At 44.6% G+C, this 72,089-nt stretch overlaps 1 protein-coding gene across 1 annotated transcript; it reads left to right on the forward strand.

Annotated features, from left to right (window-relative positions):
• Positions 1–9,319: 9,319 nt before the first annotated feature.
• LOC146193397 (scoloptoxin SSD552-like) lies at positions 9,320–43,869 on the forward strand. The gene is made up of 6 exons (XM_084602740.1): positions 9,320–9,602; positions 32,374–32,461; positions 34,534–34,706; positions 37,930–38,042; positions 38,819–38,929; positions 42,098–43,869. Exons 1-6 carry the CDS (start codon positions 9,357–9,359, stop codon positions 42,192–42,194), a joined length of 828 nt encoding a protein of 275 aa, XP_084458866.1. The 5' UTR covers positions 9,320–9,356; the 3' UTR covers positions 42,195–43,869.
• The last annotated feature ends 28,220 nt before the right edge of the window (positions 43,870–72,089 follow it).

Raw genomic sequence — 72,089 nt, forward strand, 5'->3', positions numbered from 1 at the left:
GACCGTCGCTACGGCAATAGCTGCTTTGTTGGCATTGTTCTGGCGCATGCGGTGGAATTTACTCCATTCCTCTGTAAACCATCATGATCTCCAAACCCTGAGCCCTGTCATTTTCTGTGCGTATACATTATCAGAATTGTCATTGATGAAAGAGTTAAATGGCAACCACTCGAGGGACTTTACACAAAACATAGCCTTGCCTCTCTTGCTCTCTCAATACGTTCATTTCAAGGATTTCAATAGTCTGTAGTAATCCCGATCGCCATCAGCTCGCGCGCCTAACCCGAAGAGGTAGACGAAGTGGAGCCGGAGCCTTGTTTGCACTGCACTGTTGGCAAGCTGTTGGTTCGAACGCTACCCCCGTTGCTTTGGTTTGCGGACGTTGCATGCGGTCTTGGTGCTCCAATAAAGACCTTACACTTGGTGGAAGTGTCTTGGTCGTCGCCCCAGTCCTCCTCGAAAATTTCACCCTGGAACTTCAGAACCGCACGCTACCGCCTTCGGTCACAACCATGCAGGACGCTCCCAGCCAACCATCGGCGCCCATCCCTGCCACTCCTGCCACCATCTTTTGTCCCGGGGCACAACGCCCCCGTGACCCACCTTTTTTCAGTGGTACCGACGACCACGACGTTGACGACTGGCTGGCCTCTTTCGAGCGCGTCAGCACTTAAAATCGCTGGGACAATTCCATAAAACTGAGCAACGTCCTCTTCTACCTCACGGACGTGGAAAATCTGTGGTTTCGAAACCACGAAGCCGATATTTCGAAATGGTCTGTCTTCAAGAAGAGCTTCGCGGATGTCTTCGGCCGTCCTGCGGTACGCAAACTCCGCTCCGAACAACGCCTCAATGCACGGCTTCAACTTCCCGAAGAAACGTTTACCAGCTACATTGAGGGCGTGGTTGACTTCTGCAAGCGGGTCAATCCGTCTATGTCCGAGCTCGAACGAGTCACACATGTTCTAAAAGGTCTCACTGATGATGCGTACTATATGATGTCGGCCAGGGACCCTACTTCCGTATCCGACATTATAAACCTGTGCCAGAGGTTTGACGAGCTACGAAAGCAACGCGCTTCTACGCGGCGGGCTGCCGCACCTGTCGGCATTGCTGGCTTGGCACTGGCTACGTCGTCGGCAGAACAGTCTCAATTTATGCAGAATATCCAAGACTTCATCCACGAAGAAGTTGCACGCCAGCTGTCCCTCCTCCATTCAGTTCAGCCGACCGTCTGCACTTCGCAATTAGCGCCGGCCAACGCGCCATCCATATCGCCGGCTATCCGCCAGGTTATCGGGGAGAAAGTCGCCGAAGCGCTGCCTTCTAGTGTTGCCATCGCACCTGTGCAAGCCCCACTCACGCTCAAGTAACCGCTGGAACGCGCGGTCCGCTTCCTACATCGTCTTCCCAGAACGGCCCTACATATTATGCTCCACCTCGTTACATGGCCCCTCAGTCTCCGATCCCTCGACCGCGACGCCGCATTACGAACCCATGGCGAACCGCCGACAATCGCCCAATTTGCTATGCTTGCGGGCTCCCGGGTCACGTCGCTCGCCTTTGCCGTCAGCGCTCGCTTCATCCTGAGAACACAGTCCGTCAGTACCACTACGATCTCGAGCCGCCCTTGAGCAACGTCTCTTCTGGATCGTCTCCACCTCGGGCTCAGTACTCGACACGCCGTTCGCCTTCGCCCCGCCGACGTTCCATTTCGCCGATGCTCCGGCGACAGGGCCCTACGCAAGGGGAAAACTAAATGCCGCAGTTCCAGAGGCAAGAACTGCGCGTTTGACGAACTCGTTAAGTCCTCCGCCTTCTCCCGCCAACGTCGTTGAAGTGTCTGTAGAAGGTTTTCCCGTTCTTGTGCTGGTGGATACAGGTGCTGCCGTTTCCGTAATTAGTGATGCCCTTCGCCGCAAAATTCGCAAGGTCACGACGCCGCGCTTTCTGCCTTTTCGCTTCGTACGGCCAGTTCAGAGCGCATCACCCCTGTGGCAGCGTGCACGGTACGAGATTGCATCAAAGACATTACGTATCTCGTCGAGATGGTGTGCTTTACGCCTGCTCCCACGACATCATCCTCGGTTACGACTTTCTGTCGACTCACAGTGCTGTGATTGATTGTGCCCGTGCTGAAGTTGAGCTTTCCCCTGTGTGTAATGTTTCCCTGTGTGACCCGCCTGTGCGCCCTGCTAAACTCCTTGTAGCTGCAGACACCGACATTCCTCCCTTTTCTTCTGTTCTCGTTCCCCTTATTTCGACATCTGCCCTCCCTAGTCCTGTTCTCTTTACGCCCAAACTAGCCTCCGCCCACCATAACCGCCTACTTCTTCCTTTCGCCGTTCTAACGATTTCTGATGGCAGCTGTGTCATCTATGCTTCCAACCCTTTTCCCTGCCCGACGGTTGTTCTTCGCGGGGAGTGCCTCGGCTGCATTGAAGAGCTGGATCCTTATCGCACTTACATGTTCTCCGAACCTGAAGTTTTTCCTCACGTCACTGCCCTGACGTCTTGTGCTGCTACAAGTGACGAGCTTCCTGCCGACGCCCTTCATCGAGCTATCGCGACCGACCTTCCGTCCGCCCAACGGGACCAAATAGTCGCCCTCCTTCAGCGCTTCAGTGCATCCTTTGACGTGTCCCAGCCTTCCTTGGGCCACGCCTTGACCGTTTGTCATGCAATCGACACTGGTTCTCATGCTCCCCTGCAGCAGCGACCATATCGCGTGTCGCCTACTGAGCGCCGCGTCATTCGTGACAATGTCGCCGATATGCTTCAACGGGGGCATCATACGACCATCTCATAGCCCTAGGGCCTCCCCCGTAGTGTTGGTGACGAAGAAAGATGGCACGATCCGCTTCTGTGTGGACTACCGGCGTCTGAATAAGATAACCCGCAAAGATGTTTACCCACTACCACAAATTGACGACGCACTGGATTGTTTGCAAGGAGCGGAGTTCTTTTCGTCGCTAGATTTGTGCTCTGGCTATTGGCAAGTACCAATTTCTTCCGCTGACCGCCCGAAAACAGCCTTCATCACTCCCGATGGCTTGTATGAATTCAATGTGATTCCATTCTGACTGTGCAATGCCCCCGCCACCTTCGAGAGAATGATGGATATCATTCTCAGTGGGCTCAAATGGGAAACGTGTCTTTGTTATCTAGATGACATTGTCGTTTTCTCGAAAGATTTCCCTTCCCACCTTCTGCGCCTTCAGCGTGTCCTTACGTGCCTTACTGAAGCCAGCCTACAGCTTAACTTGAAGAAATGTCACTTGGCCGCTACCAAGCTCACAATACTTGGTCATGTCATATACAAGGATGGCGTTCTACCGGATCCTACCAAACTTCGTGCCGTCGCAGACTTCCCCAAGCCCACAACCTTGAAAGAACTGCGCAGTTTTGTCGCTCTATGCTCGTATTTCCGCCGTTTTATCCGCAACTTCGCCAGTATCATAGCCCCTTTAACGCAACTTCTCGCCGGAGGCCCGAACCTCTCCTCTTGGTCACCAGCCTGTGATGCTGCGTTCAGTACACTACGCCGTCTACTGGTCTCTCCCCCTATACTCCGCCATTTTGACCCTGCCTGTTCGACCGAAATACACACTGATGCAAGCGGCGTTGGTCTGGGCGCTGTGCTTGCTCAACGGAAACCTGGATATTCCGAGTATGTCGTCGCGTACGCTAGTCGTACCCTCATGAAAGCGGAATCGAACTACTATGTGACCGGAAAGGTGTGTCTGGCCATCATGTGGGCCATTACCAAGTTTCGTCCTTATATTTACGGTCACCCATTCTACGTTGTTACCGACCACCACGCGCTCTGTTGGCTATCCTCCCTCAAAGACCCCTCCAGCCGCCTCGCCCGCTAGGCGTTACGTCTTCAGGAGTACGATATCCACGTCATATATCGATCTGGACGCAAGCACACCGACGCTGATGTCCTTTCCCATTCATCGCTTCCTAACGACTCGACGGCTGGCTTCGTTTGTGCCTACGATATGTCGCCGCTCAACATTACCAACATGAAATCTGAGCAGCAGAAGGATCCATGGATATCCTCCCTCTTAACATTCCTGTCTACGCCCGCAGAGCTGTCTCCGTCACGTGCACGTCGTCGTCAGGCCCACTACTTCGCCACTCGTGATGGACTTTTATACCGCCGCAATTACCATCCTACAGGGCGAAAGTGGCTTCTCGTGATTCCGCGACATCTCCGTGCTGAAATCTGCGCCTCTTTCCACGCCGATCCCCAATGCGGCCATGCAGGTGTCATGAAAACCTATTCTCGACTGCGTATGAGATATTACTGGCGCGGTATGTACCGCTTCATTCGTCAATACATCCGATCCTGTACCGCCTGCCAACGTCGCAAGAATCCACCCCCTCAGCCAGCCGCTCCGTTGCAGCCATTGCCTTGCCCCAGCCGCCCTAATGACCGTGTCGGCATCGATCTGTATGGCCCGCTTCCGACCACTTCGGTTAACAACCGCTGGGTCATCGTAGCCGTCGACCGCCTAACCCGTTACGTGGAAACATCGGCCTTGCAGTCTGCCACCGCACGGGATGTTGCTTCGTGTATTCTGCATCACCTCGTTCTTCGTCACGGCGCACCGAAAGAATTGATGAGTGACCACGGACGTGCGTTTCTTTCCGACACTATCGAAGCGCTCCTCAAAGAGTGCCAGATCATTCACCGGAGTACCACAGCGTATCACCCCCAAACGAACGGCATGACTGAGCGATTTAATCGCACTCTTAGTGACATGCTAGCCATGTACGTTGATAGCGCTCACTCTAATTGGGACCAAGTGCTGCCTTTCGTAATGTACGCCTACAATACGGCTACGCAGACTACGACTGGGTTCTCCCCCTTCTTTCTTTTATATGGTCGTGAACTCACGTCCACCATGGATACTATCCTGCCCTACCACCCCAACGCTTCAGAGGCCACTCTACTGTCTGAAGCGCACACATTTGCCGAAGGATGCCGACAATTGGCACGCTCCATCACAACGGAGAACCAGGCTCAATAAAAGCATAACCGGAACCCTACAAATCCAGCGCCTTCATATCCCTCAGGTGCCCTCGTTTGGCTCTGCGTGCCTTCCTCAGCACCCGGCCTCTCATCCAAACTCCTATCGCGCTATCATGGACCTTACCGCATTCTCGAACAATCTTCTCCCGTCAATTACGTAGTAGAGCCCTTGAACCCATCTCCAGATCATCGCCGCCGCGGCCGAGAAACTGTACATGTCGACCGCCTCAAGCCGTATTATGATCCCCCTACCCTTTCCTCACCATGAGTCGCCCGGATGGCTCCTTTTCCGCCGGGGGGTATTGTAGTAATCCCGATCGCCATCAGCTCACGCGCCAACCCGAAGAGGTAGACGAAGTGGAGCCGGAGCCTTGTTGCCACTGCACTGTTGGCAAGCTGTTGGTTCGAACGCTACCCCCGTCGCTTTGGTTTGCGGACGTTGCATACGGTCTTGGTGCTCCAATAAACACCTTACAAGTCATGTATAGTGTTCTCTCCTGCATTAATGACGTAACTGTAGAGGTAGTGGCGTGTGGTGCGTATAACTGTAAGCTTTTCTGAAATCCAACTGGCAGGCTAAACAATTACAAGAGATCAACGCTGCTGAGCCAAATATTGAGCGAAAGCATTAGCTGCGGGTGACCGAGCGTTCTACTTCTTCTCTTTTTCTTCTTACTCAGCAAAGATATAAAGCCCGGCTTTAACCAAGCCCCAGGTAGCACAGAATGTAGGCCCCCAGTAGGTCCGTTGTAGGCAAGTGGGGCTGGGGCAACCATCATAAAACCTGCATCGGTTCCCGTTGGGGCAAAAGTGGGCAAGCCCCATTTGGGCTTGCCCCTGCTCCTCCTGCATGGGTCCAATAGCGGCGTTTCTTGGGCTAATGCAGAGCACATTCCTGCGTCCAGACCACAAGGGTCCCTTGCCTGATATTTGAGGGCAATCCAACCTAAATGTGGGCTTTTTATGGGAAAGCCCTCATAGATCCGAAGTGAGGCCGCCCCCATTAAATCTTTGTGGGACCAACATCGGCCGTAGTGGGGCAAGAAAACGGACATACCCACATGCTGCCCAAATCGGCCCCTTGTAGGTTACTTGAGGGCAGGTGAAATATGAATAAGGGCTCAATTTGGGCAAGTCCTCGTGAACCCCAAATGAGGCAGCCTTAGCTAAACCGTTTTAGGTCCCACATAGGCTGTAATGGGGCTGGAAGGCGGGCGTGCCCGCATGGTACCAAAATCGGTCCTTTGTGGGGACTTTGAAGGCCCGTGCAACAGCAGGTGGGCTCTAGGTTCAAAAACAATGTTCAGCCCAATTGGGGCTGCCCACATAAAACTGCTTTATATCCCACGTGGGCCGTAACGGGGCTGGAAGGCGGGAGGCCTGCATGATACCGAAATTGGTCCCTTGTGGGGAATTTGAAGTCACGTGCAACAGCAAGTGGGCTTTAGGTTCAAAACCAACACCCAGCCCAGTTGGGGCTGCCCACACAAAACCGCTGTAGGTCCCATATCGGCCGTAATGGGGCTAGGAGGCGTGCGTGCAATTGCGTAATCATTGTTTCCAACCTTTATTTGCATTAGATGTTGCTTTAAATTACTATTATAGATGATTTCTATAACAGTTGTGGCCATGTTTAGTCGATTAGAAATTTACATGGCTTTAGTTCTCGCGCTCATGCAAATTGCGCTACAAATACTAAAACGAACTGATTGCTAACTGTTGCCTGTTATGTGGTTGCTTTGGACAGCCTGCAACTCGCAGCCCAATATTACTTTTCAGAACACACATCTCCATGGCCTGAACAAGATGTACATGAAGTCATTTCGGCTAGATGAATGTTATGAATTGTTGTAGAATTTAATATTGTGGCTGTTTAGAAAGTGCAGACATATATAAAATAATTACTTAAATATGTGCATAAATATTGATTGGGAAAACTTGGACTAGGGCTTTCTATCAATTTCCTACGTTGGACCCCTATGAGAATAATGTGGGCAAGCCCAAGTGCGGCTAGCGCTATAGAACCCGCATTGGTCCTATGTCATCTGAGGGGCTAACTGAAATAAAAAAAGATGTTCCTCCAAAGCGGCTGCCCAAATCGGTCCAAAGTAGGACCATCGCGGGGAGTTGGCGGGATGTGCCCTTTTAACAATGCCGGAAAAATGTGGGCAGCCCCGCAAGGGCTGCCTGCATCGGCCCCTAGTGGGGCCTATTGGGGCTTTGTCGACAGCCCCCTTTGGGCCTACGTCGGCCCCTCTTGCAGCACCCACATTGAGCCCACCGGGGCTGTCCTGCATTGGCTGCATCGGGCCCACCGGGGCCCACCCTTCAGAGCCCACTTTGTGCTACCTGGGGCCGTATGAACGTGCCTTAGCGACCTATAGGGGCAACGTAAATGCCAGTCTCCTAGCAGGCTGATTCTGACATAATCATCCCATGTGAAACGAGAGACCCAAGTTGGCAGCTCCTGCCAACTGAGCTGCGGCTCCGACCGCGCCACGCCGACCGCTTGAGTTGGGAGCCCATCTCTGGCTTTTGTGTCACGTGGGGCATGGCGTCACAGCGCCGCGTGGGTAAGACGTGGCTACCGCCGCGCTACGCCGACCGCTTGAGTTGGTAGCTCAGCTCGTGCAGTGTAATGTCACAGCGTCACGTGGCTACCGCCGGGCTACGTTGAAGGCTCGAAACATAGAGTAGTATTGCTTTCGCAATAAAAGGGCGGTATGAGAGAAGCTTTTTCACCGTATCAGCTCTGTCATAACATTGTTTGCATTACTAACATCTCCATGTCATCAATGCCAGGTGGAAAAGAGGAAGAAGAAAGCAAGCTAAACCAGCCAGGACACTTCTGGTCGGCGACCATCAGGGAAATTTGCGATTTCGGCTTAACATAGGCCATACCGGCGGTCGCTACAGTAAGTACCACACATTTCACTAAACGCAATTTGTCTTTGATTCAGAGACACGTACCGCTTTTATTGTATGACGTGAAGAAATAGACATCCGATCTGGGTGTTGAAATGTTTTTCGTTGCTTGTTTGTTTAAATATATATCGGGTATTTATTTATCCTAATGGAAGTTGCGCAGTGATGTGGTGAATTGTGCCTGTTGTAGACCATTTCCCTTTAATTGTAATGCGACCAGCACTCTTGCTACATGATGCAACAAATTTTCCCCGTATATAGTAATACCCCTTCATCTCTCTTCCAACCAGATTTAGTAATTTGCAGCTTATACATATTCATTTTTATGACATGCATGGTCGACAATTTATACCTTAGAAATCGGTATCTAATTGCCGAAATTATGGTCGAAATTGTTTTATTTATCCTAGTGCGGAATAGTTTCACACTTTTGATTGCGCGGAATTTTCGGTTTTGATTTATCGACCGTAACGAGGCGTGTCAGGATGTTTTCAATTTGCGACATGCTAAGGGAATGCAGAAACTGCAAATGATTTCCACGCAAATACCCTAATTATGTAGGTATGCTTGTTTTATGTTTTTCGCGTAGTTGGAATTCTGTTCTGACTGCGCAAAACTGAGTTTATGCTTCAAATTTGGCTTATATTTTTGTTTAATCGTTTTTAACGGAGAAATAAGGCAAAAAAAAAAGAATTGATCGATCTTTCTTTTCAGAAAGGGGGGGAAGGGGGTAGTTTTTTGGTTGGATGCCGTTATTATTTCAAGCCACAAATTCCGTTTAAAGGAAAAATTAGAAAGGAGTTTTCACTCGTCGTCTTTAGCAATTTCAACTATATCCTTGCTAGTAAAGGTCGTACTATTCGCTTCCGCACGTACTTATTATTTAGACCTCGTTCAGGGTTGTTTTACAGCCAGAAAATTCGTTTCGTGTGTTTGCAGGCGAACCGTGAGTTTAGACTATAACTTGATCTACCGTACCGTTGTGCATAAACAGAAGATAAGATCGTACATTCTTGAATGCTAGGTGACTTGAAAAGTATTTCGCCTTCATGGTTGCCAATCGATGGCCTGGATCTAACACTATTAGCTAGAAGGATCGCCGATATATCGATATATACTTTTTTTTAGGCGGGAATGCTGATCAAGCTCACTCAACCTATACATTCCTATGACACGTACTCGGGGATTGCAAGGCTCTTTTAGCAAGGTTATCAAGTCTTCTGTATCTATGCTATGTAACATATTCTGGCGCGTACACTTCCTGATCATATTTTTTGATTAGACATTGTTTCACGTGTACGTTACTCTGCAATGTTTTTTTTTCTTTCTTTTTTTTTAACACGGTCTTGTTTTAACATGTAGCCATTTCAGCTTCTACTACCCAGCAAGAATGTCGACCGATGTGTATGAGCTGCTGCTCGCTTTCACACTGCTGGCGGTGTGGCCAGCCTATGCCCAGCAGAAGGCAACTGGGGATGTGAGCCCCGGATCGGCCAACAAAAACTGCCACAACGTTAGCGGCCACCTCAACACCGAAGAAAAAGCCGAGTTGCTCCGGGTACACAACGAGCTCCGCAGTCAGGTGACCATGGGGCGGCTGCCGGGGCTCAAGACAGCTGCTAACATGCTCGCTCTGGTAAGAAGTCATTGCAGAAGGTTCACATATTCTTGGGTACGGTATATAACGGCTGATCTAAACGTACTTTGAAATGAATACGTTTTTGGGCAATGTTATGAGAAACGAAACTTTACCCGCTGTTGTTGGTCTGTGCTTCAACAATCCTGAAAAGGATTTCGCCAGCTGCTCAATACGCGCTAAGTATATGAATATTAGACGACCGCATCTGGTCTGGCTTTGCTGTGTGTCATCACTTCGCCCAAATTCTCAAATATTTGCGGTTATTTAAAAATATTGAGATTTTAATTGAAGCTTGTTATCAGCCTTTAGGCTGAAAAACAAAGGAATGTCATCATCTCAGTAACTGCGGTAATCTTGGCTGTTAGTAAATTTGATTAAGAACGTTAGTACCATTTTCGACAATGCGCAGTCGTGAGCTCATCCGTCTAAAGCGCTCGAGCGGGATTCCTTTGGCTGCACATGTAAATCTTGCCGATAACGACTGGTTTCGGATAGCCTTGATCTTAGCATGCGCGGTCTGCTGCTTCATCTCTTTGTCGGTTCACAGTCGCGATCTTCAACAACGACTATAGCGCTGCATGCCACGCTAATAAATTCGAAGATAACGCTTTTGAGATGTTTGCATGCTGGAATTTTTGGAATGTGCAGCCTTTTCTAAACCACACATGGCACATAAAGACGTTGTTGGCTATCGCATATGCGCAGTGATGCACTTCCGCATCGTAAAGCGACACGTCATCGTACCTGGTCTTATCACTGGCGTGCGCCGAGGCTCTTTATCTCTACTTTGATTTCGCAGTCTGCAGCGCCTTCACCGTCGATCGTTAGCGATCGGTGTTGTGAACCTTCGCGGCAATAAAGTAGCAGGAAGTGCAGTGCGCACGCTCAGGTGCATGCTTTCTCAAACCAGGCATATCGGCAGGCATCGCGCGTGCAGCCAAGGTGAGCCCCTTCGAACGCTCTACATAGACGTGTTGACGACTGTACGAATAAGAAAAAAGGCAGACCTTTTAAGCGTGTATAACTTGCGGTACGTTCGCTTAGGATTACCTAACTTGGGCATATAATTTTTGATATAACCTTTTAATCATAAACTCGTTTCCGTAAATAATGAGCGCCTTCTGCCTCTATGCACTCGTACGTACTACATAGGACAACCAATAGGCAACCTGCAATGAAGTTTGCTGGGTCGATCGCCGCGCCGTAACACATATCCTAGCGAGAAGACCGAATACTTCTGAGGCGGCTGTTTAGGACGTTTTCACGCCACCTGCATGACCTTATAGCTTGACCGCTGCATGGCCGAAGCTTTACGTGGCGCGTGCCAGATCATCATCATCATCAGCCTGATTATACCCACTGCAGGGCGAAGGCCTCTCCCATATTTCTCCACTTAACCCGGTTCTGTGCTAGCTGCATCCATTTGACCCCTGCGAACTTTCTAATCTCATCCGCCCACCTAACTTTCTGCCGCCCCCTGCTACGCTTTCCTTCCCTTGGAATCAAGTTTGTTACCCTCAGCGACCATCGGTTATCCTCTCTTCGCACTGCATGTCCCGCCCATGTCCATTTCGTCTTCTTAATTTCTACTAGAATGTCGGTAACTTGAGTTATTTCTCTGACCCACTCTGCACGCTTTCTATCTCTTAATGTTACCCCTACCATTTTTCGTTCCATAGCCCTCTGGGTTGTCCACAACTTAAGTAGAACTCCCTTGGTTAGCCTCCACATTTCAGCCCCATAGGTGAGTACAGGCAAGATGCAACTGTTGTATACTTTCCTTTTGAGCGATACCGGTAAGCTGCTAGCCATAATCTGTGAGTGCTTGCCAAATGCGTGCCAGATAACTGGGGTTAGTCGAGAGCGCCTGGGCAAGGACGTTATCTGTCACACGCGTATCTATAACGGTGCTGAATGTGTTCAGTCGTTTATCGCGAACCATGCGGTTAACAGCAGCATTTTTGAGTTACACTGCGGGACAATTGTAGCGCTATCTGCAGGTTCCCTATAGTGCCTGGCTTTGAGTCCTACGATTACGTTCTGTAGTTACAGCATGCACTCAGGTCAGGTCTAACCGGCTGAACTGACATATTGCAGGCGCATGCCGGCAACGAGAATACATAGTTCCAGTACAGAAAAGTATCTACAATATTAAACAGTTCAACATGTTGCGTACGATGTGTACATCAACATAGTTTTTTCAGATAAGAGGGGCGCTGGCCTACGCAGGATACGTCCGCACCCGAAAAGTAGACATATCGCATATTGGACTACATGCAAATATTCAAAGCTGTTTTATATATCGTAATCGGTCTATAATGTAGTCCTTTCGTGTACAATGGGCATATAAAACCTGAACCATTTTTTTTTAATTAGGAAATGTTATTTCACAGCAGGTGTATTCTTTAATCCCCGCTTTACGATCGTGCCCGTGCCCACGCCGCTAGTGCTATTATACAAAGTGCATCTATAGAAACACATGAGATGTCGGCAGTATTTTGCTCATTCCACTGAGAAACGACAAATATAACTGATCGCCCCGCTGGAGTGGTGTAGTGGTAGGGCGCTGGACTACAGTGGCCAAGCATGCGTTCGAATCCCGGCCTCGACGGCCACTCTTCGATGGAGGCGAAAAGCTAGGCGCCCATGTTCTGTGCGGTATCAGTAGACGTAAATAACGCGAGGTAGTCAAATTTTCCGGAGCCCTTCACTACTGTGTCTCTAATAGCCTTAGTCGCTTCGGGACATTAAGCTCTACGAATAACCACATACAGCAGGTCAACGTCATGTTGGTGTATGTCCAGCGTGAAAGAAGACGTTTGCCGTGGCGCTTAAAGCAACATGGCTTCGAAATCGCATTACCTACTGTCACAGTAGTCTGCAGAGCGCTCATCAAATACTAGCGGATGTTCGTCACCACCTTTGCTCTGTGAAAGAGAGAGTATATTTCGAAGTGTTTTTCTTTCATGTATGTCTAAAGGTCACGCTCTCGCCTCGCACTCCGAGTGGGGCGATAGCTACATGCAGGCAACATAGCGTCTTGCGAACACAACGCCTTTAAAATGATTTTTTATACCTTCACAGTCTCTCCATAATCCTGAAGAAACGACATCATAGGTGACTTGTGAAATTTAAAAACTGCTTTGAGAACTTTGATGTGCATATATTCCTACAGGCGCAAAAACTGCTTTGAGAACTTTGATGTGCATATATTCCTACAGGCGCTAAGTCTGATTTCTACCCTCCATCATACCAGCAGCTTATTGCAGCGCCCCTGGACTTCCCGTGCTTTTCTGATCAGTATCGGCCGTTTCCGATCAGTATCGCACCCCCCCCCCCCCCTCCTCAATTGAATCTTGCCAACCAAGCCATATCACTTACGATAAGCTTATGTTCATAATCGGAACGCCTTTGTCAGAGATTGCCACTTCCAGGCGCTGTTATGGCTTCGTTTGCTTGTTTCTTTAGGAACAGAAGTTTTAAGAAAGAAAAGGTTCACGTTAACAGCATGGATATTGCACTTTATGCTCCTCGGGAATTACAAATGACATAAAAGATCAATAAAAGCTCATTGTACAACGAATTCACGCTAAGCCACTTTCGGCCTGCTAACATCTTTTGTCAAGAGCGTCCTGAACCAACTCGTCCGAAGCTCCACGCTCAGCTTGTACAGGAGATGAACAAAACTGCCGGTTGTGAGATCGGATGGTAACACGCCATTCACAATCACCGTGTCCGGCTTAATCATGAGTGGCACAGGGAAGAAAGGGGAGCGCCTTTTCGCTCTTAATGAATCACAGGCATTAATATTTGCTCGCGTTTTTTTTTTTCGACTTAAAAGTGATGCGTTTAACATCAGCATACCTGAATTACCCCCTGGTATGCACTGCGACAAATAAATATTTATGTTCATTAATTCCTGTTATGGCTTCCTTTTCATCATGAACGAATGCTGTGCTTGGTATTTAATATTTACGTATTGGTGGCGCCTGTGAAATATTGTAATAGAGCAGCTAAATTTGTTATATTTTCAATCCAGCTCTTTACGAAGGCAGGCTCAAGGGTTATTGTGAAACAAAACTATCAATGATTATATTAAACTTTTTCTCCCGTTTTACGGAATCTAAACAACTAAAAGTCAGCAAGTCAGAGCCGTCATCCGGGTGATGAACTCGATGCCAAATTATCAACAAACAGAAATAATAAACTCTGCTGTAAGTTAATTGGTGGCCTTAGAGACAAGCCCTCGACGATGCGTGTATTTGCGTGTTATTTTAAATAGGAAACAAGCAACTAAATTGAGTGGTTTAAAGACTACAATACGACACTATCGGATCAAGACCGGCTCGTGTGTCCCTTGAAACATTACAAGCGCCATATATCTGTTATCTGCCGAAGAGCTACAATGTGCCCTTCTGATATGCACAACAATGGCGAATTATAAAAAAACCTCTGTGAGTGCTAAATTTTTTCCTGTCATGATCATGCGAGTGCAACAAATCATGTGGCGCCCCACTGCGTTATCTAGTTCTCCATGAATTCAGTACAAACGAGGGGGGAAAAGTGGCTGGATAAATGAGTTCATCGTGAGCTACGGGTGTCGAAAGTTCCCCTTAGAGGAAAGTTTACCTGAATCATTTACCATCACCATCGTTTGCCGGGTTCAAAATACTATCTGTCGAAAATTGAATGCTATGGCACACATACAAAGTACGAGCGTCCTTGTAAGTAATGTGTTTCAAATGGTCGGTTTGATAGCGTGGCATTGCATTATTTTTATCGTTCAGTGGCTGTGAAGAGGAATTTTTCGGTAATGGTCTTAGAATTTTCACGACTAACCACCCACCATGCGAAACGTTAAAATTTTGCTTCTTGGCTACGTAATATTTATCAGTGAAGTCCACAGCTATTTCGTTTCTTTGTGGTATTCACGTGTTTGGGTAGCCACAAAATCGACCCGCAGAGAGCAGTATGAGCGTCACAATCCCGAAAACTTGGACGAGTGGGACGATGCGCCATGAGCTCTTCTAGTTACCGGCACCGCTCCGCTTGTATTTAGCTCGAAAAATGAAATCTTATGAGTGGATAACGCTTTGTCTTAAGTTTCTCCAAATGCCCCGCCGGGGTGGCGCAGTTGTTACGGCGCTCGACTACTGTGCCCAATGAAAAGGGATCGGATCCCGGCCTCGGCGGCTTCGTTTCGATAGAGGCGAAACGGGGTGGCGTCCGTGTGCTATGCTGTCAGTGCACGTTAAAGAACCACAGGTGGTCTAAATTTCCGGAGTCTTCCACTACGGCGTGTCTCATGGCCTGCGTCGCTTTGAGACGTTAAACCCCACAAACCAAACCAAACGAAGTTCCTCGAAACATCATACAGGTGTCCACAGAGCAAGTGTGACAGATGTTACACCTTTCCCTCCTTGTGAGCCAATTATTATTATTGTTTTGCTCACCACAAGGACGCCTATTCGTTTAGCCTCCATGGAAAAGGTGGCTGCATTTCGATGGAGACGAAACGAAGAGGCGTCCGTGTGCTGTGCGATGTCAGGGCACGTTAAAGATCCCCAGGTGGTCGAAATTACTCCACAGCCCTCCACTACGGCTCCTCTTTTTCTCTTTCCCCTTTTACTCCCACCTTCCTCTCTCTCTCTACGGCGTGGATCAAGTGTCCATAGAACAAATGTGATACATACTGCGCCTTTTATGTCTTGTGAAGCAATTATTATTATTATTATTATTATTATTATTATTATTATTATTATTATTATTATTATTATTATTATTATTATTATTATTATTATTATTATTAAGAAACTTCAAGGCTAGTACGCTATTTCTAAAATCGACTCTCAACATTTGCCGCTCTCGGAGGCTTTGCGATTACTGATTATCAAAACTCTGTCACACTTGTGACCAGCACAGGTCCTCCAGCGCAATCACACAATGTGCTGACTTGCCTGTGTATGGTTTCTAGCAAGTGACACTACCTTTAAACTATTACAGATGACGAAACCTGTATTAAACATGTGATCAGCACAAGTATACTCCAGCACTATCACACAGTGTGCTCACTTTCGGGTGTATGGTTCTAGCAACTGATACTACTTTTAAACTGAGTGCATCCTACATTTCTTACAAATGGAGGGTAATAGCCTAAAAAGAGGCCATTTTGAAGCCGCAGTGTTATCGTCACGAGCCGATACGCTGATGTGCCTACCGCTCAGAAAGAGATAACTTTCGGAGTTGCGCGAGATGGTAGTGTGTGTCTGTTTCGAAAACGTCAGCTTTGCACAGGATCCTTCTGCCTAGACAAGTGAAAGCAGGACATGTTCGCCCGGCCAGCATAGAGCTAAGGAAAATAGACGTGGCATATTAGCTTGGTCAAAGCATGGTAGGAGAAGGTTGTTTTAATACCTATCGCATGGACGAGCTTTGCATAAGCACTCGTTGTAATAGAGGACTCGAGAAAATATCTTATACCCCTTGTTACTACTCTCCCCACAGGGGGCATCTGTTAAAGCAGATGTTTGCGTGTGCTGTGCGACACAACGGACCCTGAGCACCCACGCTTAGCCGTGCGTGGCATCGTCGTGTCTGGGGAAAAGGGGATCCTGGTGGTTGAGCCGATGCCGAGTGTTTGGACCTTTAAGGCCCCTCGGCGGAGGCAACACACCACTTTGGCCCACGCTTCCCACAGACGGCACCTCCGGGCTGACCCACCTGGGGGAAATCGGCAGTCGCCTTTTCCTGTCCTCCCCTTCATCTTTCACTTTCCTATCCCCTTTCTTACAACTGTCCTGCCTTCTCTTACCTTCTTCATTTCTTCCTACTTCCAGGCGGCGAGGGTTAACCTTGTGTGGCTAACTACCCTGAGTTATGCCATATTGAGTTATATAGTTACGGTGTACAGCTGGCGTGGGCAGGACTTGATTGCCAATTCCTCTCCCTTCCCCTCGTTGGACTCCATGGTGGGTGGCTGGCACCGCAGCCGAACAATATACATTTTTTATGGCTTCCTCTTCTTCTTACACTGATCGCCCACCTTCGAAACGAGGGCGCACCAACCAAACTGCCCAGTTCTTTTTGAAAACAAAGAGCACCTTCCCACACTTTCACGTAGTTCATAGTGAGCACTCAGAAAAGACAGCAAGACACGTTTCACCGTTCATTGTTGCAAAGACACTGACTGAAACTATAGGCAAGGGTTACAAGATCAAAAAGCTTGCAAATGGAGACATGCTGTTGGAACTTTTATATCATCATCAGTATGAGAAACTCTCAGGTGTCAGTGCTTCTGGTGACATTCCTGTTGTGATTAGCCCACATCGTTCTTTGAATACTGTTCGCTATGTTCTTTCTGACCATGACGTAAAGTACATGACAGAAGAGCAACTGCTGGAATGGCTGAAAGAGCAACACGTGACAAATGTATACTGAATAGAAATAAGACGCGACAACAAAGAAATCGATCAAAAGACTTTGTCCTTACCTTTGCACTGAGCGTACTCCCCGAGTCTGTGGAGGTGGGGTACACAAAACTAAACCTGAGACCTTACATTCCGAACCCACGACATTGCTTTAACTGCCAGAAATACGGTCACGGTACACAGAGCTGCCAAGGCCTGCTCACTTGTGCAAAGTGTGCTGCACATGAGCACCAAACCGATGACTGCCAAGCTCAACCCCATCTCTGTACAAACTGTCAGGGCCACCATCCTGCTTAGTCGCGTAGCTGTCCGGTGTGGAAGGCCGAAAAGGACATAATCACTCTAAAGGTAAAAGAAAACATCACGTTCACCGAAGCACGCAAACGATTTTCAATCCAACACCCTTCCTATTCATCTGTGGCGCAGCAGGGCGCGGCACAACAGGAGTCTTCAGCACCTACTCAGGCCACAAAAAGTGAGTCTGGGGTGGTGCCATCCGCGCCCCTGGTGGAAGTAGCTGGTGCTGCTCCACTACCCCCAAAACAGGCTGTGCTGACCCCCAGGTTAGCGGGCCCGAAGTCCTTGTCTCAAGGGGCAAGGTCTAAAACAAGTGCACTGGTGCCTTCTGCATGAACGTCCAACACATCCGAGGATGTGATGGACACATCTCCCTCCTCGCCACCGCGTCAGCGGCGGCAAAGCTCTCTCGAGCGAAAAAGAAGGGAGAAAGTGCCAATAACAGGTCCAAAGGACCCACTACCTAGGTTTTTAAACTATCCTCAACTAATATTTTACCATGGCATTTTTAGTTCACTGGAACTGTCGTGGACTTTTAAACAATTACACTGACATAACAGATATATTAGGTTCTTTTTCCCCAGTCGCATTGTGTCTCCAGGAGACAAGCCTTGGACCACAGAAAAAAAACATCCTTAAAAAGCATCACGTCTTTCGTTGCGATCGACAGAACCCAACCAGACTCTCTGGCTGCGCTGCTATTGTGGTCCAAGGTGGTATTCCAACCCGAAAAATCGACCTTAAAGCCACATACGAAGCAGTTGCAGTCACAGTGCTCCATTTTAAAACCATAACAATGCGTTCCATATACATTGAACCCAGTCTAACCGTCACACTTCACGACTTAGAAACTCTTTTAATACAACTACCAGAGCCATATCTTTCAGTTGGGGATTTTAATGCTCACTCCTCTTTTTGGGGAAGCAGACAAACTGACGCCAGATGTCAGGTTTTAGGAGATTTTATTCTGTGAAACAATGTCTGTTTGTTAAACATGGGGAAACGCATACTGCTCTCCAAGCACTGCCAAATTCAGCTGCCTAGATTTGTCTTTTTGTTCACCAAGTGTTTTTACCGATTTTAAATGGGACGTTTTTGACAACCCCTATGGGAGCGATCATCTTCCAGTCATTATCAGCCTAGCATCATCCCCATCAATCACCCTAGCAAAACCACGGCGCTGGAAGCTAAATTTGGTCGACTGGGCGCTCTTCCGCGAAGAAGCTGCCCTTGAAGAAATCTTTTCGGACAGTTCTGATGTGGACAAATTAAATGAAACTTTCACAGCATGTATTGCTTTCGCCGCTCACCTAGCCATTCCACGGACTTCCGGTGTGGTGAGACAAAGTCGTATAGCGTAGTATAGTCAAGAATGCAGAAAGGCAAAAAAGGAATGGAGAATTTTACGCCGGTACCCAACACATGAAAACCTGATAAATTTCAAGAAGGCAAAATCTCAAGCTCGGTATATCCGCCACACAGCTGAAAAGCAATCATGGCAGAGGTATTTATCTTCTATCAACAGCTCGGTTACATCCAAAGACATGTGGGAAAAAGTTCATAAACTGGATGGAAAATACTCCTCCTTCAAAGTTCCACTTTTCGCAACCTCTGGCACACAAACCAATATAGAGGAACAAGGAGACATATTGGGAGAATATTCTGCTGCAGTTTCAAGTTCTACGCACTATACACAATGGTTTTTACAGTACAAATCAACAGCTGATAAACAAAAACTCCCAATAACTGGTAGCGTAAATTAACCTTTTAATGCTTTAATTACACTACAAGAAATACACAGAGTACTGTCAGCTGGCAAACACTGCACCAGGACCCGATGATCACTACGAAATGTTAGCCCATTTATCAGAAACCTCTGTAGAAGCATTGTTAAAACTGTTTAACAAAATCTGGATATCCAGGAAAATTCCTGAGTCCTGGAAGAAGGCCATTATAGTGCCACTTTTCAAGCCTGGAAAGTCTCCAAATTCGTCAGGCCAATTGCCCTGACGAGCTGTCTTGCGAAGTGCTTTGAAATTATTCTAAATATAACATTGATGTTTGCCATCGAATCCTAAAAACTGCTTGACATTCACCAATGCGGCTTCAGTAAAACATATTCCACTACTGACTACACTCTTAGAAAAAAAGGTAGTGAAAACGTAGTAACGGCTGCTGTTACAACGTTTTTTAAACCTTACTACATATGTACTATGTTCCTACGACTTTGTCACTACCTCAAAGAAAAAATAAGCAGTAACAAGGTAGTGAGGTCTGTTGTTACTACGTTCTTTGGCAGTTACTACACTTGCACTACCTCACTATTGCCCTGGTAGTAACCGTTACTACCTTGATATGGAAATGGATGATCGGAATATGCAGGTGTATGTATACTAACATTTCTGGTGACTTTGCTACTCGGTGCCCCACTTTTTTATATAATGAAAAGGGCATCCTAAATGGCAACAAAACTGCCAGTGCTGTTTTTGTTTTCAATAATACATATATGCAGCACGTAGTGTCCGATTCTTTAGTTAAATTTCTTAATTGCACTTTTTCAACGACTTCAAACTACTGTGCCTGACTTGCACTCATTTTTCCTTCTGGTTTTACTGCAAGATGCATCCATGTTCAATGCTTTACCCTTTTGTGGTGGGGTATTGTTTTTTTTCCTTGGACATACGATGCATTTTTTTTAATCCGTAAAGTGAGCAGTCATTGTCAGCGACATGTGTGCTGTGTTCCAACCCTTACTACAGCCTCTCCATAGGCTAGAGCAGTTTGTCTAAATAAAATAAATAAATGGTAATAAAATACAAAAGTACTCTTTATTCTAGAGGCACAAAGGAAAGAAGTGTAAACATTTTCAACTAAACAATTGTAGCCAGCCTGCAGATAATACTGCCAGTTCAATCTGTGATCATTATTTCTGGCCTCAGTACTAGCTCCTTCTCAAAATACAGGTCTAGAACTTGGGACGATTGCAGTTCTGCAGGCTGTATAACTCTCTCTTCTGTTGTTCGACAAACAGTATATGACCAGCGGTGTCGCTGAAACAACACAGTTCTAAGAACACTCACATGAATAAAGACTGACCCACAGTACATATACAGACCTATGATCTGTCCAAAAATAGGCAGCAGGTCTTTCTCCAAGACCACTACATCTAACACTTTGTGTTTACAACTTGCAACAGTAACGGATGACGCTCCCCACACAGGAACACCTTCAGGAAAGACTTCATGAGTGAATGGGGCTAAGTCCTCCTGTCTAAGAGGCTTGGCCTTCGTTGTCTGAATGCCCATGTTTAACTCATCTCCAGACAGCTCGAAGCTCTGAAGCAGCTGATGCCGTTCTGCGATTGACTTCGAAATATTCTTGAAATTTCTGTTGCGACATGCTATCATTTTCACATATTGGTGTTTTGCTTCGTAACGCATGCACCAATATTGTTTCAATGGGCCCAACTGGTTGATCAGCCTTGGATAATGCACCAAAAAATGGAGCTTCGGGGTCATTTTTCCAGGATAAAGAGCTACAAAATTTGTCAGAAAAAACCTAATTTCTTCTTGAAGGAAAGCAATATGGTCATGTGGGATATCATTGGAAAATATTATGTCAACAATCCTCCTGAGTTGAAGATACACTTCCCAATGCTCATTGAGATCTGCAACAATGTCACCAAATATAAGTGAAAAGAAACGAAACAGGCACCACTTCTGTGATGCAGTGCCTTTATAAGCAGCTTCCCCCTTCACAAAAGATTTCTCGAGTCCTTCAGGTTTGTTTTTCCTGTCGTGTGGCCCAAACTCAAACAAAGTGACACGTTCCAGATCAGAGTAACTCATTACTTTCGAACTTATGAGGCCTTGTAAGATCTGTCTTAAAACATGAGTTATGGATCCTTCGACCAAATCATGCATGATGTCAGGCGGCAGTTGGTGCGTCACATCAAAGTAATTGAGACCTGACAATGGCGACATACTTTTCACCCCATGAATTGCTGTACTTAGTGGTTGGTTTACAACTGCAAGTTCAACATGCTTTTTGTGCGCAGTTGCATCTCGTACCTGTACATCTTTTTCGTGGAAAATTTTGCCGAGTTCTGAGAATGCCACAGTGCAAAAACGGCACGGGTGCCCTCGATTGAAGCAGCAAGTGAAACCACCTAACCTGTTCATTGAGAGGTTATCCCCACAGAAGGCGACAAGAAAAGCTGTGACTCTCACAGCTGTTGCATGCAGCTGCACAGTGAAACCAGTTGTGCTTATAGCTGAGAGCTCAATGATAAGTGGTCCCAAAACTGCATCGATTCCATGCTTAAGAATAAGTTTGTATTTTGCAATAATTGCTATATGTATGGCACTAAGCTGGGACCTGTAACGTGCGTGAAGGTTCAATACACTGAAATACACAACAAGTAGCTTGTGCACGTTGCGCTTGGGTCCTATCGGGTTAACAATCTCAAGTTCATCTGTATAAAACACAAAAACAGTGTGAACTGAGATCCTTTCTGTATAAGTGCCGACTGCTTTTGCTTGTACATGAAACCATCACAAAAGTTGTGCAATAGTGGAGATGATTCTCCATTTGATGCCTCCTCATTTAAATGACTGCGAAAGGATTCTGAAAGCATTAGGTTTTGCAGAACATTAGTGACAGGAATATACTGGAATGTTTCTCCAGCAGCCAAGACATGCTCCACAGGTTTTGTGTAAGGAAGGCATTTCTTGGCAAACTGCTCTCTCTTGTGTTTGCTCACCACATCTTCAAAAATCTCATCCAGAAAGTCACAAGCAAGCAACGTGTGCAAGTCTTTTCCGAGCGGCAGAGGATGAATGTCTTGCTGAATCTTGGTGGAAAAAAGGCGAAACATATCGCACAAAGTCACTTTCATATGGCAAATGATGCTTTCCATTGTAGAGTGTGGCAACTTGTGTACTTCTGCCATGCGGAAGAAAAGTAAACACAGGTGCTTCTTCATTCGCGCTTTGAAGTCGATAGCTCCACTGGCAGCTGAAAAACCAGTACAGGATGCGGCCTCTTGTTCTCCATCGGTATCGTCCATGAGGAGGCTAGAGCTTAGCAGTTCATTCCCACTTAAAACGTCGCCTTCCGCAATGGAAGCACTTGCCGAAGCGTCCAACCGTAGCTCACCACTACTGCTTTTTTCCGTGACAGCGGCATCGCCAGGTGTGTCGAGGTCCATATAGCTTCTGTGGTCCCGATAAACGTGCCTCCGATACGACTCAAAGAGACGGTACGTCTTTGCGCAGCCTTCCACACCACACATCACAGAAAAATTGCTATCATAGCGGTGGTCCCCTATGTGCCTGACCACTTTGCAAAACTTCACAGACGTAAAGGGACAACGCGGACACGTATGAATCATTTTGAAGCACGTATACTTGCGGGTGACGTATACTTCGCTGTCACACCATTAGGCCAGCCATTTGATGCACTCTGTCAACTGCAACAGCTGAGAGAGGCTTGGTTGATAAACATTTCCGAGGGAGGCAGATAAAAGCAAGCTGGAGTAGAGCAGTAGAGACGTCGGCAGCGCCGCTAGCTGAAGCCACTTTCTGAACGGAGCCTAGAAACTAGCGAAAGTGACCTTGGCCTGTCAATACAGGCACAACAAACATAACTGCGCAACGCGTAATGTCTGAAAAGGTAGAGCAGTGACAGGAGTAAACATGGCCTCCGTGATGAGGCGCGCCAACGCGCTTCCGCCGATCTCAGAGGGCTCAAAAGTACAAAAAAAAAAAAGCAACTTTCTTTACTTATTGGTAGGTGGCGCTTGCTACAGTACCAGAAAGGGATCGACTTCAACTGGTCTATCCATAGTACTCGCCATGGGATCTTTATAACTTGTCCATACGTTGTGTAGTCTTACTTTTACTACTTTTGCAAATGACGTATGTTTTGCATCAGTAGATAGAAGAGCCCTCCTTTAGAACAACCGAATTACTACATGTGCTGGCCCTTTATCCTGCTATAAGCAATGTCTTCGTCGCCGATCGAATGCCTGGTTACCTGGAAAGGCAGGAAACAGGTTCTTCTTGTCAATGGAGATCACAAGAAGTCCGATGTGATTGATGCTGCCGTGCTGACGGAATCGTGGACATCGTTGCAGTGCGACCGAATAGAGGTATGCACATTTTTTATACGATAGATTTTAATCGCTTGCTGCTTTCAGGGCCTGTACTTGTGCATATAATCGCGTTCTAGTTATGCGCTTCAGGCCAACGTAGTATCGTGGTTTGCTTATAGGCCTGTGCTGTGTCCAAAATTTGCGTTCAAGCTTAGGATAGACACCGGTGCCAGATGTATATATATCAGAGCCTGTATCTTAGCTGTGAGCAACAGGCGAGCATGCAATAGCGGTGCCTGTCGCGCTGTTAACTGCAGCGCTAGTGTTGCTTCAGAAATTTTTTCCAAATGGATCATGATTCCGTTAAAAACGGTTTTTTTTTTACACTGCACTGCACGTGTGCGCGCCTCGTGGAGCTGGAGCGGACGTTCGCCTTCGCAGGGTTCAAGGTACGCGGCGCGCACACGGGCTGTGGAAGAGTAGTGTGTTTCCATACATGCGCGCGTGGAGAGTTTGGAAGCCATCATAATGTGTAGGCCAATCTTATACACAGATGGGAAACTAAGTAGTTTCAGCATGCTCGTAATGAAATAATTACTAAATCAATTGTATCCACATTCATTATTATGTTTTTGGCTTCCAATTCATAAACACATTTTTGTTGTAGGTCTACAATTTCCGCTTTGAAACATATGTCGAGGTCCCGGAAGAACACAGATTTTGTGATGGCTACAAGATAAATCTGGTTGCCAGTGACAGCTGTGATGAAGAAAGCTTGCCACTCAAAACTGGGTTAGTAGGCCACCTTTAACCCTGTGCTGGAGCTATAACATGGGACATTACAGTCATGGTACTTACGGTGCACTTAATTCCATCCTCTCTTTTTTCAGAACTAACGATGGACCATCAGTGGTGGCTTCATGTATCAGTAGTTTTCAGCAAATGCATTATGAACTGCCTCCAGTTCCAGTTGACATCAAGTTCGACATTGACAGAACAACATTAGGAGAAGTGTCAAGTCGCACAAAAAGCCGCATTGTGTCTTGGATTACATCCCATTTGCTGACAGTTGACCTGTAAGTACCACTTAGTAGTGTTGTATGCTCAAATCCTGCTCATGCAACCTCTCTTGCGCTCGCAGGTATCCTGGGAAATTCTACGAGCCTGCAGCTAGGGCTCTTGTTCTGAAATATCCAGTTCCCCGGGATACGATGGGAACAGGCTTTGTAAGTTCCCTACCTGCTTGCTAGTCTTTGTAAACAAATAGCTGGTAATATCTTCCTCAAAAACACCTTCCGAGGTTACTCCCACTATCAAAGTATAAAAACGAGCCGTCTTTTGAAGCATAAAAGGAAAGTATCTGTAAAATGCTTTGCACTGAGTAGGTTACATTTTTTCTCAAAAAGAAAAAAAAAAGCATGCGATGAAGTGACTAGCCATGTATGCAACCCATGCTTGGGTTCATATTGCGACTGGTCGACCCATCAAAGATGAGACAGACGAAGTGTGTGTGCACTTGGCGACGTCCGGTGCACCCTGTGCTTGTGTCGCGTTATACCGGTGTTTTACGTGGTGTGTACGCCTCTTGCCGCGTAACATCTTGGTGGAGGTGCGGGGTTACAACAGCGTCTCTCGTAGCCTGAATCGCTTTGGAATGTGAAACCCCACAAACCAAACTTCATCACAGCTGCTTCTTTCCCTGTGTTTGCATCATATGTTTTACATACTGCCTGGCAAGCAAAATTTCACCTCCTATTTTCTTGACTGCTTACTTTTTTAATTAAGGTGGTATTTTTCCTTGAGGTAATATTTTTTTCTCGTGTGGAATTTACTGCTGCTTGTGGACCATTCTGGCATACATTGGGAATGTTCTGTGCACATGCATTGTCTCCTCTTAATGATTTTACAAGGCATCAGTTAGCTGCAGTTTTTTGTGAACAAAATTTTCTTGAGATAGAACACAATACAGTAATTAGATGTGAATTCTCTTATGCCCTTGCAGGATGTTCATGAGGCCCGCACATGCACTATGGTTTGCAAACATCTTTGATAGGGAATTAAGCATGTTAATTTGCAGCTTTAATAATGTACTGAGCAGCAGGTGCGTCCACAGATTGCTCATGCATTTCGGCTCGGGCTCGAACAATGCAGTGCTGCTTTTAGCTCTTTTCCTGCAGCAAGAGCAAGTGGCTTGTGCGGAAGCATTTATGATGCCTATTGCCGTTTGAGTCTGTTTTCTTCAAGGAAAGTCTGTATATATTGTTGGCTGCTAGGCAGATGTTTAATTGATTTTGCATTTCCAATGTGCTGGTTGTAATTTACAGGATTCTTGGAGGGTCGCATTTAAATACAAGATGTGCAATATTCGAAAGTCCGTGGATAATAATCCTAAGGTTGAAGAAGCAAGAAAGAAGTTTTGTAGGAAGGGGAACTTTCAAGACAAATGTCATCCAAAGAAGCAGTGCCGCCTGGTAAGTGAAACCCCTGATTTACACCAGTATTACAAATATCTGGAAAAGTTTTGCATCTTTTCTAGCTGGGTTATCTGAAAAGAAATGTTGCAAGTTAAAGTGCCCTGTGAATGTCATTGCACACAAGTAGGTGCAATTTATTTTAGTAATTCTGCTTTGTTTTGAGGTGGTGGTAAATACTGACTTAAACAACAAATTATAACAGCCAAAAAAAAAAACCATGGTATTGCACTGGTGAAACAAGGAAGACATAGCCACAAAAGTAAATGGAAGGCAGGAAATCGGTGCAGACCCCTCCCTGGCCACGCATTTCATGAAACGAGAAAAAAACGGCGACTACAACACCTGACTCTAGAACTTGCAGTTACTTTAAAACTGTAGAACAGCTGAAATTTGGAGAAAGTTAATGCTTTAGGCTATGTAACCAACACACAGTGGCAAAAATAAAAAAAGCAGAGCAGTAGCTGTATGTTTAACTGCTGTATTAAAAATAATTATAGTAAATCCTTATTAATTGGCCTTTTAATACCAGCAATATATTAGAATTTTCCAAAGGTCTGATTGATCTATTGGCCTTAAAGAACTGCTGAAAACTATTTGCATCACAGCAATTTTATTTAATGAACACTGGGATTAGGGTTATGCATAAACTTGAGATGAAAGTTAAGAGCAAACCCGATTTTTCTTGGAATTGTGAAGTGCCATGTTTTGTGAATACTGTTGGGATTGTCGAAGAATTGCTTCAAATTTGCAACTGTTACCATCGGCCTTTTGGCAGTGCGACACAGTAGCAGTGATGCCTCGTTACAAATGGCCCTGTTGCGTTTTGAGGATGCTTCACCGTTTAGATGGTGACACTTGCTATCGGCACCGTGCGGAAACCCAGTGGGTAGCACTCGCGGTGAAAAGGCAGTGCAGCGCCACGAGTGGGCGCTGGAGGATTTTTGTAGGAACAGGCGTGGCCGCCTGGGTAGGGCACGCACTTGAAAGAGGCAGCCATGGGAATGTAATTGGGGTCTGCGCAGGAAAATAGTGGCAATTTTGGCCAGCTTGAGGGATGTAGTGATGCATAAACAATGCGAGAGCCACACGGCACAAGACGGAGAGGCACGGACAAGTCCTGGCTGCCTGCTGGGCGTTTATTTCTCGGCTGGAAACACAAGAAACAAAAAATGACAGAAGGAGAAGCATGCCGTTGGGGAAGGCTGAGCAAAAAGCTTATATCAAGCAAAACAAAGGTAAAAGCAAAGAAACGTTGGGTCCTGCATCCGTTTTCAAAAGCTGTTAGGTTTGCCAGAGCAAAAGAGATAGCAAACTGTAGCCTACACAGTTAATTGCAATACCTAAAAACGCATGCAATGGTGGAATCATAAGGAATTTAGCATTGAATGGAAGGGAAGCACTTCATAAAGGTAAGTAATACAGCTGTAGAGCAAGGGCTGACAAAACAGACTGATATTCAGTTGTGTTCAACCTTTGCACAGGTTATAGATCATAAAGAAGATTTTGGAATCTTAGGTCTGCGTTATCTAAAAATATGATAGGCATTACTTGTGATATTTTACTCAACTGTGTTATTTTTATCATTTCTTTTGCAAGTCAACTGGTGCTTTGGAAACCGGAGACGAAGAAGATGATGGAGTCGTTGCTGCTCACATAGAATTTATTATTAAAGAAGTGAAACGAAGCACTCCTGACATCGCAAAATTGAAAGCTTCAATGAAGGCCACCTTCTCATCACGAAGGAAATGGATTCAAGAAAGCAGCCCATCAACAGCGGTGTTGCTGGAAAGGTACCCAGCGCTGGCACTTCGTGAACTGGTAAGGTTTTAAGACGTGTAGCATCAGGCCGGTTTCCTGAAATGGTTTTTGATGATGGGTCGTACGCATGCCATCAGTCGGGCTTCACAGAGACATGCAGTATATAGTCGGCTGTTGTAAGAGGCTCAATAGGTTATGAGAAAATACTCTATTTAGTTTAAACATTTGCAGTGTTTGCAAAATCAGGATGCAGAGATCCACTGCAGAAGGTAAAACAGAAAGATTGCATTTTTGACAACATAAACCGACATAAGCATGGGAGAAATATTTCTTGGTAGGAAACATTTCAACTGAAGAATTTGTCTTCATTTGGGTGAGCACAGTCATCACTGGTAAGGGTATTTAGAACTTTTATCTGATGGGGAGGAACAGGTTAGGTTTGCTGGAGAAGGGTGAATATGGGTGATTGATAAAGAGTGTTAGTGATAATTATTTATTTGGTAGACTAAATGGGCAGTTTTGTAATCGTAAAAACATTGAAATATAACTGCTGAAGCCACAGCGGGTCGTGAAGTAATCATTTCTTATGTTTCGGCTGAAATTTGAGCACTTCTGCATAATTGCGTTCCTCTCTGTCCCACTTTTGTATTCTATGTGCTACTAAAAATGTTTATGCAAGGTCATGATTGCAGTCGCATTTGGATGGAGGGCGTTCTTTGAGGGGCATCTGCTGCTTTATTTTTAGTTGTGTTTGCCTATGGATACTGCGTAATTTTCCAGCTGCAGTGGTTGGAAAAAATGCTAACGCACCAGTCAGCGTGCATGTCAGGCAAAGAGATACAGGCTCTGAATTTCGGTTCACAACGGGTTTAAAGATGCATTCCCAAAGGTGATTAGGAACAATTAGGGAATAACAGGGTGGAGACGAAGGACAAGGAAGAAGACAACACCTGCGCTGTTGTTTTATTAAACAATTAGGGATTGATGGTAACAACGTACATAGTTACGTTTATTTATGGCTTCACCCTTATTCCCTCAGAAAAAATTTCAGTGCATCACTGATGACATATTTAAACAGAAATCAGAATGATGCAACCTCTAAATTATGATCAAAGAAAGCAACTATGAAGCCTTTGGACTAGCTTTCCAACTTTGCACCAACAACACAACTGTCCAGTGCTTGGCTTGGACACTTGTGCACGAGCGACGTGATGTCTTTTTGTATTTTGCAAATAATGTGCTAAATTCCCCCTATCATTTTTGTTCATTTTCAGCTTCGCCAAAAGTTCATGAGTATTACACAAGTGGACTTTGAGTCAAAGTTGCTCAGCTTTATTAACACACATGGAGAGAGGTGTCTCCAACTCCTGAAAATGTCCCGTACCGCAAAAAGTGCCCTCGCCGAAGCAGAACGGGCGATTTCAGAGACAGAAGGCGACTTGAAGAAATGTGAGTGTTAAGAGCTTTGTCTTTTAGTTCCAATTTCTTTTCTTATTTTTATGTTTTTGTGATCGTCTGGGTGTTCTATGAATTTTCTTTGTGCACAAATTACTTCGCAGTTACTGTCCTGCAGCTCCTCCCGCACTTAGTGAAGGAGCAGCCCAATTTTCTGAGAGGACCAGTAAGATTATACTGTTCATTTTAATTGTAGTTTGCTTGAAATTGTCTCGTTTCTTATTAATTCTATTTTATTACAGGACAGCTACCCCTCCCTTGTCATGAACAACAAGGCTCTAATTGCCACAGAAATATGCGCCACTTTTGAGTCCTACAAGGTGGAAGTTATTGACCTGATATCAGGGACAAGTGCCCTCATGGAACTTTATTGGATAATGAACATCCAGTATTCTAGCAGGAATAAGAACACATTTGCTCTGATGGAGCATTTCTGCGGCCTAAATTCGGCAGCACGGTCACCCCTCGTGATGCGGGTGATCAGCTTAATTGAGAAAGTTTGAGTCAACAAATAAAGTTAAACCTTTTGAGCTACACTTGTGTTGAATTTGTTTTTTGAAAGCCATATAGGCCCACTGCTTCATAGTGCTTCTAACATGCTATTGAGGTTAGTGGTTGCCTGGCCGTCAAACCAAAGCTAAGCTTACTACTAAGGTAGTAAACGAGGTTGTTCCTGTTACTACTTTAGGTAAGCTACCATTCTTACTACCCTATGGTAGTAAATGTTAAAAAAGGTAGTTGCTGTTGCTACCTGTCCACAGGTAGTAAATGTTACTACCTTTGCAGTTACTACATACAGTCACTACCTAGGTAGTCATATATGTGACGGTTGTTGCTACCCCAAAATGTAGTAACCTCAACTACCTTTTTTTTTAGAGTGTACCTTCTCCGCCTCGAAAATACAGTTCGAGCAGCGTTTCTACACAAGCAACACTGCTTTGCCGTCTTTTCTTACCTTGAAAAAGCCTACGACACCACATGGAGGTTTGGGATCCTGCGAGATTTGGGAGAGCTTGGAATTCTACATAATCGATCCTTTCAAGTATGTCTTGGTTCCGTACTTTCTAAAAACTTCACAGAAGAAACTGGTGTGCCACAAGGGTGCATTTTAAGTACCACGCTTTTCATAGTAAAAATGAACTCTAAGCTAACGTAATACCGGCGTCCATTATGTACTCAATTTACGTAGACTACTTGCACATTGCGTGCACATCATCAAACGTAGCAACATGTGAGAGGCAGATTCAGCTAACTGTAAATAAGCTGGCATCATGGGCAGAAAAAAAATGGTTTCAAGTTTTCCACGCAAAAGTCTGCAGCTTTTCCCTTAGACGAGGACTGCTTACTGACCCCACCATCTACCTAAATGAAATCACTACCAGTAAAACACGAACACAAATTTCTAGGTTTAACTTTTGATAGGAAGCTTTCTTTTATTCCTCACATAAACGTCCTGAAAACGAAAGCTTCCAAATCTCTGAATATACTCAAAGTCCTCTCACGCAAACACTGGGGGTCTGACCGGACGTGCCTTCTGCTCATCTACCGCTCAGTTATTCGCTCTTGCCTAGACTATTGCTGCATTGTCTACGGGTCAGCAAGACTTTCATATTTGAAGCGCTTGGACCCTGTACATAATTCAGGTTTGCGTCTTTCTACTGGCACTTATAGGACATCACCTATCGCAAGTCTTTATGTAGACACCAACGAACCATCCCTAGAACTTAGGACTATGCTCACAATTTCATATATCCTGAAAATACGCTCCCTACCAAAACATATATGCTAGCCCATTGTCACTAAATGTGCCTCCAGAATATTGTCCAAAAATAGGCCTCAGTCAATAAAACCCTTGTTACTTCGATTTGAGGATAAATGCAAAGAATTAGAAATACTAAACGCCCTCCCCAATATTCCATCAAGACAAAATTTACTGCCACCAAATAGTACAGCTTTCCTGTTGCGTGCGATTTCACACTAACTCAGTTTTCTAAACATAAAACACCTCCTGAACACATCTTGCAAGGATTCCTAGCTCCTAAAGAAAAGTGTGACAATTGCACACAATTTTACACGGATGGATCCAAGACAACAAAACACGTTGGAAGTGTAATAGCGCATGGAAAATGGGGAAAAACTGAGAGATTACCTCAGTGTGCAAGTATTTTTATAGCTCGAAGTTATGCTCTGGCAGTGGCTGCGAGCAAAATAGTCAACGAGAACATTACAAACAGTATTATATACACAGACACCTTAAGTGTTCTCACAGCCCTTTACCACAAAAATGCAGTTGCACTGCTACTCGGGGAAATCATACACAACGTATCAACAGCCTCTGCTCGAGGACATAAAATAACGTTTTGTTGGGTCCCGAGTCATGTCGGCATTGGAAGCAATGAGAGAGCAGACTTTTGCGCTGCCCAGGCCCATGAAAAACGAATAAAGAACATAGACATGCCATACAGAGACTGTATGATGCTGGTGCACACAAAATAAAGGACGAATGGCAGTCGTCATGGAGTAGGGAGGTAAATAATAAACTGCAGTTGGTGAAGCCCACTTTAGGGGAAAGGAAATCATGTCGCCATCAAGAACGTTTTATAGAAGTGATTTTATGCCATCTCCGCATTCGCCACACACACACATGGCACACAATGTTTTCTTGAGAAAAGAAAACAAACCTCAGTGTGAAGAATACGGACAGGAACTCACCATAAACCATGTTTTACTTTCGTGCACAACATTTGAAATGCTCAGGGAAAAGTATTTTACTCGATTTTACGATGAACACATTCCTTTCCATCCAGCTTTGATTTTAGGTGAAAGCGAACTTGTTGATCTAAAATGTGTTTTTGGCTTTCTAAAAGAAGCAAATGTTTTACGGAAACTGTAAAATAAATAGTGTACGCCACTTACGACCTTGTGCTTGGTGCATGATAGCCTGAGCTGCGTATGCGCCATTAAACCCAACACAACACACCTTATTACTACTCTACCCTAAAAAAATGTGCGTCACGAAAAAGAACTGCACATCACACCTAATTAGCATGTATCAAAGCGTTTCATCCGTACATGACAAACACGCTCATATTCATTCTATATTCACACAGTAATTTATGACTTCACGTTCTGCTAAATTTGTGTAACTAGAGCAGGTTTTCGTCATTATGTAATCCAGGCCATCAGCTTTTGCCCTATGGAGCGGTGTGTTCCTCGAAGTGCTCTCTGTGTTTGTGACTTGATAAAAACATGCTTTTTTACAGAGGTGGGACGACGAACTGGCAGAGTTGGCTCAAGCACACGCAAGTCGTTGCGGCTCTGGAAAGGACGACGAATATGAGAGGAAAATAGGTGCGGATGCGTTATCAATGTTGAATCGCCTTATCGTCCGGCAAAGCTGATGTCAGAGTGCATTCTAAGTACAGTCTGCCCCGAATATATTCAAGCCGCATATATTAAATTATTACTTACAGGGAACTCTCGAAATTCATGGAAATGTATAGGAGTTGTGTTCGTGTTTATAGAACTCCTGCAGAGCTCAGCATTTGATATATCGCACTGCGCACCGCGCCCCCGTAAGGTTAGCTTCTCCTGATGATGCCTTGTGATCATTTTTCGCGCACGGAGCAGGGTCAGCTGCCCAACCTCGGACACCTCGAGACAGTGCTAACGCTCTAAATCCACTTCATGAGGTGAATTTAGAGTCCGCTTGACAGTGGCCTTATGTCTGGCGTGGTTGTTTTCACCGCGACACTTCTGAAATGCAGAAAAGCTGTATTTTGGTGCACTGGTTGTCATGCCGTGAAACCAGCTTAGCTTTCCTAATTCTTGCGGCAGTGGTCGCGCTCAGCCTGCTTCACTGCTGAAGGGGACGGAAAATATTTTAACTCAGTAGCGGCCTTTAACATAATAGCAGCTTTGTGCTTGTAACAGAAGTTCAGCTATTATGATGAGCGGTGGCGCATCCCAAAGCGCCGTCCGCAGCATGTTTCATGCGAACCCCAACCACAACAGCCCATGCCCCACGCAGCGCTAGATCCTAGATGTGAGAAGAGTAAACTTCGCTTCTTTATGACTCTACCAAATATTAGAACACGCCCTCGAGTAGAGAGGGACGAAGGCGGGGGAGCGCTGCCCCTTTTTTAGTGGCCTGCTCAGGTGCGCTTACGTGTAAAGCCCCTGTATGAATATACAGGAACATACAACTAGTGGCCTTAAGTAACGTGCGCCACGAGAATCGCCACAGCAGAGGCGATTGATTGGCGGCCGATGGGCCGCTCATCGCTGCAGGAAGTATGCCGCTAGCGATCGGCACACAGTACTCGCGCTCGCTTATATGTTACAGAGGACCTCATCTCTCGGCATGACTTCTATATCAAATTATCTATATATAGAATATCTTTACGATCGCCATCGGGTTCAATACATTCGGGATCTGCTGTAGTGCAGGAGATTGGGATGTGAAATTAAATAATGTATTTCAGTAGTACGTTCGCAGGCTTCATACGGAAATGAGCAGATGTTGTTCCCCTTCATTGGCATTTAAGGGGAACAAAGTGCGTGTAAACTGGATTAAGGCGTGGTGTCTAGGTGTTGCCAAATGCTACATTCGTCTCCCAAATGAAAATTAACGGAGCGGATAGACTTTCCGATCAAAAGTGTAAGAATACTGGCTTTAAGGACTGCAATTCGAAAATATAAGAAAAATACCGGTGATCAGCAATATTTAAGAAGCCCTGAAAGTTTACTCTGGCGTTTCAAGCAGTGACTCCCTAGTGTCGCAAAAATACAAAAAGCGTAACGTCCGTATTTCTTCTTGAAATATCATGGCTAGAATTCACGTTGGTCATGTTCACAATAGCAGTATAGGTGACCTTATCATGAGTTTTAAGAAATCTAAAAAAGGTCATGAGAAATTGTGAAAAAAAGACATGTAGAGAGGCTAGCGTAGGTTTCGTCATTGGCTTCCATTATGATTAGAATCATATTAAGTGAGAGCACTTTTCAAACAGAAAGCTAGTGTAAGGACTAGCTGGTACATCACTGTGAACTTCTGGGAACTGCTAACACTAGTTCTGGATAACAAGTGCTTCCCAAAACTTCACTTTGTAACGATAGCTTCTGGCCCATGTGCTACCAATAAAGGAAGCATGCATTGTAAAATTAAGAGTGCGTTAAATAATTAAGAGTTGTGTCAAATAACATTTCATTACTAGCACTTCCTGCAACATTTGCCGCTCCTCTTTTGTGCTTATTTATAGGTGTTGCCGAAATTGGGCGAGATATCCTGCCTTTATAGCCTTCGAAAGTTACACGGAGGCGCGGTTAAAAGCAAATTGCATTGTTTCTTGTCATTTACTGATACCGTTCATTAGACCGCGTTCGTAGACTGAATAGGCATTCTTCATTATTTGTGAACGCAGCTGTGTTTGCGACTCTTGGCCAAAACGTGGGCTGGGAAGCCAGTTCGGGCCCGTTCACAGATCATCTGGACTTACCTCACCCCGGGGTGTGGAGCGACGTGCATAACGACGTCGAGAGCGGCATCATAAGTTCTTATCGTGACACCGAAAGCGGCATCGGGCAATTCACCCAGGTTTGCTCTGTTCCTTGAACGGTCATTAAATTGAATAGACGGCATTGCTAAATATACATTGCCGAAATAACTCAATTCGTCGCTCTGCTTAGTAGCTGGTATGATAATAGATACTCTAATTCCTCTGATATCATGTACAGAATTTCTTCTGAGAGGTGAAGATCACATAGTATAAGTACATCAATTAATTTTCTCGACCATGTTCTTGTCTGGCTTTCCCTCACTACCCTGACACGTGTGCGGCAGCAAGAGGCACGATAATGGCTTAGAATATTTAATATAAAAATACATATACCACTAAGTTCAGCCTAGTGAGGCGAATATCGAAAAGCGCTTTTCCACTGAACAGAAGCGCTATCTAGCTTCCAAGGTCTGAGCATAACATTGACGTCGGAGCACTCATATGCGAGATAAATCGGCAGAGAACGGCGGCAGCTGTGTCTCTTTCAATGTATTTATACTAATTAATGCTGCCTTTAGGATGAGAGTGCTTTCATTATGGTTAGTACACGGAATCCCATCGAAACTGGCCGACTAAACATGTCAGTAATGGGCCTTTTATGTTTGTTTCTGTCACCATGCTGTTGATATTACGCACATAAATGCAGGGCACTTTAACGTTTTCTCGAGGAATCATGCAGAAAAAGCTGGCATGCATAAATGTCTTTTGCCTTAGTTTTCATGATGGTTTTGTGTGTGTGCGTGTGTGTGTGTATGTGTGTGTGCGCACTTGCGCGTGTGTGTGTGTGTGTGTGTGCGTGTGCGTGTGTGTGTGGGGGGGGGGGGATGTTTTTGGTAACACCTCGCTTTGGTTTCCGCTGATGCTATAGTTTTCATCGTGACGTCGAGGGTGATAGTTTAGGTGCGTGGATTTGTTAAATCCTTCTAGTGCACGTATTTTGCTTTTCCGGAGAGATTAGTTTTTCTTTGAGCACAGTTACTAGTATCCCCTTGTCTCTATACTATAGTTTTGATAGTGACATCAAACGTCCTAGTTTAGGTGCGTGGTTTTGTTAAATTCTTCTCGTGCAAGTATTTGCTTTCCTGGAGGAATAATGTTTTCTTTAGTATAGTTACCGTACCCACTTGTCTCTATTCTCTACCCTGTTTTGGTGTCTTTTGCAAGTTGTTGACTTACTTGAAATGTCAGTTCACCATGTGACCCCAGACTTCAACCTGTTCGCACGTTTAACCCTTTGCACTAGCTACCACTTTCTATAGTAAGCTCCTTGAAAGCTGTGCAATGCTATTTTCTGTGCACGCGACAATAATTTTAACGTTGTAACGAAAAGCCTGTATGACAGTATACGCTGCAGATTTGCAACGAAAACGAATTTTAAAAATTTCAAAACATTTAGTTTAACATGAACGCGTGACGGCACTCTACTAGACACGTGCTCGAGCAAGCAGATACTCTGGACATGTCTCAGCCAACATACGGAGTCAGACTTCACGACATGACGAGACCTATTTGGCATGTCCGCCACTGGCGCTCGTAAGCGCTTCAGTGCTTATCATAGATTCGTTGATGGCATCTCCTTGCTGAATAACTGAGAGGACGAATCGCACAGAATGATCAATGACATATGCAGGTTAAGTATAACGGCCGGTCTAAAAATTAATCTACAGAAATCTAAGCTAACGCTCAATCGTGTCTCAAAGAATAAGCAGTTTACAATAGGCAATGAGGTACTAGAACAGGGGAAGGAACGCATATGCATAGTGCAGCAAGGCTACTGCACATTCGGACCACTAGACTGGAATAACTCAAGATGATAATGGGGTGGAGCTAATTTGTCGCGTACTCTCAAATCCCAAAGAGCAGTCTGCCAGCATCCCTCAAACACTTTATAACAGCTTTAACAGCTTGTATAACCGCTCTATTTTGCAGGAACTCATCTATGTGACATGAATGTGGACGCTAACGAAATTTAATTGAGGACAATGCAGTGAACTATGAAAAGAAAAATGATGGGTGTATTAAAAGGCCGAAAAAAAGCAGGCCAGGTCTGGGAACAACCGCGCGTTTACGATATTCTAGCAAAAACAGGTATAAATTATAGACAAAAACCACAATACCAACTGCAGTAAAGAAACAATTGCACTCCTAGCTCGTACCCTCTCATTTGCACTACTTCCTTCTGGTCTGCGGTAGCACCACAGTTACCAATTATCATAAAAATTTTCGCATTACAAAGAAGGACAATTCGATCGATGTGAATCTTAACATTCACTGAGAGCACGCACCAATTTGTCATCTAGATCAAAATGTTAACTGTCGAGGAAATATACACGAAGAAATTAGCAGTGCAATTACATAGTCTACAATGTCTTGAGAAGCAAGCCTTTAGAAACAACTATTTAATAACCATTAAAGCTTACAACTCACGCCGCTCGATCTATGCAGTTAGACGCTCCCGTATGAACTACGCCTTAAAGGAAATGGCTTACCAGATACTGCGGACGTTTAATACTTGTCCTGATATACTTACATTAATACAGACAATTACTAGCAAGCGATTATTTAAAAAAAAAGTATTCATGCATTGCTTGTTTGACAGTCTATTGAACTGCATTATATTCATTATTTGTACTTTTCACTAAATGCTTTAATTTTAGTCTTTTTTTTGTGCTGCTACTGGTGCCGTTGTGACTACTAGACTACTACCCACAATCCTTGTGAATCTATATTTTTGTCTGTTTTCGATTTTGTATTCTGCGAGCTAACAAAAAATCCTTGTCTTACAAGGTTTTTTTTTTCAGTAGCGCTGCCTGCCACTTGCCCAGATCCTGTGTATGGAAATTGTACATATTGATGTTACATTTTTGTAAGATTATTTAATGTGTCGCGGTTGTTATCATTGTTATGTTTTGGGAGACAGGCCTTGTCAGGTGTACACAATACCTTTTTCTTGCCGTGCCCAGGTTCGTTTACCCGTGTAAGGAAACCAAATATATTTCACTTCACTTTCTTTCAAATCAAACAGAAAGCCACGCGGACAATCCATGCAACATGAATGCAATATAACCGGTTTCCGTTAGCGGTAGCACCGCGGATTTTAAGGGCAAAGTGGGACAGCAAGAGGTTAGGTGGAGGAGGTTATGAAGTTTGCTGGATGTAGGTAGCCGCTGCTGACTAGGCAACAATTTACGGAGGCCCTTGGCCTACGGTAGCTGGCGTGAGGGTGATTATTATGATTTTGTGTTTCTGCTTGCCCCGTAGATGATTTGGGCCAACACGCAGAAAGTGGGCTGTGGCGTGGCAACGTACACCCGCAAAGACAATGTCGGACGCTATCCATATCAAAGGTCGCTCACTTGCTATTATGGGCCAGGGTGAGTTGTAATGATGCATTCTGTGATATCACTGCGCCTGCTGTACTACACCGCTGCTTATTGTTTTGTGGACAGACAGTGTGCGGGCGCTGATAAACACCTAGTTATTGTTTGTTAAAAATAAGGTTTTTTTTACAACCACCGCACAAAAAAAGAAAGATGGACATGTTAATGAGGTAAAAATGCAGTCCTTTTAAAAAGTTTACCATCTGACGACGCTCAGGTACTTGTGTGTGAGCAAAGTCAAAGCACACTTCAAATATGCCTACCAAAGCAAAACAATACAAAGCAATCGATACACAGGGCAGTGAAGAAACATGAATTGTCATCTCGCAACCTTATTTATATTTTGGATATTACTAAGAGCTCTAAGAACTTCTGTACTTCGTAGAATTAGAAAAAAAAAGGCTCCTGATGGCAGCCCAAACTAAGCCATCCTTTCGCAGTCAGTGACTGCTTGCAAAGTGTACGCCAGCGTGAATTCCGTATGCAATGAGAAATTTCACGCATCCTTCTTCTACGTATATTTTATAACTCCGGTGTCACTCCAGTGTTTTTCGTATCTGCTTAAAGTTGTAATACTCCGTACGCTAAATTATGGCTGCTTTAAATGAGCTCTCAATTTTCGATCATTTCATGCGCAACGAAGAAACTTCTTCTCACCTGATCATAATAAATATCACTTCCTTAACGCATCTCTGGGGCCCCTTTGCCAATGTGTGTATTTTAAGCACGTCAAAATGACAGCCTTCTTGCATGGTATTTTTTCACCACAGGGGGAATGTTCCAGGCTCGCCCGTATATGAAGAAGGCGCCGCTTGCAGCCGCTGCCCCCCGGGTTCCACCTGCGACAAGCTCTCCGGCCTTTGCCACCTGCGCGACGTGAAGTGAGAACTGCCTTTTGCCGCAGAAAACTAAATATCAGGTGTCTAAGAAAGTTATAAAACAACGTGAGGCACGAGAAGACAAGCGAAGAAGACATACATATGCTGTGTCTGCCTTCCACTTGTTAGGTCTTGCCTCACGCTGTTTAATTCCATTCTTGAACATTTACCAACCGGCCCATATTCGTCCTCTTCAGGGGTGGTATTACAGAACTGGGTTCAGTTCGCGTCAGTTGGGAACACTATGTGATTGGTTGGAAACACTTCCGCTCAAAGCCTCTCAGAACCTGCCGTGATGTAAAAGCCTTCAGTTCAGCGGAAGTGCTTCCAACCAATCACAGAGCGTTCCGCAACTGAACGCCAACTGAACGCAGTTCTATAATACCGCCCCAGGTTGGGACGGTTGAGGGGTTTTTCTCTGTCCGCCCGGCAGTGTGATGAAAAAACGAGACTAATGCATTAACAGAAAGCTTTAAATTTAGGTCTCGCCTCTAATGCATCTATTAATATATTCAACTTCTCAGGAAAACCATAGCCCTTGTCAGGGCGGCGGTCACATGCGTCGTTTGGAAAATTCCCGAAAGCCTAGAACCAAAGAAAAAGTTGTAGGCTTATTCCTAGATAAATAAGTCGTGATGCGACGGCGTCTTTAGCAAAGCTGAGAGAAAGTCGGGAAGGCCGTGGGAAAAGGAAATGACCTGACTCACACTTTGCCGTCTGTTCTCGAGAAAGTGCAGCATTCTCTCCTCATGCATACTTCGCGCTGCGGGTAGCGTGCGCACGGGTTCGCATCCTGCAACCTGGGTGCGCCTGGAAAGAAGTTTTTATACTCGCATGTTGTAAACTACCGGTGCATTTTACTTGCTATATTCATCGATTGTTTTGCGTTTTACAGCTAACCACAGACCGCATATTTGTGAATATTGGAACATTTTTGTCAATAAGCGGTTGCTCTCCAAAGCTTACTTATGTGTAATGCACCGGTAAAGCATGAGGATTTTTTATGATTTCATGCTGTACCCCTGTTTCGCCCTTTGAGGGAATATATGTATGGTTCTGTGCAGCGCCTACATTTGTTCTGAAACGTTTGCGTTGCCACAGTATTCAATGTGCAAATAATAAGGACCATGGACTTAGGCCAACACAAAAGTAACTGCTTCATCGATAACGCGAAGCCATCAATACAACAAAATCTCCTCTGCTTTGTTATTTTCTTGGTTTCTACTGCTACTGTTTTCGCGAGTTCACGCATGCTAGCTCTTAAATTTCTGCCTTCGAATAAAAAGCACCTTGCACGCGTCTGCAAGGATAGCCTTATTTTGTGTAATGAAATGCTCAGTTTGATGTACGTGGTTGATGAAGAGCGCACCGACAGCTGTTCATACATATTGTTACGGTGAAATAGAAAAGGGGTGTTTATTTACAGTGATATGGCAGTGGGATAAGGTGAAGCCTACTAGCCCCCAGGCACCAACGCTTTCTCCTCTTCTTCTCCCAGACCAGCAGTGGCGTGACATTTCCCCCCTACTCAGCCTAAGCCCTCTGGGCGTGTTCGTGAGTCGTGCGAGGCTGACACGGCTTCAAGCGGGCAACATGACATAGTTCGGTTTTGGCAGACCGATGACCCGATGCTGTCAGGCGGGCTATTGCATAAGTTAAATCGCTGATGCGTTTGACAATCACATATGGGCCGTCATAGTGAGCCAAGAGATTTTGATATAGGCCACGGCGCCGAATTGGACGCCACAGCCAGACTAAATCACCTACAGAGTACGCGACCCGCCGGTGACTGGCATCGTATCGCACTTTAGAACATAATTGTGAAGCACCAGACCGTAATCGGGCGATTCTCCGAGCTTCTTCGGCGGGACAGAGGGTCTCAGTCAGGCAGGGGTCTTCACGGCTTGTGAAGGGCAGGACAGTATCCAGGTAGTAGCGTGGCGGTCTGGCATAGAGTAGGAAAAATGGACTGTACCCAGTCGTGCCATGCGTGGCAGTATTGAACGCATACGGAATGAAGGGTAGTATGGTGTCCCAGTTCTTATGCCCTGCGTCCACATACATGGCTAGCAAGTTGATAAGCGTTCTGTTGACGCGCTCAGTCAAGCCATTTGTCTGGTGATGGTATGGCGTCGAGTGTCGTAAAGTTACGGCACATAAACGCATGAGCTCTTCAACAACATCAACAGTGAACTGTCGGCCCCGATCAGTGATGACAATTCGTGGCGTCCCGTGTCGTAAGATGACTGAGTGCAGCAAGAAAAGCGACACCTGATGCGCCGTAGCAGCTGTAAGAGCGGCGTTTTCACAGTAACGTGTGAGATAGTCCACGCAGATTACAATCCAGCGATTTCCGTCCACGGACTTCGGAAACAGACCTACGAGGTCAATGCCTACTTGATCAAACGGAGCTGTCGGGGTCTTCACTGGGTGCAGCAAGCCAGATGGAGTTGCAGTCGGACGTTTGTGGCGTTGACATTGCTTACAACTGGCAACGTATTGCTCAATCGTCGAGCGCATTCTAGGCCAGTAAAATCTTTCTTGAGCGCGGTGGAGTGTTCGAACCGATCCCAAATGCCCAGAAGTTGGATCATCATCGATAACACGCAATACGTCCGTGCACAGCGTCTTGGGAACTACGAGTAGGTATTGCTGGCCGACAGGCGAATAACTCTTTTTCCATAGGAGGCCATCACGCGCACAAAAACGGCTTGTAGGTACGCTTTCTTGAGCGGCGGCAAAGACAGGCTGCAGACTGCTATCTGCACCTCCACCAAGTTGTTACGGTGAAATAGAAAAGGGGTGTTTATTTACGGTGATATGGCGGTGGGATAAGGTGAAGCCTACTAGCTCCCAGGCACCAACGCTTTCTCCTCTTCTTCTCCCAGACCAGCACAATTCTTCTTCGTCGTCAGTGGCGTGACAATATAGCTCGCAAGCAACGCAGTCATGTCTGTTAACGCTTTTGCATATTGTTAATCGATATTAAAGGAATACAGCTGCTCAATCATAATAATGGGAAAATAATAGTGCTTATACAGTGCAATAATCGCATAATAATGGGAAAATAATAGTAGTGCTTATACAGTGCAATAATCGCCGCCATGTTTTAAGAAAAGAGACGAGAGATTTTTACACGCGTTGATCCTTCATTTCTTTCCCTCATTACAGAGTTCCAGAAGACAAAAAAGCTGAGATTTCCGAGGATGAATGGAGTTGGAGGCCGCTTCTCATGGCTATCATGATTGTTTTCTGGCTCTGTTTTTGAGCCGATGCTACCTATGCTGCAACAGGTGGCTGTAGCGTCATCCATCGCTGTCGTCCTACTTTCTTTTTCACTGGAATTTAAGACTATGGACTGTAAATAATTGGAATGATCGTAGATATGCACTCACGTTGCACTTGAAAATTGCCCTGATTAATTTCTTATGATGCAATATACTATGATGAACGCTTTTTGTCTTCCGCTGTTTATCTTTTGCAAGGCAAGCATGATCTAGTAATTTGCTCTTCGAGCTGTTCATTTTTGATCTTCTGAGCATAAAAGTGCAAGCCTTATAGTTTTCTGGGCAAATGCGTATTCCAAAGCAGTGCCTTACGATGTGAAACGTACGCTTCCTACTTACTGAGACATCATGAGGTGACAATAGCATGATTGTTTCGAGTTCTTTTTTTTATAAACACGGTAATTACTGGGATGGTATTGGTTGAAACTTTAAAGCGATGGCATCAAAGACGCCGTTTCGTAGAAAAATGGGCGTCAGCATTGTAAAATCTGAACAAAATAAGGAAAGAATAACAGTTATACGTAGGTCCGCGGAGTCAAACACGCTTTCTTCGCAGTTCGAGGCAAGCACGCAACGATGCAACCACTCCGCCACATAACTGCATTGCTGCTTTCCATATAAAAGTGGACCTAATGTATACATTGCCTCATGATTGTAATCTTATATTTAGGTGCGTCATTGGAAAGAAATAATTATGGAAGTATTAGTTAGACGAATAGTAGAGAACATTTCCGCTTTGCTTACTTGTGATGCGGCGCTCACTGGAGAATTCCTTGGATCGCACGGCGCTGCCACAACAGATGGCGGGAGCCGCTGCCCGATTCAAATTCAGTCATACATCCATCCATCGTCTTCAAGGAATTAAGGTATTAACGCTATCGCACTAACCTCTTAAAGGCGAAGTTTAATCGCCCTCCAATTCTTTTATTCATGGTTACAGCAGTGTACTCTCGTCGCAAGCAGGAACACGAAGAGTCTAGGGAGAAAACACGCCCGCTGCACTCAATACACACTGCAATCACAACATAAGGCATCATTGTTCACTCATGAATAGAGATACATTATTGCAAGGAAAAATACGCAAGAGGTTCTCAATTCTCAAAAAATGTGCATTATTAACAATCATTCCAGTATGTTCCAAGGGAATGTGAAGATAATATAATCGAGCAGGGACTTAAAGCCCAACACCTGCCGCCAATAATTGAGATGCAGAATCTTAGTGGCCTCACTGGGGAGGGACATTTACGACCTGGCCATGCCTGGAAAAATGGAATATTTAATTGTATCCCTTCATTCATTTAAACAATAATATTGTCGCGTTGGCTGTTCCTGACTGAGTATGATGACATTTTTCCATAAACCCTTCTGTAATAAAATTTAAGTAATTTGTATAACTCAAATAGAGAGACTTGAACTTGGCCACCATTCGCCAGTGGTATACACTCTTGGCAACTTCCAAGTGGTAAGCATGGGAGCGACTCAATCCGTTCTATATTCAAAAGATACCCCTTGCTGTTCTATTAATAATTTATTTATTTGAGCGGTTACCCCTTGGTGAGGGTTATGACAGAGAGAGAATCAACATTACATATAAAATCAATAACACATACTCAAAATTCCAACTGACAGAATACATTGACGAACACTTTGTTAGAATTATACAAACCATCTCAAAAAGCTGCTAAGCTGGAAAAAATTGCATGGAAAGCGAAAAAGTAAAAAGGAAGTAAAAACAAAGTAAAAAGGATGAGACGCTTGGGGGACAACATGTTAGCCTTCATTGAGGTATTGGTTGAGACTTGTCTGAAGTGCTGTCTTACAGGCACTTTGTACAACATCAGTAGGCAATTTATTCTAAAGCTTTATCGCTTCAGGAAAACAAAAGCGCAATACGTTAATGTGAGCGAAGTACGGCCGTATGGTTGCATTATGATTCAGCCTGGGACTATGCTTAGCATGCTGGTGTATGTACATTTTCTTATTTATATTTAAATATTCATGTAGTATTTGATGTAATAATTTCAACATTTGCTTTTTTTTCGTGTTTTTAACGGCTTAAGCTTGCAGGAGTGCAAAGTTTCGGTCACCTAATTAGTCCTATATCTGCAACAGACAAAACGTGCCGCAAGTCGTAGTTTTTCGAGATTATCTTGCAGTACCTTTTGGTGAGGATTCCAGGCTGCTGAAGCATACTCGAGCGCCGGTATAATTTGACTTTTGAAGCAAAAAGCTTCACTATGTTAGTCAACTTCGAGTCTCACGTGTGCTCCATCGTTGGCAGGAGCGGCCAACGCGGGTCGCTCCTTTCATATGGGAGGGTGATATCAGAATCAGCCTGCCAGAACGCTTTGCATTCACATTACCCATAGAACACGCAGGCAGGTCCGTGCGGCCTAGTTAAAGCGGGACTTTACATGTGGGCTGGTAGCTTACGCTCTCGCCTCATACCCTTAAAGGCTGAGGTTAAGTGTCCTCAATGATGTAACGCCCTGCATTGACAGGTTGGAATAGGGGAATAATGTAGCAAGCAAAAGAAGTTTTCGCTTCCATCAGGGTTTAACCAGAGATAAACTAAGCTAAATTTTTTACACGGATCACTTACAATGTTAAGCACTAAACATGAGTACAGGTATAGCATTATGTCGGCTGCTACTAGCTGTCACTATAGTATCTATCTTAATTTCGTTTCAGCCACAAAAACTATAATGCAGGATTTTCTAAGGTCTTCTGAAGAGGCAACAAGTAAGCAAATACAAGGTGACTTGTTAGTGATATATATTTTTTTCTGAATCCGAAATGGAAGCGAGAGCAGTCTTATTTATCCTCGTTTGTCTAGTTCGCACCTTTTTTGTAAGTTTATTTTCAGCTTTCACTTTTCTTCATCAGTCACAGAGTTTTTAGGGCAAAGGCTTTTGTGACCTGATCGTCATGATTTGAAATCATATAGTTGGTTAGGAAATCATCAGTGAATAAAATCACTGGAAATGCTTTGCCGAGGCCATCTCATTTATGTAACAAGAGAAGAACGAGGGTCAACACTGAGACCCTCGGTACGCTTTAAGTTAGAATTTTGTCCAGTTTGCAGTATTATATGCACACCACAATCGGGCGTGTCAGAAGATTCTTTACAACTTGGTCAAAGAATTTTAACAGGTGCAATTGTACTGCAGTCAATTTCACATCGTTCGTCCGTCGCATTTCCCAAGTCCTAGAATGTTTCTACGAGATGTGCAATCGTAGAAAAACGACTTCTAGTTCAAAATGTTGGACCTTTGAAAATAATCAAGCAAACTACCTGGCAGGATAAATTGAACAGTTGTGAGTCTTGAGTTTTATTTATATTGATCAATTTTCTGAATCAGTTTTCGATGACACCCATGCGAATGAAAAGAATTCGGCAGCGGGCCTCCAGAAATGTCATTAAGCTGGCTCCGAGATTCGGTTCTCCGAGCCTGGCCAACGGTAGCTCTCACACGAGTCCCGCTAATATACTGCAAGGCATAGTACGATGTGCGACATGCAACGCTAGATTTTTGCAACTCCATTACCATGACAACTAGCTCCGTCACAGTGTAGTATTCTAGGCAACGTTAACCTACAGATCTACTCTCAGCATTCGCCAAGGCCACCTCCAGCACTAGCGGCCAGCCGCAAATCGCCTGAAGAAAACCAGCCTCTTGTGGGAGAAAGGATCAATCGCTGTTGTTATTAAGATTTTACTTCGGCACATCGAACGCTATTGTTCGCAACTTCATTTCCATTTCTGTAAGCTCTAGCACAAACAGGACGTCACACTAGACAAGAATAATAAAAGAAGCACGCTACTGACCTACTTTGTAGGGATAGCTTATAGAGATCGTTCGGTAGAAAATTCGTGAGCGTCGCAGTAGTAGTTGTAGGCACCACGTATCGGAAATAATAAGGTTTGGTTTGGTTTGTGTGGTTTAAATCCCAAAGCGACTCAGGCTATGAGAGACGCCTTTGTGGAGGACTCCGAAAATTTAGACCAACTGGGGTTCTTTAACGTGCACTGACTTTGCACAACACACGGGCGCCTTGCTTCTCGCCTCCATCGAAAAGCGGCCGCCGAGGCCGGGATTCGATCCCGCGTTTTTGGGAACAGTAGTCGAGCGCCATAACCACTGCGCCAAGCCGGCGGGGCCGGAAATAATAAGAGACTGCATAAAAAATCGTATCATAGAAATTATAGCTCTAGAGGTTTATAATTGATGGCCGTGTGATAGGCGGTAAAGAGTTAATGAAATCAGTGCAGTTGACTAATTGAATAATTAAAGAAATGGTAAATGAGAAATTAAAAAGGATGTTTAGAGTTGTCAAAATGCTCAGAATGAAAAATGAATACTTGATTATGCTAGTTAAGAAAATTTCGAGAGAAATTGATCAATTAATACATCGAAACAATTGAATAATCAAACAATATAAAAAAGGGGGGTTGAAAGAGGTTTATTCAAGTATCCCCCGAGCAGAGACATACGTCACAATTGAAAGCTATGCAGCTTTATCAGAATATAAATTCATTTCATTTATTTTATTTTTCGTAACTTAGAAGGCGGGGGAGGGGGGGAAGAGACGTATAAAAAGCTGCACAGAGTAGCTTGAAGTACCCACCGCACCGGGTTGCATAGGGCAGCATTTACAAGGAGATTTACAATAAGTAGGCATGAGTCTTACCAGAAATAGAAATCATTTCCAGAACGCGTTCCTAAAAAGATTTATACTCCATACAGAAACAAAGAAAGAAAAAAAACTGCAAAATTCATTACAAGGGAGTTCGTCAAATATTTAGGGGAATCCCCCAAGGTGGAGTAGGTTTGTAATAAGTGAGCAGTTATTGACATTCACCCAAGCGCAGCCATACGGCTACAAAGTACGAAGTTTCTGAGAAAGCTGTATAGCTTTCCTTTGTAGCCGTATGGCTGCGCTTGGGTGGATGCCAATGAGTAATTGCTCCCTTATTACATACAAGGAATTATACAATGGAAGCAAGTAACAGTCACAAGATGCTATACAATGGAATCAATGAAATAGCAGTTTGAAAACATCTCTACGTACTACAAGCAGATAGAAGGTATTGGCCAGGAAATGAGTTTTTGAGGTATTTCAACATTGATCGAGATATGCCATCATGTTGTGCATAAAGTTCATTCAAAAAGCGTGGTAATAAGTTTGGTATCCTTTGCGAGCCAAAGTTGGTTCTACTAGTCGGGGCGTTCCAGAGTTCAGGCTTGCGACTTCAGTATAACTTGGTGAGATTATCAAGCTTACTAAGGTTATCAAGATTGTTTAAGGTTACTTTTACGTACCTCTTCATAAGTTTCCCCTCATGTAACTGAAATATCTGGACAATGCCATATTTTTCGAAGAAACGACCTGTGTAAACCCTAAACTGCAGATTGTAAACTTACCGCAATAAAAAAGATACTTTGTTTATTGCTTAAAGTGGTTGTTCCCCACACCAAATGGCCATAGTTTAAATGTTAAAAACAAAGATGTGCACAACAATGATTTAATATTAGTATGAACTGATTAACGAGGTCGACTTATGATCCCTACAGATGTAGATAAACTGTTGATTAGAGTATTTACATGGCTGTTCCGACTGAGGAAACAATACAAGTGAATACCTAATACCTTCACTATTTCTAATTTCAGGCTGCAGAGCTGAATGTACGGTACAATCATTGTCTTTATTCCGCGCTATATATAAATTAAAACAACTTTTGATTTCTTTGTATTTGTTTTAAATGATTCATAATAGACCAGGACCACGAATCATTCAGTGCAGCATTTGCTCTCTGTGCTATCTTTTCCGGAACAGCAGTGTCACATCACCAGCATATAGTATAAACTGGGCATCGTTGGATAAATTCAGGATGTCATTATCATACAAGTTAAAAAGAAGTCCCAAGGTGCATCTCTGGGGGACGCCGGCATTTATATGCCTAACAGAACACCAAAAGTTTTTTAGAGTGATACACTCCGATTAGGTGAAAGAGCTGCATATCTTTCTTTGTGACCATTTAGCTGGCATCAAGTGAATATATAGTAATGAGTAATTACTCCGTTTATACAAATATGCTTTGCATTGAGGGATCCTTCTAGGCACCATCCTCCTCCTCCTTCTCCTCCGAAGGCACTTCTAGGTATTAAGCATTTTCTTAAGCAACCACGCGTTCAAATTTCGGCCTCCACGTCAGTGCATGTACCTGCCAGACCTTTGTTTAACCCGCCGGGGTGGCGCAGTGGTTACGGCGCTCGACTACTGTTCCCAAGGACGCGGGATCGAATCCCGGCCTCGGCGGCCACTTTTCGATGGAGGCGAAAAGCAAGGCGCCCGTGTGCTGTGCGATGTCAGTGCACGTTAAAGAACCCCAGGTGGTCGAAATTTCCGGAGTCCTCCACTACGGCGTCTCTCATAGCCTGAGTTGCTTTGGGACGTTAAACCCCACAAACCAACCAACCAGACCTTTGTTTCTGACTGACCTACGAACGAATGAAAGTTCGTGAAAACGGCTATGCACAGTGCGAGAACTTGTGGCTGGTTTGGTTTAAGGAGTTGAACGCCCTAAGCGACTCAGACTATGAGAGACGCCGTTGTAGAGGACTCCGAAAATTTCGACTACCTGGAGTTCAAGTGCACTTACATCACACAGCACAGGGACGCCTTGCTTTGTGCCTTCATCGAAAAGCCGCCGGCATTCGATTCTGCATCCTTGGGCACAGTCGCCGAGAGCCTTAACCACTGCGCCATCCTGGTGGGGCATGTGACTGTTTAACGATATCAATGTCAGGCTGCGGGAATGAACGAGACGTCTAAGGATATTGATGAGAAGCTGCGGCGCTGAATGAGACTAAGAAAGTGAATTTGAGAGGGAAGTACTTTTGTGGCCTTTTGACCGATTACGTCTGGTACATGTCTCACTTGATTGTCCCTTCTCGGGGCTACTTCCCATTCTTTAAGCTGTCTTTCTTTTCCTGACTTTAGGCACTAGGCTTTCTTAGACGGACGTCTTGTATGTTGAAACTTTAGGCTCCATGGCGAATTGAGGAAGTCTATCAGTGTGTGTGATTCAAATGTACGGGTGAAGCGAGCAGTTCGTTTGTTGTTTTTTTTCGGTGGTAGTTTATATCTCCTAAACTGCGACTAGTACTTGGCCCTGGCGGGTATCTACAACTGTGTGTGCGACGCCCGCAACCGTACGAAGCGCAGCCAAAATGCCATTCAAAGCACTGGTATTTGATCAGCTATTGCTGACAACGCATTTTATTTATGCTCAAATGACATGCCCCTTCCCGTACTCTACACGAGCCTCATATTCGCGTCTCTATTGTATTTACGACTCTGCAGATGTCCTTGAATAACTCATTTCGTGCGATGTAAAGCCGATTTCTTTATCTGATTATTCCATGGTCATTGTGCGGATTGTAGAAATTCGCTGTCCAAAGTTTCAGCCGAGTTGGGCGCCGTGGAACCTTAGCGCTTCGTTGTTAAACGAGGGGGACTTTTCGCAGCTAGAGGGTGCAATTACGGATCCTTGCTTCACCATGAATCTCCCATTAATAATATTTAAAGGTAGGAATGACACGACAAAGAAGACGTCCCGGCGTCTTCACTGTGTTTATCCCGTGCTATTCGCGCCTTCAATTGTTAAGAATAACCAACTCGCCCAGGAACAAGCTCTTTAAAACTAATATGTATATGCCCATTCCATTATCTGCAACTTGGGAGATATTTAAGCGAGACATTCGTGACCTAAATGTAGATATTGCTTCAGTGAGGATTTAATCTAATATAGCGAAGAGAAATTGTTGCTGCAGAGCCATTATAATCTGCAAGAGCTTGAATGCGAGGCTCCCGGCAAGAGCAGATTGTTGCTGAAGTGCCCCCTTCAAAGTTTGTACGGATAGTTTTCTTTTTTCTTAGCCCTTGTCAGATCAGGTAGCAGTCGTGCTTTGCAATCTCAAGAGCCAACCAGACAGGCAGGCATTGCTTGTTGAGAGCAGTGGCGCGGCTCCCAAACAATGTAATGAATTCAGTTATGCTGGAGCTTTGCTCAATACTTCAGATGCTATTGTTTCCTAGTTTCCAACCATTACACTTGTCTTTTTTTCTACCAGTGTAAGCACTGCTGACCATACAGAGCAAGCTCGGCCAAACTTTGTCGAAATTTCAGCGGAGCTTCTCTGAGGTCAGGTATGCATGCACACCGTACGGCCGAAAAATTGAATACAAGCACATTGTCAAGGACTCTTTGGACTCTGCAGATTTCTAACAACAACTGATTGATTACATGCAATCAATTGCAAAAATAATTGAATGAGCCAAAACAATACTGTATAAAGAAGGTAATTAATTGATCAGAAAATTCGAGAACAATAAATACAAACAACTGATTACAATAAGTTAATTGCGCAGAACTCTGGAGACAAGGCATTGGCGAAGGTTGGGCGGCTAGGCTGGTTGCAGAATCTGCAGGGCTTTCAAAACTGAAGATGCCAGATGGGACACACTGTTCGAATATGTGAGGGATGGAGTCGTCAGACGATTTATTCTCTGGGTGGTACCTTGTGGTGTGCTACTGAGGTGTAAGTGCTGACGTGCTACTTGAAGAGTGCACGTCGACGCGGATAACAATGTGGGTATGCAGAAAGCTTAATAAAGACGGTCATATAGCAAAACCCTTCTTGGAGTGCAACCAGCTCAGTGCAGAAAGCAAAATGATGCTGCAAATTGAAACATGTACGTCTTATTATGGTCACGCATGCTGAGATAGTAAACTACATTTGTTGCTGGCCAGGAAACTTGCATCTACATATGTAGATGCGTATGTAGATCTACATATGTAGATATATCTACATATATATAATGTAGCCATTGGCCATGTCGGCCTCTTGCTCCGTGATCTGGCACCGAACTAACGCTGCCGCATCATATGACGTTCCTCACCGACTGCTCCAATGAACAAAAAAAAAAAAAAAAAAAACATTCCATGCGGGAACAAACGGCGTGGCGGAGAATGTATGATGTTCGATGGAGCATGCGTTCGAATTGCTCGCGCACAGTGTGAAAGACCAGCCTTAAGGCTGGGGGTCTTAAGCCGCTGTAGCCCGAGCTAATCTACCGTGCTATGCTGAGCATTCAATCGTAGTATCGCAATCACACTGATTCGAGGAAGGGACAAGCCATCCCTCAATGCGTCTCGATAGAAGGTTCGGAGACCGTCTCATTGAGCCCTCGTTAAGTGCTGGAACTGGGCATCGTTTCAGAAAAACCCTCATCAAATGTGTTGTGACATAAAAAGGGTTGCCATCTCTTAAGAGCAATGTGTCTGGTTAAACCCGAAATCTGCCTACCCAGCTTTTAGAATGAGAGAGACGGGCAGGCTCTCTTCCTGACTACTGAATAGTGAAACCAAGATTTTTCTCAGCCGTCATATATTGCGGTAGGGTACAGGTAGTTAAAAGCTGATTGGCATTGCCCCACGTTTAAGGCACCCCAGTGGTTGGCAACAGACGTGAACGTAGGTTTGCTCACGATAAGATGAATGTCGGCAAATAAAGCATAAGGAACAGCACTAGTATGAAGTGTTAACATTAGGGCAGCCGCTTGAGCCGGCAGGCCGAGGCCAATCCTCCACACAGTGATTTCATTGCACATAGCAACAATTTTACTTCAGGAACATCTTTCAACCGGCCATGCAGGCAGAACGAAATTAATATTATTTATCTTTGGGAGATTTCTGATCCCCGGTGAAGGTCCCCAAAAGGGAGAAATGATCCGATGAAGTCAAAACTGAAGTTTGCGTCATATCTACTTCCAAGGAAAATTTTTACAAAATTTCGTGCCCTAAGAGGGAAAGGTAGCATGCCATTGTAATCCAGAATGGGAGCTTGCGCTTTGTTTTTATACCAGTTTTTATGTTTTTATACGTTATACTATGGCTATGTGGTACGTGCTCTGAAGCGGGCTATCGATGCCCTACTGAAAAGGCCAAGACAACCTTTGCGATTAAGGACGGCAATTATAGAGAAGAAGTAAAAGCCGTAGTGCTCCAGCTGCCACGACAATCATGTGGCTAACAATCCCTTTCCGATTACGCGCCCTCCCTATATCATAATTCTTCAGTACGGATCCAATAGCATTAACAATTAATCGCATGTTTCCTGAGCGGCTCTGTGTTTCTCATTATGTTTAACCCATCACCTTACTTTGCATTGCTCACTGCACGGCTCTTCTTTTTTAATTCATCGCCTTTTATAACCTTTAGTTTCCTGTACCAGAAATTAATACCGGTAATAGAAAAACCCCCCTTCATGGATCACTGCCTTGTCGTGGCGGAGGGGCTTGCGAAACTCGATGAAGTCGTGAGCTCTGCTGTGTAGGGCCACCCAAGATAGACAGGTCACGGCAGAGAGTTTTGACAAAATGTGATTCACTGGAGAAGGTAATGGCAACCCACTCCAGTATTTCCTGCCAAGAAAACCCTATTTCCAGTCACAATACCATTAATGATGTGGCGCCGGAAGATGAGCCCCCCAAGTGGGAAGGCGTCCCACATGTTACTGGGGATGAACAAAGGACGATTCCTAGTACCTCCAGGACGAATGAAGCGACTGAGCTAAAGCCAAAAGGACGCTCAGTTGTAGATGTGTCTGGAAGCGACCGGAAAGTCCGATGTTGCGAGGAGATATATCACATAGCAACATGGAATGTAAGATCTATGACGCAAGGTAAGCTGGATGTCGTCAAGCGAGATATGGACAGATTGAACATTGATATCTTGGGTATCAGCGCGCTCAAGTGGACCGGAATGGGAGAATTTAACTCCGGCGACCATTATGTCTTTTATTGTGGGCACGAATCCAAGAGAAGGAATGGGGTCGCTCTCACAGTAAACAGAAGAATGGGCAAAGCAGTACTAGGGTACAACCCCAAAAACGACCGAATGATTTCACTTCGGATCCAAGGTCACCCTTTCAACATAACAGTTATCCAAGTCTATGCACCGACCACTACTGCTGAAGAAGCTGACGTTGAGAGATTTTATGCGGACCTACAATGCCTTTTAGACCGCACCCCATCATCAGACGTCGTATTTCTAATAGGAGACTGGAATGATAAGGTCGGGAGAGAAGAAATATCCAGAATTTCAGGCAAGTTCGGTCTTGGTGAGCCAAATGAAGCTGGGCAGAGGCTAGTAGAGTTTTGTCAAGAAAACAACCTGACCATAGCGAATACTCATTTTCAACAGCACAAGAGGCGCCTGTACACATGGACTTCACCGGACGGTCTGTACCGGAATCAGATCGATTATATTCTTTACCGGCAGAGATGGAGAAGCGCTATACAAGCAATAAAAACAAGGCCTGGGCGGATTGTGGCACCGATCATCAGCTTCTTGTTGCCAAAATTAAGCTTCGATTGAGGAAAACACATAAAACTAGAAGGCCTTTCAGGTATGATCTGGATCAAATTCCATTAGAATATGCTGTGGAAGTGATGAATCGATTTCAAGGATTAGATCTAGAAGACAGAGAGCCCGAAGAGATGTGGACTGATGCTCATGATATAATACAAGAAGTCAAGAAGTTGGTACTAAGGTAGTAACAAAGAAAAAGAAATGTAAGAAAGCAGACTGGTTATCTGAAGAGGCTTTGCAAACAGCTGAGGAAAGGAGGATGGCAAAAGTTATGGGGGAAAGAGAAAGATACAAAGTTGTCAATGCGGATTTTCAGAAAATAGCAAGAGAGATAAGAATGCCTTCCTGAGCATACAGTGCCAAGCAGTTGAAGACAACAGCCAATTAAGGAACACAAGAGCTCTGTATAAGACAATTAAAGATATCAAAGGAAGCTTCTGTGCTAAGCTGGGCGTGATAACGGAAAAACGAGGCAAGGACCTCACTGAAGCCTCAGAGATAAAGAAGAGGTGGCAGGAATACACAAAAGAACTGTACAAGAAGGACCCGAACGTGCAAACCCAACATCAGACATTTGTGATTACTGATCTCGAGCCGGGCATCCTGAAGAGTGAAGTTGAATGGGCCTTAGCCAGCCTTGCTAAGAACAAAGCTAACGAATTGATGGCATTCCAGCTGAGTTGCTTCAAAACCTCAACCATGACGCTGTTAACATTCTGCATACATTATGTCAGAAGATTTGGACAACCTTGCAGTGGCCACAGGATTGGAGGAGGTCAGTTTACATCCCCATTCCAAAGAAAGGCAGTGCCAAAGATTGTTTCAACTACCGCACGGTCGCGCTTATTTCGCATGCTAGCAAGGTGATGTTGAAAATCCTCCAAGGTAGGCTGCAGCAGTATGTGGATCGGCAGCTTCCGGACGTGCAAGCTGGGTTTCGCAATGGCAGAGGAACTAGAGACAAAATTGCCAACCTTCGCTGGATCATGGAAAAAGCAAGAGAGTTCCATAAACCCATCTACTTCTGCTTTATTGATTATGCGAAAGCGTTTGACTGCGCAGATCACAGCAGATTGCGGCAAGCTCTCCAAGAGGTGGGAGTTCCAATTCACCTCATGTCTCCTCAGGAACTTGTACGAAGGGCAAGAGGCCACAGTCAGAACTGGGTATGGTCTTACTGATTGGTTTCCGATTGAGAAAGGAGTGAGGCAAAGCTACATACTGTCGCCCTGCCTATTTAAGCTATATGCAGAGTGCATCATGAGGAAGCCCGGTCTGGACGAGTCTTCAGCTGGAGTGAAGATTGCTGGAAAACGTATCAACAACCTTAGATATGCGGATTAACCACATTAATGGCAGAAAGTGAAGTGGAAATCAAGAGACTTCTGATGCGCGTACAAGAAGAGAGTGAGAAGTTTGGGCTTAAACTGAACATTAAAAAGACAAAGATCATGGCGTCTTGCCCTATCAAGTCCTGGAGCATCAAGGGACAAGAAGTGGAAGCTGTGACAGATTTTCTCTTCTTGGGCTCCAAGATTACCTCGGAAGGAGACTGCAGCCATGAAATTAGGAGACGCCTGCTTCTGGGAAAGAGAGCAATGGTTAGCCTTGACCGCCTAGTAAATAGCAGAAACATTAGTCTGCCAACCAAAATCCGTATAACTCGTGCTATGGTCTTTCCAGTTGTGATGTATGGATGCGAGAGTTGGACTGTGACAAAGGCTGACCGCCGAAGAATTGACGCGTTTGAATTGTGGTGCTGGCGAAGACTCTTGAGAGTTCCTTGGACTGCTAGAAGATCCAACCAGTCGATATTGTCGACCATAAACCCTGCCTGCTCATTGGAGGGTCGAATTCTAAAGCTCAGCTACTTTGGTCATCTGATGAGAAGAGAGGAGTTGCTGGAGAAAGATTTGATGCTGGGAAAAGTTGAGGGTCGCCGGAGAAGGGGTAGGCAGCGAGCGCGATGGTTAGATGGCATCACCGAGGCACTGCAGATGAAATTATGTGATGTTAAGAAGACAGTGAGAGACCGGAAAGCGTGGCGTGACATAGTCAATAAGGTCACGAAGAGTCGGACACGACTGAACCACTGAACTGAACTGAATAGAAAAACCAATCTCCGTAGTGGAAAAACATAAAACTTCAACATCGTTACACACGCCGACTTGCCCGTCTGCGTATTGAATCTATTTGAGTGGAGACAGCACGGAAGGAGAGAAGTGCAAAAAAATGATAAAAGCTTCAAAAACAAAAAAAATCTAGATAAACAAATATCACCATAAAGTCTTAAGTGAGATGCGTGAAATTGTTCTCGTAGTCAAGAGACAAGTGAATTACAATGTCAAACAAATGGGCTGACAAAGGTGACCGCGGTGAATAGCGCACAATTTTAAGGAACTCAGTGAGATTATAGCTTAGAAAACGTTCAATGTCTTTTAAACAATCGAAGAAATATATATAGTGTACGACTCTGTTCCTTCTGGTAGTGAGTGCTATGGACAGTCGGCTATTAGAACCACTTGAGTGAGGGATGCTAGGCGATGTTCATAATGCGCACACTATTCGGAATACGCTAGACATTCTGATAAAACATCGTCACTGCTTCGACCAAGAAGCAGTTGTCGCAAGTCCGACTGTTCACCTCTCCTGAGGGGAACTCCAGTCGTTTATTAACGCTTTCAGAAGAAGCCTGTGATAATGAGCTATGACTTAGCGAAAACATCTTTGTCGTATTATTCATCTGAGATATGTGCCTGTGGAATGAACAAAGCGGTAAAGCTTAAATTTGAAAAACGCTTGCTTGTAATAAAAGACAAACAAATATACTTGCAGTAGCGTTACTAAGAACTCTCTATTTATTGAAAGAAACATAAGTAAAGAAGTTCGCGAAGATGTCATAGTGCACGCAACAAGAGTAGTACAACTGATTCTACCCTCACAGGTAAGATGAAAAAAAAAAGACATTGAAAATAAAACCTCGGAAAATAAAAATTTGATTGGTCCAATCAGTGTACATCAAAAAATCAACGTTTGTTTTGAGAAATGAGTAGCTATTAGAAGCGCGTCGTCGAGTGGATTTCTCTCTTCTTTACAAGCTCTGCTCTTGTATAATAAACTTCAAGATAATATGCCAACTAACACGCTCTTCTGACCCTAATTGTTACCCATGCATATGAGTTCAAGCTACAGAAACCGTTATTTTTGTTTCTTGGTCTGGACGCGTGGTTGCAACCCGCCCAAATTTTAAGTATTTCCTCACCATTTTCAGAACCTTGTTACCTGTAGCATACTGCTGTTTTGTTACTTGACTACTGAAGAATACTTCATATATCTGCGTAATAATTCTTAAATCCACCGTACTATTTGCCTGTCAAAATCACTGAGCATTATTTCCGAATTCGTGACCTATGCAACTTAGCAATGCCATCAGCGAATCGTAGTACTAAAGTATTTTCTACAACGGCCGGGGATACCCACCCGCTTCCAATCTTACTGTTGGATACCTTGTGCAAAGAAGCGGTGAACAGAACAGCACAGACCGTTTCTGTCAACCTAACAGCATCATTTGTTGGGACAATGTTACTCCCTTTAAGGAAGAATATGATGGACGTTGTGCAGCTTCTGATAGCGGGTGTTTCACGCACGTTTAGAAAATACCTGCAAATCATATATATATCTATAGTGTGTGTGTGTGTGTGTGTGTGTTTGTGTGTGTGTGTGTGTGTGTGTGTGTGTGTGTGTGTGTGTGTGTGTGTGTGTGTGTGTGTGTGTGTGTGTGTGTGTGTGTGTGTGTGTGTGTGTGTGTGTGTGTGTGTGTGTGTGTGTGTGTGTGTGTGTGTGTGTGTGTGTGTGTGTGTGTGTGTGTGTGTGTGTGTGTGTGTGTGTGTGTGTGTGTGTGTGTGTGTGTGTGTGTGTGTGTGTGTGTGTGTGTGTGTGTGTGTGTGTGTGTGTGTGTGTGTGTGTGTGTGTGTGTGTGTGTGTGTGTGTGTGTGTGTGTGTGTGTGTGTGTGTGTGTGTGTGTGTGTGTGTGTGTGTGTGTGTGTGTGTGTGTGTGTGTGTGTGTGTGTGTGTGTGTGTGTGTGTGTGTGTGTGTGTGTGTGTGTGTGTGTGTGTGTGTGTGTGTGTGTGTGTGTGTGTGTGTGTGTGTGTGTGTGTGTGTGTGTGTGTGTGTGTGTGTGTGTGTGTCGTTTTAGGACTAACTCTAACTCACATAAACCTAATTTCCTGAACATACTCTTCAAACGTTTTATCTACAAATTAAATCACCAGCTCAGTTGGATAGTAAGCTTCAAATTGGAGCTCGGAACCATTAAAAAGCCGACATCATTACAGTTACTAAAGTAACAAATAATATTTTTTTCACCTCTGTAGGGCGAGGAAATCAGACGTTTTTTCCCACAAAACCGAACCGAAGTGCGAAGCGCTCAGGAAGCTCGGTATGAAAGTGACTCCCGCTGATGACTTGTTGCAGTGACTACTGCACCAATTTATACGCTTTGCACTATTGCACAAGAATATTCATTCCTGTACGTCTGCTGATAAGCCCTGTAATGGGCTGCTTGAACATTTCTGTTATTCGCAATCTTGAGATTGACAAGAAAGCTTCTCATCCTCCATGAGATCATGTATTCCAAAAGTGCTTCTAAAGGCTCCGTTGCAAGGCTCCGGTACCAAAAGTACAGCCTTTGTCGTAAGCGTACACCCAAGGAGTCTGCTTCTCAGCCACGTAGTGGCACTGGTTCAGCATTAGTAGAGGTCCTTCCCATTGGAAAGAATAGAAGAAAAATCTTCTCTCCAAGGAGAGATCCGGAACACTAGAAATGCCTTACAAGCCGCACACAATGGCTCAGAAGCAGACTCCCTAGGCTCTACACTTTTAACAAAGACTGTACATCAGTCTGCTGTGCAGCAGCCTGCCTAGAAAAAGTAATTTCTAATGGCGTGGTCATTATTTAAGACAGCGAGAGGGGAATAGAAAGTCTATAGCACGTTAGAGAGCTCTCGGCGTATCGAATTCGATCAGCTTCACAAACCGCCACTGGGCGTGCCGATTTTACTGAACTTCATTCCTTTCCAACGAAGTCAGCGTCTGTCTTGTGCGGGAAAGCTTCAGACTCTCTCGCGCTACAGAGGGTTAGAAAACGAGTTTTTTTGTTACAGAATTTAATATGGCACTTTATTGTCCATTGTTACAACCTCCCCTTGCCATTAACCACACAACATGGCTACAAAGTGAATGTTAAATTCTTGCTATCTATATTTATAGGAGTGCTAAAAAGAAATTACTTTCGTAGGAATTGAAAGGTTTTGATACTATTGGTAATTAAGCTGCACATTTTTGCTGAATTTCTAAATTTACCTGCAATTACTTGCAATTACAGCGGAAGCAATTACTCACTTCTGCTGTGCTTGCATGAAATCTGCGTATTTTAGTGTCAAAATGTATTTTCGTAATATATGAAGGCAGGTCTCAGCTATAGTCTTCCCCTTTATTCGAGGACTGATTGCATTACCATTTTGTGGTAACGAGTAATACGATTAATTCGCTAAATACCTCGTAGGCAACAGGCACTAAGGTGATCGTTCTGTACGCTTCCTTGCTTATGGATTGAGGTTACGTTAGCACTCTTCCAAAATATCCGCCTCGAGACGAACATGGCTTTCCGTCAAAGAGCGCGGGGAACCGGCTGCTGCAGCCTTATCGGTTTATACGCTAGCAGAGCAGCTGATTTTTTAGTTTCCATTGTTCATACTATTCTTTGCGACCAACGTTAGGTCCCTCTGTTGAATGCAAAGGTCACCATTCAGCCACAAAGAAGATGAACCGACCCCTGGCTAGTTCACTGGCCAGAGAGCCTTTGCAGTGAAATGTCCCCTCTTGCTCGGGCTTTTAACTATCTGTCTGTTTCCCGGCGTAGCTGCTCTTTACCGCAGCGTTTTCACCTCGCCAGTAAGGAACAAGATTCCTTCGGGCGCCTCGCGGTTGAGCCCGCGTAGCCCAAGGTAAACAGGTTGGGAAGCAGACGACACTGACCTTGCGAGGGAAGGGCCACTCGAGGCAGGCGTGGTAGCTTTGATGCAGGTCTTATTGCCAGGACTACTACGTTGCCGTTCAAATTGGTGTAGAGATTACAAGTGAAGGGCAGTTCACCGTTCTTCAACAGCGTCAACTCATCATTTGGCAAGGTGAGGCGCTTAGAGTGGGCTCGCTTCCAATCGGATGCAGACGGTGTACGTTGCTATTTATTTATTGACGTATGTATGTTAAGCACGGCTCAGCTCTCGGCGCCGTCTTTCGCCTTCCTTATTGTCGAAAGGGTAACTAGGAACCGTTAGTGCTACTAGCCAAAATAAGTCATAGCTGGTGAGTGCACGTGCCTTTATGAGAAAAAGGATGGCATGGAATGTTTTCCCTTCTGCTAGCAGCTCTGATTCATTGAAGGTCTACATACGAGGTGCTCCGCAAATTAATGACAGCGCAAAGTCACCTTTTCTGCTCTTTCATATTTTTCTTTTTGTAGAGAAATATTAATGCGGTTTTTCGTATGCTAAATAGATGTCCTATGCTCTGCAAGCTAATTTCATTGCATTTAGTCTTGGCAGCGTACAATCTGTTTGCTTGTGCAATCAATTGCAGACGAGTAATCAAATGTACGAACATTCGCGACAATATGCACGGCAATGCGCCCAGACACTGTCAAGTGATAAGGGTGTCATTAACGACAAACATTGGTGCGATTACGGAGCTTTGAACAGAAATTTATTGCTGTATTGTATTCAGGCAATTACTTCCTGTGTTTGAGGGAACCTCCAAAAGTATGACCCCTACCGTTTTTCGCTAACTTTTCTCTGTAGAGCAAACATGCGTAAAAGGCATGCATGGCAAAATTACTTTTGAAAAAGAATTAAATTACATTCCTAATTACTTTGCTGAAAATAGCAGAACAGTAATTAATTACATTACTCATTACTGCTGCTAAAAAGTATTGAAATTACATTGCAATTACTTCGACTGAGTAATTCAATTACGTTTAAATTACTTTCTCGTTCTCATCTATGAAAAACTAAGTAAAGCTAGTAAACAAAAAGAACTTGTTCTCCAGACACGAAGCACGCACATTCTTTCCTCTTCCCGCCAAATTCCGTCCCAGAAAACTATTCCTTCTCTCTTTCCTACAGCACTTGAAGTTGAAAAAATAAGACAACCGCAAAAAAGTAACAACAACAAAAGCAGAAGCATGGTTGAACGGTCGTCAAATGAGCGGCGAACCCAGCGTCTTGCTGGCCCGGAGCTGTCTCCGCCCTTTGAAGGTCCCGAAGAAGCTAGGCTATTTATTGCTTCAGTAGTCCCAAGAATCGTCCTCGGCACCTTGCGCTCAGTAATGCTCACGCCACCGCGGCTCACGGCATGCACCCTTCTGCCTCTCTATCCCGCCTCAACCCTCCCTCGCCCCGCGGTGACGAGTGTAACCATACACCATTGTGCCTTAGCCGACGCAACACGCCGCGCTTCCAACTATAGTTTTCAACTCCGGCCTTCTTGCACCATCTGTCCCTTCGGCATTCCCTTGACGCCTTGTTTCCTGCCGCTTGGAGAAAGGTTGCCATGGGATAACTGCACTGTGAACTGCTACACAGGAGGTCTCAGGAGCACTGTTTTCCTCAATTTTTTCTCGTTTTGCTGATCCGTTACGCTGGCTTCGGCTTGTGGCACGTCGTTCCTGCTTTCGCAGCGCACTACTTTTTCGTCTATTGAAGTAGTAGTGGTGCATTTAAGTAAAAGTAATTTCGAAAGGAATTAATTATTTTTGCTGCGGAATTACTGCCAAAAAGTAATTCATTACATTAATAAATTACCAAACCGAAAACGTAATCCATTACATTACAAATTACTGGAAAAAGTAATTAAATTACAGTAATTTCATTACTGTAATTCAATTACTGCCATGTATGGTAAAAGGTGAAATTCAGCATGGTGGTCATTTATGGATGTAAATAATTTTATTGTATAATCATTTTATCATTCTTTTTTTGGTTTGTTGCTGTGAAAGGGTTGGACCGTATCATAGAGGCCATTCGCACTGTTCTCAAATATGCTCATTCACAGTTGAAAGCATTCTCGATTTAACGTACAAAGATTTTAAGGCTTCACTGCAGCGCCGAGTGGCGGTTGCAAGATGACGTGATGTATGGCGTCGTCATGTTTTACGCAGAAACTCTTGCTTTGGAGGCAGAAAAAGTTCACCTTAAAGGGTGAACTTTAAAATAAAACATGTTTTTATTTTGCAACATGTCTGTTTGAAACTCACCGTGCAAGTACAGGAAAAAATACTCACTTCTAAATAAGCATCTAAATTTCCAATATTTCCACTCAAGGAGAATATATGGCCAAATAACTGTTCTAATTAGGTCATTTTATAAGGTCATTGTCGTAACTTCTCTTTAAAATATATCTCTTTTACTAACGTGCAGACATGTTAGGATACCCACCGCACATCCACAAGCTTTCATTCGTTCTTAATTATGACATATTAGTATTTGGACTAATTATTGGCTAACACTGCCATATGACGTTTTTTTCCAACTGCGGTATTTATTTACTACCAAGAAAATGACATAGGAGTTTCCTTAGCTTTAGCATGTGCAGTAGGCGATTTGAAATGATTTCATATCCCTGAAATAAGTCGCCTTTTTATTGAAGACTGACCATGGCGGCCCGTAAGATACGGACATAGTATCTTGCAGTTCAGTATCTTCCTGATGAGATATTTTAAATCTACTTGCATATTTGAAATCAGCATTGTATTCGGCACTTGAGTGATATGCTTATGGTTTCTACGCGAGATGTGTTGAACAATAAAAAAAAACTTTTAAGGCCCTAATCCCCCCTTAAGGGTATGCCGATACAGTATTAACAGCTCCCATTTGCCAAGAAACCAGTAATTGCATCATTGGTGCTTTTTGTTTTCATCCTTAAACTGTCCTGCTCATAGCTCTGCGCCAAGGGAGAGAACTTTTTCAGAGAGTCGATTCGCACAATACATACCTGCCTTTAATATCCACGACACAGCAGGCTCAGAGAACAGTCTGCTAGCTGTTTTCATGTTTTGCCTTGCTGTGACTCGCGTGTGGCACTAAAATCAATGTTTGTAGTGAGAAATATTGGTCTTTGTTCGACCTGTTTGAAAGGGTGAAGACAAGTAAAGATGTTTCAAATAATGCCGAGCAAAGCAAATTCAACTTTTCTTTATGGAGGGCCTGAACCATGGCGCACTTTTTTTTTTCTGCCGCCATGCAAGCAGTAATAATAGCAGCAGCACTTCAAACATTTATATATTGAAAGGAAAACGAACGGAACATTAAAACCATTTTTTTTTCTAAGACTTGTTCTTCCTGTAACAGATAATAGTGTGCCCGCAGTTGAATATCCCGCCCTTCTCAAAACAGGAATCACAGTCGGCGACTGTCTCTAACTTGCGCCCAAAGTCACGGTTCTTAAGCATGGTTCAAAAGAAACTCATTGGGTGAAATCTGTGACAAGCAGCAAATGACAAACAAGTTTTGCGTCGTGGTAGCCGTAATAATGAGCACTTTGGGCTGCATCAGAAAGAGGCTTTCAAAACTGTGCAGCGTTCCCGCTTCTGCCATGATTATCGCTTCGCGTCTCGAAGAGCGGGAACCTGTAATGGATTGCTAACAGCGAGAGTGTTTAGAAGAAAACATAACAGTGCGCAAATTATCTTTACCAGCGCTTAAGCGAATCAGCGTGAGCAAGGATATCTGCGCGTCCCAACTGAGATAATGTAATGGGCGCGATAAAGGAGTTTCCAAATCTAATACGGCAACAAAGCAGCAACAAGGAAACAAGGACGCATAGGAAGCGGTGTACCGTTTTCCCCCGCTCCATTTTCTATTTGCACAGCGCAGCTCAGAGGTAGGGACGTTTCCGATGAGTGGTTATGCGAACCACAGAAGACACTGGGACTGGTAGGGATGTTTGTGGAAAGGCCACTCAACACTGCCGCCCTCTGCGGTAACTTTGTTAGGCTTCGGGTATGCCTGCTATCTCTATCCCTTCAAAAAATACCGCAAGGACGGAAATAAAGGGGGTGTAGGTTTGAGGGGGATTGCACGACATCCAGTGCTCAGATGCTGTTCCTTCTCGACAGCGCTGTATGAGAATGCACTGGTCCCCTACCCGTAAGGCCGGCACTGCTCATTACCGTCTACGATCACTGAGTGTTTGCAAGGACATACTTAAGAAATAGTCAGTAGTTTTTAGTGCCGACTTATATGCGGGAAGTATCAGAAGTCTCGAACGAGAACGGGAGGCCGTGTGGCGCTCGCGTACGCACCGTTCGCGCAGCAATAGAAGATTCTAACGGTACATGTGCGTCGACGACCGCTCTGTGGCTCACACCATATTGAGCCACTCAGAAGAAGAGCTACCTTTTCCCGACCCGATGGCACCGAGCTCTACGCACTGTACTAAACGATACTAAATGTTATTGGGATCGTCTTGGGCGTCGTTGCCAAGGCCGTTTAAAACAGAGCACTCGATGCTTGTACCTGACAGATTTCAACCTGGATATCAGTGAACGGCATGAACCTCGCCTTTCCAAGCCAGGTGAGCCAAAAGCAGGCGCGAGCCCGACGATGCGGCTCTTTTGATACGCCGTGGCCCGTTTAGTGAAGATGTGAAAGCTTCTTAGAGTTAAAATGTTGCTAAGCTGCCAGGGAAAGATAACCTGCCGACAAAGAAAAAAGCTTACTTCATGCACAGTTATATCTCAGTGTGTAGATATAGTTACCGTCTGTACTTGCTACGTGAAAAAAAAAGCCTAGCAACAGCAGACTAAGGCCTCATACCGGCGCTGCAATCGTCAGAAGCCACATGGCGCCTAATTTTCAACCAAAACTTTCCTTCAGTTTCGTTAGCTACGAAAAGTATTGTCCAGTGCGTTAAAACATAAAAATTCACAATTAAGTTAATCCGTTAGCAGGAATCCTTTTGTCGTTCATAAATTAGACAGATGCAAGTAAAGTAAATTAGATAGTAAATTATATAGATGCGAATTTTTTTAAAATAAAATTCCGAAATTCTTTTAGACGTTATTTTCTGCGCACCGTGTGTTCAAAATTTGCATTCATCAGTGTATAGGTTAAGAAAAACAATTCAACTAACAAAACAAATAAACCGCTGCGCTGATTATTTTACGAATTGAAGGCGTTAAGTCAGCATTCGTCTTGTTCAGTTTTGTGCAGCTTGTAATGCATTTGTTGTGTTTCGAATCTGCAGATATAACATTTTTTGTCACACCCTTTCCGATGGGAACGACCTCCAGTAATGCTAAATCTGCGCCACTACACGGCTGAAAAGCATGCCCACTGGGTACTACACTTTGGACGAAGGCTGTACGTATTTCTACACAGTAATCTTGTTCAAAATCTCTCGAAACATGCATCCGCGAGGAGTCCGAATATGCGCCGGGAATAATTTCTAATTTAATTTCTTTTTATGTGTGGCATCGGTTTCGTTCTTGAACAACCGAATGGAGGCAGACTACCGTGCATAATGTTAGTGGATGCCGCTTTAGGCACAGAAAGCTCGATGTAAAAATAGCTATTAATTTGTCGCTACCAGTGCTCTTGGGAAAGGCTGAATAAGAGTACGAGTAAATTCACACTCGCACTGCTGAATGTACTCATGCAGGCCTTTCTAGCGTGAAAATTGTGAAAATAAATAAGGAACAAAATTAGAAGGAAACCTTTACTTTTCATATCGGAGCTTGGTTAGGTAGGTGATACATTTTAAATACCGGCTTGGAAAAGGGTGAGCAAACCACTTGTAAGACGGAAGAAATGTTTGCATGCAAAAACTAAAATGCCAACTTTTTTATGAATAAACGTAAACTGTTTGTATATAGTTTTGGACCAAGGGGTTTGTTCTGAGCTACACCGTGAGGCTGGCACATGCACCTCTAGCTTCGAAATCTTCTGGAGGTAAGATTTTTTGTCTCGCTTGCTTAACTAGGTACGATTTCTACGAACGCTAACGACTCTTTATTACACGGCTTTTAGATGCGCATTCCCTATAGACTCCACACGTTTGACACAGGCATTAAAAGAAACAGAAGGCCCTTATAGCACCGCCACTCTTCCCTTTGCTACCTTATAAAGTTGTCAATAATGCGCACATTTTTCCCAGAACGTTTTCTTTTTTTTTTTCTCCTTAATTAGCCCTCATTTTCTCCAAAACAAAAATACCGGCCTTATTTCATTATAGCTATAAAAACAAACGTGCCTGTATGCATACAAAATAAAAATTTCATGTGCAAATTTCCGAAACCAAACACCCGATAATATGGCATCAGATACAGCTTGATAATTTCGCTTGCATGGTGATGTAACTGGGTTGGCGCGCACGGCCGCCGTAGCTGGATTCAATGATTATGTCCGCGAAGATCGGGCGCGCAGTGGAGTCAGGTGGCCGTACTTAGGCCGTGCGAACGTATCTACGTCCACCTGTTCTTAAGAAGAGTCCACAAAAAGCCTGTACTAGCATCCCAGTAAACGAAATTGAGGTCTGTGTGGACGTAAAGCTTCCTTTAAACATATGAAGATATCCACTTCCCTTTAAAAACTGCCCATGGACATTGCTTAAAGGACACGGACATTATTTAAACCGCCCTTTTGCGGGAAGTGCTGCTCAGCGTTCAAACCAAAAGGGGTCAGGGCACCGCCAAACCAGTTTGGGCGGCCTTCGAAGCTCCCACGTGACTGAATGCTAATTACCCACCCCCTGCACTGTTCCTTCTCTTCCTTCCCCTCCGACAAGAAAAAGATGATAACTGGCGCTGCTGTGAAAGTCGACAGCTTTCGCGTCGGTTTACTTGCTTCTTATCGTGGATGAGCACGACGTGGACTCGTGAGCTCGAGCAAGTTTCGAGTTGGAATATATTACACGTTACTTACACTTACTGCACACTGAAACCCACTTATACAGTTGGAATAACTTGCTGAATATAACAATGGTCTACTGCGACACCGTCAGCTTTTCCATCTTTCTTATTGTGATGTAACCTTTAAACCAATGCTGTCAGAGGGCATTGACAGTAATAAACTATAAACTTATTACTGAGAGGCAAATTTAAAAGAGAAATAGGGTAACGTTACAGCCACACCTGTTGTACCACATCTACAATGTGGAAACGCGCATGTGAGCAAGTGACAGCGACCGCCCGATCAACCCAGTTCTGTGAAAGTGAAAACGCAACATTACCAAGCATGGAGACGTCGTCAAGTCATGCGCTGCTCCGGTTCTCATGACATTGAGGTTATTCATTTAGCTTGAATGCACTGGTTAATAGCGGCTGCGCAAATTAAAATGGGATCAACCACGGTGTCATAACAAACGCGGTCGCCTGGGGTGCTTTCCGCTGCGCTTGAGTTGTATCTGACTACGATGCGCAACTACACACTTAACATAACACCCCGCGCCTACACGCTGCGAAAAATAGTGGACGCTACTACATCCGCAGTCTCAATCTCATATTGCTACGCTTACCCCATTGAGAAAATTTCATCCCTCGCAAGCCAGGAGCCGGAAAACAGGAATGAGAAGAATGAAACCAATAAATAGGGCCAATCGGGAAATAACCATAATTATCAAGAAAATGAACGAAAATTGTAAAAGCGTCTCGATTACAAGCGACACACTCTCCCATTCATAATGGAAAAAACAAGCGGCGCATACTCCCGCCTAAACGCCATACGGTCGGCCCTTAAGGAGAACTCGGAGATAATTAAATGATACTACAATTAACGCCTTTAGTCATCATCATCACCCTCAAAAATTGTAGAACAGGAGATGATGGTGAGGATGGGTTGCCCGTCACCTCAGTCTTAAAGGCAGCTGATGCCTATCGGAAGCTCACGCAGATTCAGGGGTCAGTGCCTTCTCTCTGTTCATTTTCGTAAAGAACGCATACATTCTGAGGAGGAGGCATTTTAGGTAATTTTATTTGGAAAACTATTGCGATGGAAAAGAAAAAGGGATTCCTGAAGATGGGACGTACTTTGGGAACCAAGTATAAATTTTTGCAACGTGAAGTGGAAAATTATCTAGGGATGTTACGAAGCCTTTTATAAGTCGAACAATGTTTTGACATAACTATAGAGGTTGCGTTTAATACTACTGCTTGAGAATCGAACTATCTATTATTCGCGGAATTGATTCCCTCGCATGGGCTGCTCGAAACAACTCGTCAGGAACTACTCAGTTATATAAATGGTACAATGCAGTTTCATAGCACCTTTCCCGCCGAGGGCTGGAAACATCTGCTAAGCAGAATAGCTGTCGCTTGCTTCAATGGTTGACCTTTCAAGGGATACATCGTTACTATTTATTTCATATTCCTGTAATTTGCGATACTTTTCCTGTATCAGATTGTCGCCTATTATTTACTGATTGTTTTTTTCTCCAGTTCCGCTTATTTTCTCTCCAGCCTTTCTTCTCTCCTAGCACGGATCCTAAGCTTCTTTCCAAGCTTTCCTCGCGCGAAGAATAGTCCGTTTCATTCCTTCTTCCTTTTTTCTTTCTCTTTGCTTTAAGCCTGACAAATAACTATCCGTCTCCACTTCCCTCGTTACTCGCCGAAACTTTCTCTATGTGATGGACGCCACGCACCATTATTTTTTATTGCTATTGCTGCGTCCCCCTTAAAAGAAGTCATGGTATTGCTACAGCGTCCTGTGTTTGCAGCCATATTCAGGGTACTCTGACCTCTGTTTTCTTAGATATTGTATCATGTCCAAGTTTCAGGGTGATTTTGGAGTCGCATTTTCTTGCTGCTTTCTTAATTCGTACGTATACTCATTTTTCTGCTAAGCACGGTGGCTCTCTGTCTGGCGTATTGTTCAGTTTGGTCAATCACCCATGGCAGCCGTTATTTTTTCTGTTAGGGAGCCTGTGGTTGTCCTTATTCTTATGTCGTCTACGTAAATTGCGGCACCATCATCATCATCTTTTTTTATCATCACCATCATCATTATATGCCGGACTACCCCCACCGCAGGGCGTAGCCCGGTACTTTTGCTACCTGCATCCCCTTGTCCCCTGCGTTTTTCTTAACCTCATCCGCCCTCCTAACTTTCAGCCACACCCTGCTGCGCTTTCCTTCCCTTGGAATCTAGTTTGTTACCCTAAACGATCATCGGCTATCCTCTATTCGCACTATATGCCCTGCCCGTTTCTTCTTGTTTTCCACTAGCACATCATTAACTCGAGTTATTTCTTTGACCCACTCTAAACGTTTACTATCTCTTAATGCTACACGAACCATGTTTCGTTTCATAACCCTCTGCGTTGTCCTTAACCCATGTAGAACCCTTTAGCTAGCCTCCACGTTTCAGCCCCATAGGTACAGTTAAGATGCAACTGTGCGTTGCGTGGGCAATGATTTCTATCTCGTCGGGTTTTTTGTGAGTCCTATCATCGCTATGCTGAGAATAGTAGCGGTGATGTTACTCAACCTGGCGGGGTTTCCTTGTTTGAGGCCATGGAGCTCTCAGATCTTACGTTTCCGATGCCTATCGTAGCAGTTCGGTCTGTCAAGAAGTCTTTGACATAGCGGAAGAATACGTTTCCGCAGTTTATATTATGTATTGATATTTTCCATGATGGTCGCGTGCAGCAAGTTATCGAAGGCTCCTTTTATGTCGAGTGCTAGTACTATGCGTTCTCGACTTGGTATTCCATTGAGGGCTTCCTCCTTTATTTGTAGAAGTACATCTTGATTTCAACTCGAGCTTTCAACTTCTGGTTATTGTTCTGTGCTAGCGAGTCGTGTATTTTTGTCTGAAGCCCGTGAGCTCCATACACCACTCTTCAATGTTGGTTATCGGTTTTGTCGTTTCTTCACTGTGGTCCCTAAAAACGTCCCAGTCCGTAATTTTGAAATTGCCTAGGTACCTTTCCTATTTTCTTGTGGTTGTTTCTAAGCTGAAGGTGAAATGACTACTCCCTAAGTTTTCCATTAGTTTTCCCATTGAATATTTTCGTTGTTTATTGAGAAGGCCCGGTCTGGTGGGATGTGCTTGCAGACGTTGTTTCTTATCCTCGTCGCCGTTACGAGGGTATCAACTAGCACCATGCAGTATTTCTCGGCGTTTCCTGCTATGCTTTTGGCTTTGACAATGAAATTTAATAGACCGAATCAACTTTGCCGCGTTGAAGTTCCCTTGGATCAGCATTGGTTTTTGGCTTCCACATCGGTTACCTAATTGAACAGCTCTCAGATCCTGAGTGTGCTTTGTTTTGGCGAGCAGTATACGTTTATAATGAAAACGCTATTTGCGGGCTTTTCAGGCACAATTTCTAGTACCGAGACGGCATTTTGGTGACTTGGGTGCAATTCTCCTCAGTGTGACTGTGTTTAACCAAGGTATATTAGGCATCAGCGAGTGCAAACATAGCTTGACCCCTCTTCCCTACCTCTGCTGAAGCCTCTTCGTCCAATTTCAACTTTTCTCTTTCGCCTTTCACTTTTCTGCCCCTGCCCTCCCTACTCTACAGCCACAGCACCTTCCTCCACCTTTCATTGCCACGCTTGCGTTGTGCATTCCTCAAGCCTCGCCATAAACTTCTGGATTTCCGGTGGTAAATTTAGGCGTCTTCTCGTAGTACCTTCTTCAGACAGCGCTTTATTCTACCATTGTAATAACTACCTCCTTCCACAAGTACCAACTTTCAGATTCTTTTCCTGTACGGCAGCGAACCTCCAAATATTTATTGCTCCGCTTACGCCACACTCTCCGAGCGATTGAGCCGTCCATTGCCTCTTGCTCGTTTCTCTTCAATCTCCCCTAAATATGTCGAAGAGCTGACGACAAGAAAATTAAATACGGGTGCCTGTGAGCGGCGTTCTGTAATGAGGTCGAGAGGGTGGGGCCGGTAGGGGGCACTGTTTTGCGAATTTACTTGGTGCCCGGGCCGAGCCAGTAATGCGATCTGCTGATACTGTCTAGTATCAGCAGATCGCATTACTGGCTCGGCCCGGGCACATGCACTTGTGAAAACCATAAACATGCGGTTCTATGTGGAGCATTTAATCATGCGCACGAAAGCGGGCCCGTTATGTGCATAAATCTCCCCAGAAGTGCCGGCCATAAATGTGGATTCCGTGATGGGCTTTGCAGAAAGCGGCGTCGCTAATGTATCCTCATTGTGAGCAAGTCTCTTGTTTGGGAACCGGAACGCAGTCATCGAAGTTTGGTCTGTTGTCATCATTATAATGTTTTCCTTCTTGTTTTCGCATTCAGGCACGGCTCCGTGACACGGTAGGTATCGGATATTCTAATACCTCTGTAACACGGAATGTTTGATGTAATTCCCATGAAATGACATGTACAGCGAATGTCATTGCTATCTGCCTTTCTCAGTCTAGACGGGCACACAAAATGGAATTAGCAGTTGATGGCGGTGTCCATCGGTGAAATTCTATAATAAAAAAATGCGATTTATGTTTTTACATGCACAGTTTGTTCTCTCTGTTAGTAATACAACGTTAAACTTTAGTAGGCCATTGACAAACATTCTTGCCGTACGACACTGAGGACAGCAGATCAATTCAGATATCCAACACAAGGCAGGTTCAAAGCCGTTCATGATTCCTTCATTACCTGTCGTGTATGCCTCCCATTGTTGGCAGTATGGGAGGTTTTAAAAAAGCTTGTGAGGAACAGTTTAAAAGGACATTGCTTGTTTTACAAACTGTTAAAAACAAAGTGCCGACACCGGCTGAGGCGATTGAAAATTGCTATTGAAGAATGTGGCGCGCGTAAACGAGGTTTGGAGCTGCGACTCTTGGCCAACACATTTATGTCGGCCGCTGTTTGGGCTTCCACTGCACCGGGGATAATCCGTGAGCGATGGTTCTTGCCAACAAACGAAAATTGATTCGAGGACACTTTGCCTAACCTGGATGAATGTCATTTCATGCAGGATCATGCAGGTTTCATGTGTTTGTCCTGCCACATTCAGGTACTTGGTGAAGTCTCTTCAGCGCGTCTTGGAGCATCAAGTCACCAACATGTGTAAGACAATATCTGCGGAGAAGCGCTTGGCCGCTTGTGTTCGAGCGCCGAGGACCGAACGATCTCTCACCTGTTCGGCATCCGCCGTTCTAAAGTCAGCTTTGTGCACAAAGCAGTTGTGGAAGTTCTTGAAGCCACCTGGCTGCACATGCCGCGAGAAGAGGAGATGGCCGAGCGGATGCGGGAGGGCTACGCCGTCACGGGTTTCTCGCAAGCCATCGGCGCACTGGACGGCTGTCATTTCACGATATCACCTCCGAATAAAGATGCAGCTGACTACTATAACAACAAACGATGGCACGTTTTCTTTTATCTTGCCTTTCAATTTACGGATAG

The sequence above is a fragment of the Amblyomma maculatum genome, chromosome 4, assembly GCF_055883805.1.
Source record: "Amblyomma maculatum isolate TAMU_Amacu chromosome 4, ASM5588380v1, whole genome shotgun sequence".
Lineage (NCBI taxonomy): Eukaryota > Metazoa > Arthropoda > Arachnida > Ixodida > Ixodidae > Amblyomma > Amblyomma maculatum.

Coding starts and splice junctions, on each gene's coding strand:
- LOC146193397 (XM_084602740.1), top strand. CDS start 9,357: ATGTCGACCGATGTGTATGAGCTGCTGCTCGCTTTCACACTGCTGGCG. Junction 32,462..34,533: donor CGAATATGAGAGGAAAATAG/GTGCGGATGCGT, acceptor TTGTGAACGCAG/CTGTGTTTGCGACTCTTGGC. Junction 38,930..42,097: donor TGCCACCTGCGCGACGTGAA/GTGAGAACTGCC, acceptor CCCTCATTACAG/AGTTCCAGAAGACAAAAAAG.